At 29.1% G+C, this 72,089-nt stretch overlaps 4 protein-coding genes across 11 annotated transcripts; 2 read left to right on the plus strand and 2 right to left on the minus strand.

The window, feature by feature from the left end:
* The first annotated feature begins 2,341 nt into the window (after positions 1-2,341).
* On the plus strand, positions 2,342-6,691 carry LOC103491675 (probable envelope ADP,ATP carrier protein, chloroplastic). The gene is made up of 10 exons (XM_008451728.3): positions 2,342-2,828; positions 3,290-3,346; positions 4,028-4,090; positions 4,208-4,264; positions 4,361-4,444; positions 4,646-4,714; positions 4,787-4,899; positions 4,983-5,152; positions 5,283-5,361; positions 6,277-6,691. Exons 1-10 carry the CDS (start codon positions 2,463-2,465, stop codon positions 6,386-6,388), a joined length of 1,170 nt encoding a protein of 389 aa, XP_008449950.1. The 5' UTR covers positions 2,342-2,462; the 3' UTR covers positions 6,389-6,691.
* Positions 6,692-8,588: 1,897 nt separating this feature from the next.
* On the plus strand, positions 8,589-20,678 carry LOC103491657 (protein root UVB sensitive 5). Its single transcript, XM_051089243.1, has 17 exons — positions 8,589-8,970; positions 9,124-9,183; positions 9,549-9,703; positions 9,931-10,031; positions 10,187-10,245; positions 10,448-10,494; positions 10,570-10,648; positions 10,739-10,811; positions 11,007-11,096; positions 11,254-11,313; positions 11,414-11,527; positions 11,660-11,720; positions 13,170-13,288; positions 13,441-13,533; positions 13,615-13,803; positions 19,833-19,940; positions 20,019-20,678. The coding sequence occupies exons 1-17, from the start codon at positions 8,813-8,815 to the stop codon at positions 20,676-20,678; spliced, it is 2,226 nt and encodes a 741-aa protein (XP_050945200.1). The 5' UTR covers positions 8,589-8,812.
* On the minus strand, positions 14,854-18,368 carry LOC103491684 (high mobility group B protein 1). Of its 6 annotated transcripts, none has more exons than XM_008451735.2 (8): positions 18,046-18,368; positions 17,090-17,186; positions 16,721-16,849; positions 16,574-16,631; positions 16,433-16,477; positions 15,853-15,933; positions 15,686-15,760; positions 14,854-15,179 (listed from the first exon to the last, which is right to left on the minus strand). In XM_008451735.2, the coding sequence occupies exons 2-8, from the start codon at positions 17,155-17,157 to the stop codon at positions 15,123-15,125; spliced, it is 513 nt and encodes a 170-aa protein (XP_008449957.2). In that variant the 5' UTR covers positions 17,158-17,186; positions 18,046-18,368; the 3' UTR covers positions 14,854-15,122. The 6 variants fall into 6 exon arrangements, with proteins under 6 accessions (XP_008449957.2, XP_050944271.1, XP_050944272.1 ...); XM_051088314.1 differs by having other exon boundaries at positions 17,090-17,173; positions 18,223-18,346; XM_051088315.1 differs by having other exon boundaries at positions 14,854-15,176; positions 18,046-18,287.
* A 5,078-nt stretch (positions 20,679-25,756) lies between the features above and the next one.
* LOC103503441 (auxin transporter-like protein 4) lies at positions 25,757-32,079 on the minus strand. 3 transcript variants are annotated; one of them, XM_017048010.2, is made up of 9 exons: positions 31,724-32,079; positions 31,111-31,349; positions 30,824-31,009; positions 30,598-30,710; positions 29,105-29,288; positions 28,919-29,016; positions 26,900-27,107; positions 26,535-26,792; positions 25,757-26,308 (listed from the first exon to the last, which is right to left on the minus strand). In XM_017048010.2, the coding sequence occupies exons 2-9, from the start codon at positions 31,303-31,305 to the stop codon at positions 26,087-26,089; spliced, it is 1,464 nt and encodes a 487-aa protein (XP_016903499.1). In that variant the 5' UTR covers positions 31,306-31,349; positions 31,724-32,079; the 3' UTR covers positions 25,757-26,086. The 3 variants fall into 3 exon arrangements, with proteins under 3 accessions (XP_016903499.1, XP_050944276.1, XP_050944275.1); XM_051088319.1 differs by having other exon boundaries at positions 31,588-32,079; XM_051088318.1 differs by having other exon boundaries at positions 31,583-32,079.
* Positions 32,080-72,089: the final 40,010 nt, after the last annotated feature.

Consider the following 72,089-nt stretch of genomic DNA (forward strand, 5'->3'; position numbering starts at 1 on the left):
TTTCAAAACACATTATCTCATCAACCAATACGCATGTAGTCTTGTAATTCAAGTAACTATTTGTATCATCCCACTGTCCACTATGAAACACTACTATTGGAAGCTTAATCATAATTCCAAATTACTGTAGAATTAAAAAAAATTGTTTATTGGTGATAGAAGACAGTGTCTATCAGTGATAAACTTGTATCATAGTGTATTAGTGATAGACTTCTATCAGTGATATACTAGGATACAAGTCTATCACTATCATTAATAGACATGTAATTCTACAAAGAAGATGAAGTCATATCATCGATGTTTAAGAATAATAATAAAAGAAACATGTAATTCTTTTAACCTAAAAACATGAAATCGACAAAAAAATATTCTACAAAGATTCAAACCGGAAAATTATTAAAATTAGAGGAAACAACTAAAATCAAAGATTACAAAGATTCAAATGGAAAAACTAAAATAAGAGGAAACAATTAAAAAGAAAGATCAAATCTAAAATCTTTAAAAAATATCTGATTACATACCAGATGATTTAACGAAAGTAGGAGAAAATCATAGACAATAAGACGACGATTGGTTGGAGGCGGAAGAAGTGTCTTTGGAGGCAGAAGAAGGGTCTTTGGAGGCAGAAGAAGGGTCTTTGGAGGCAGAAGAAGGTGTTCTTAACGTGGAGAAAATTACAGAAATGGTGGTAAAGATGGAGAAGGGAGAAAATCGTGGAGAAGAGGAATGACGGTGAAAATGGAGAAGGAGAAAATTGCACCAATTTTCTTTTCAAAACAAGGGCAATATTGGAATATGTTTAAAGAAAATAAAAAATATGCTATATTTGCAAATTTTTTAATAAATTGATATATACTTAATATTTTATAACAAAATGGTTATACATTGTAAAATCTCTTTTTTAAATTACTATACTTAGTTATTATTAGCATAGGATGAGAATTGGGCTTAAAGAGAGAGGGCATGGCAAAAGTGCAGTAAAAAATGGGATGGGCTTAGCCAGCCCATGCATGCCATTGTCCTTAGGGAAATGTATCCCATGAAAGCTCCGACCTAAAGGATCACTTTAGACTCAAAATATTGGCTATGGGAATGTGCCCCAAAGCTCCTTGCAAAATACCAATAGGGACAAGTCCCTGTCAAACGCTATAACCTAGTGAGTTAAAACCACAACTTGAATGTAATCTCCAAGTCCAATTCAAATATCCTATTTTTACTTCATATATAAATATACTATCATACCTTTACAGCAAAGTTTTAACAATAAATTAAGTTTGACTTTTATGCTTCTCCTTCAATCTTAGTCAAGAGTTTTTTTTTTAAACTTTACAATTTACCGATTGCATGCTAAAAACATTCAAGTGAAGATGATCATCATATCTTATGAAATGTTTGAATCTTGAATCAATTAACTTCATTTCTATGTCATTATATTTTATAATAAGACAATTCGTATGTAACCAATATTATAGTTCTAATTCCAAATTCATAATTTTTTTAAGATGTTATTAATTATGGATAGATATTGAGAAATAATTGATCCACCTAGTTACTAGGTAGACTATAAACAAATAGAATTTTAATTAATAAAGAGATGGCATTATTCATCTTCCACATTTTCTTAGTTGAATGTACATATCATTTTCACATTCAAGTTCTATGGTTGGACAATTTATTTAGAAATTTAATTAGCCATATGCCATCACCCACAACTAGGGGATCTTCTCAATAATATTCACACACCAACTTTTGCACAAAAGGACGAATTCAAATTTGATCATAGTTTTAATGGTTAAATGTCATAAACAGATCAAAATAAACATAGATTAAATGAGATGAAAATATACACTCATCAAAAAGTTGAGAAAGTGGGTGAAATATGAAGAAATAAAAGTATATATATGAAAAATAAAATAAGGATATCTATATAAACATTAATAATTAATGACGTTTTGTTTCTATTTTTTTAAATATTTTGTTAACTCTTTACCATATATAGTTTGAGTATCAATTCACTTCTTGTGATCTTATGAATACATCAAAATAAAATAAAAAAGTTGAGATGTGGATAAAAAAATGAATACCTTACTAAATCTAAAATAAAGAGCGAAAATAGATGTTGAAATGTTGATATACCATTAAAATTGATAATATATTTATAACAGTTAATGTAGACATTAAAATTGATAATAAAAATGTTTTAATAAGTATGGTTCGAACCGGAAATTAGAGATTAGTTAAGTGATAAAAAGAAAAAGAAAAAGAAAAAGAAAAAGAAAAAGAAAAAGAAAAAGAAAAAGAAAATAAATCCCGCCCCCACCCAGATCGAGGAATTTAAAGGAAATATTTCACTTTCGATTCAGTAAGAAAACAGAAAACAAAATTCTCTTTTGTTGTCTCTCTCCCGCGGCCTTACCTTATCCTTTTCATGCTTCCTCTTTACTGAACAAATTTCCTCTCCAATGGCGAAACCTGCGAGAAACGAACACAACGCTACTTTGATATGGCGGAATATTCCAACCCTTACACCCTCTCTAAGACAATCCACTCAAGATATCTCCGAAGGTCTATGGAGTAATAACGCTCAACTTTGCCGTATTTCGGCCGCCGATTGCCGGCGCCTTCAATGCAAATTTGCCTGCATTTCGGTTGTGGAAAAGAGAGACCAACACGAATTCTCACCCTCTCCGTCTCAGCTCCTGACGCATCCACTGGCTTTACTCGCCTTGGTGCCCAAAGACGCTGCGCTTTTTGCCGCCGGCGCCGTTGCCGGTGCTGCTGCGAAGACCGTCACGGCTCCTCTCGACCGTATCAAGCTTCTTATGCAGGTACGTTGTGTTCCTCGCGTTGAAGTGCTGTTTTTATGTTTTGATTACGATTATCTTCGTCTTCTAATTGGGGCTAATGACGTCGTTGTTGTGCTCGTTCTCAAATATTTGGTAATTTTATCTAGAATTTCGGCCAATTTTATATTATCTATGCATAATATTTTAATTTCTGAGCTCGTTTTGACCTGGTTACCGAGTTTCATCTTGGACGTAGGGAACTGCTAGTTTTGTTGTCTTGCAAACTTGACCAGTTTGAAACTAGTTGCTTTTGCTAAATTCTTTCTTCTTGAACTGAAATTTATTTGAGTTGGGGTTACGTAGAGGCTAGAGGCAAATGTTTGAGGTCTTAAAATATTAATATGTGGACTATTAATTTAAAATGAGTCAGAAATAATATGAGGAGTCTGAATTTAGGATCTTAAAACTCTCGTACTTGATAGAATTTTCAATTGTATTTGCAGACTCATGGTGTAAGAGTAGCGCATGAAGGCACTAAGAAAGCAATTAGTTTCATTGAGGTATGGCCACATTTGGTTCTTGTTTATAGTTTTGGAGGCAGAGTTTCTCACATGTAACCAATCCTCTTGCGTTGCCCAAAATGCTTGTCATACTATAAAGATAATACTTGAAGGATTGCTAGAAATTATGGTTTAAAACTTTCAAACAGAAAACCCTATTGTTGACTGAGAGCATCTCGAGCTAAAATGTAGTGAGCAGAACATCGGGAATAATTTGCATTGCTACATGGTTAGTTGGAAAATGAAGATTTCTTTTTACTAATTTGCATGTTGAAACATAGGATTATTACCTCCTGATATCATTTGTCACACCCAACATTGATGAGCGATTAAAATTCATTGCCCCATACTTATCTCTTAAGGCAAGCATGAGGATTGCAACATCTTAATCAGTGGGGTTGGAAGATTTCGGTCCAAATTATGAAATTTTTTTGAGAAACTTATAAAAGTGTGGTATGGCATTCAAGGTTGAGGATAGGGAAGAGGCACACTATTCAAAATATATTCTAAATTTTGAATCATAATAACAGTAGAAATGACACAGAGAATTTAATGAGAGTGCAGACTACAACAGACGTTAATTTTTAGTTCTGTCGTTCACTAGGTTTATATGTTATCTTCTACCATTGTGACTAAATCTTCATGTTTACATGGTTTGCCCTGACTTATGTTTAACTGCAGGCTATAACAACTATTGGTCAGAATGAAGGAGTTAAAGGTTACTGGAAAGGCAACCTTCCTCAGGTATTTGTCCTAAAATTACCTGTTGGTGCTTGGTGGTGTATAGTTTGACTTTCTTCCACTGTACTAGTGAAGATTTTGAGTTATGATTTCGTTATAGTTCCTTTTTAAATATTCCAGGTCATACGGGTTATCCCTTATAGTGCTGTACAGCTTTTTGCTTATGAATTTTACAAGGTATGTCTCACTATAAGCAAGCTTTAAATGCTACATAAACACCCAACATGTTCCGTGTGATGTGACTAATACATTTTCTAATTTCTAAATATTCAGAAACTCTTTAGGGGGAAAGATGGTGAACTATCTGTGCTCGGAAGACTTGGTGCAGGTGCTTGTGCTGGCATGACATCCACTTTTGTAAGCAATGCCTCAAACTTACTATTTCTCTTCTCCTGTATTTTCTTATGGTAGTAATATCCTTAGCATTAGTTAATGTCCATGCATTTCTGTCAAATTCTATTATTTATGTTGATTTGTAAACCTTCTCCATTTTTGTGATCTCGTTCGTGTGAGATATCATTACATTTTTTCTAAATGATGCTATTTGTTTCTTTGTAGATCACATACCCACTAGATGTCCTAAGATTACGTTTGGCAGTTGAACCAGGTTACCGAACTATGTCTGAGGTATGGTTAGCTGGCCTGTTTCAATTATAAGTGTAAAATTCCGCCTGAAGATGAAAACTTTATCATTTTCAGGTTGCCTTGAATATGCTAAAAGAGGAAGGCATTGCATCCTTCTACTATGGTCTGGGACCTTCCCTTATTGGCATAGCTCCTTATATTGCTGTAAACTTCTGCATTTTTGACTTGTGAGTCCATCGGAGCCTCCATACATTTCAACATTTTCATGGAATTTAAGAATTGATATTAATAGGAAATCTTTTCCATGCAGATTGAAGAAGTCTTTGCCAGAAAAAATTCAAAAGAGAACCGAAACATCTCTACTTACAGCCTTGATATCAGCTTCCTGTGCCACCCTAACGTGTTATCCTTTGGACACCGTGAGAAGACAGATGCAGATGAGAGGCACACCTTACAAGACAGTTTTGGAAGCCATCTCAGGTACTACAATGAACATTCGTTAAAATGGCAGAATGAAACTGTATAAATGCTTTGCATAGGCAACAAGTTGTTAATTTACATGACTGAAATTTGTGGGTATAAATCATCATGGTTGACATCTCTGATGTAGGTATTGTTGCACATGATGGAGTCGTTGGCTTGTACAGGGGATTTGTTCCAAACGCTTTGAAGACCCTTCCGAATAGCAGGTTGGCTTTCAACTCCTATTTCAAAGCTTATATGCACTTTCATTGCTCCACTTACAGATGTTTATATCCAAATCCAGTTTGGTTTTTGTTGATTCCCTTGAATTTTCATGCATCATGCATCTGCAGGAAATTTTGTCAATTGATTTAGACATCTATTTTCTGCATGATTTTGCTGTTTGGAAGTCCAGAGTAATTACTTGAGATTGGTTTTGGTTTTTTAGAATGCCAAGTCGATGTTTGAGGATTTAAACTGCTGAATCACATGATTTCTTTTTAAGGGATAATTTTACCATCATGTTTAATCAACAAGTGTTTGCTTCATGCCTAAGTGAGGCATGGATCTGGGTATCTTGTTTCTAAAGCTTGGTTGTATCCATTTGAACTTGAACCAAGGTTTTGAGAGGTTGATGACCATTGGATAATCAAATACTAACATTCTGGCCTATCCTTTTCTCTTTATCTTTCTTCTGGGCGTTATGTAACTTATATTACTGGCATCACACGCAACTATGAGCTACTAAAGCTTTACCTTCGTTGATGGTTAGCAACAGTATTCAGCTGGTCATCTGAATTCTTTAATGGGCCGTTTGGCCCACTGGGTGGAGTTCATAAGTCTAGGTTAATACATTAAAAGGTTGGTGTTTAGGGTGTGGAGTAATAAGACGAATCTTCTAGATAAATGTGAAAAGTAGGGATAGAGGAGAAGATGAAGTTCGTTTATAAATGTGAAAAGTACATATAGAAGAGAAGAGGAAGTTCCTTTGTAAATGTGAAAAGTAGAAAATGATAGGAAGATAGAGTCATTGAATAAATGTGCAAACTTCATTGAAGTTGAGTATTTTACCGCAACTTAATGGCTCCTAAGCGTGAAGCTTTCTGCACTAGTAATCCTTTACCACGTTTCTTATACTGCAGCATCAGGCTTACGGTTTATGACTTTGTGAAGCGCCTCATAGCAACAAGTGAAAAGGAGTTTCAGCAACTAGTTGAAGATAATCGTGAGAAGAAAAGCCAAACAAGTAATTGAACAATCCTGAAGAAATCTCATTTTACTGTCTCTAATCATTGTTTACTGCATTCCAAATTTTGAGATAGATGCGGCTGTAGGAGAAGCAAACATTTATCGGCTTATTCAATTGCCACAGAAAATTAGCCTAGAAAATTTTGAGATGCTAAGAGGATTTGTGTTCTTGAGCTGTGTTATATACTTGGAATATTCTATACTTGTAGTTGTTTTAGGTAAAGTTAGCTTCCCAAATTTTGGCTTCCAACAGATTGGTTTAGTTTTGGATTTCTTTTATGATAGATCAGTTCATGTTCTTTTCAAACAGTCACGTCTACATCTTATTGGTTATGACAAATTGCGAAGCTAGAAACCAAAGATCTTCCCATATGCTAGATTCTATTAAGCCTAAAAGAGAGGAGGCGTGTGCTGTTTTAGGTCGGAATTGTGTTTATTTTATTTATTTTTTTCTTTTTTCATTTTTGTTTTAGGTCCACCTTCGGAAGTTATTCTAAAATATTTAAAATCTCTCTAAAATAAATAAACTTTAATGGCATGAAAATTGCATTATAGAGTATTTCAATTAAACATGTATTTCAAATTATTCTAATCGTTTAAAAATAATGTGGACTTCTATATGAAATAGCTTATTTAAGCTATAAAATCGTGTGTTGATGATTGGTAGAAAAGTTGAAATATAAGCTAAAGGTTGTATCCCTAATTTTGTAAAGATGTCATAGTTTAGTTTTATATTTTATATTGTTTAACTAAAATTTTTATATTTTAACTAGTTTTTTAAGTAAAAGTTACAAGGAAATGTCCTTTCTCATATGATCTATTTAATGAATCGAAATTGAACTGTTTGGCAAATTTTCTTACAAAGTTTTTTTAGTCCACGTTTTGATTCTCTTCTGCCTTCTCCATCTCTCCTTTCCTTTAATTTCTTCACAAAACTAACTCAGTTCAAATTCGATTCTTTGGAGTCGCCAGCCACTAAAAATATGTTGATGGAAACCTCCATGTTGATGGTATGTACTTATAGTTGGTTTGATTCCAAAACTAAACCAAACCAACCAACCGATGAACACCGTTATTGGTATGTATTTTTCTGTCTTGATCCTCCTATTTTGGTCCCTTTTCTTATTTTTATTTCAATCCTAATTTTAGTGTTGCATTTCTTTTAACTATAACCAAATATCACCCTTTTATTTATATATATTTTTTTTTATTAAAGAGTTTCCGTCGCATACAAAACTTTTCAAATACAGATAAAAAATCACTTTTTAAAATTTCAATCGCCTTTAAGTAGACATCCAAATGAAATCAAAAGTTCTAAAATTACAAGATCAAAATAAATCAAAGTACCGAATATTAGTACTTATGGATTAGGACAAGTTGCATAGATGGTTTTTAAATAAAAAATTAATAGAATATATAGCATAGTAATAACATAATTGCACATATATAGCACACAATTGGTAAAGACTAAAAAATCCACCCGACTATCATTTCAAAGGTTTGCTCTTGATTTTTGAAAATAATGAGTGATAACAACCATCACTGATAACTATCATAGAGTAGCTTTTAAATTGAGAAATGTGTCATTAGTTGCTATCTTGATAATGACTATTTGTCACGACTTACCAATGATAGACATAACTAAACATTTTTAAAAAGTTCAACAATTAGTTGATCAACATTTTCTACTTTTGCACATGTTTCATCATTCGCCTATATTTTTAAGGAAAATTGTTATGGATGGAAAAAAAAACTATCAACAAAATATAAGAAAAAAACCTTAAATGGACTAAAGAGAATCTAATGCATTCTCCTCTATTTTGTAAATAGTTTCACTAATTTACTATTTTTAAAAATACCTCACTTTTATTTACTTCCTAAATTGAGATATTTCCTATAATTTATCTATGAATTAAGATAATGATAATTGATAGTATTTTTTAAAATAACTATAAAGTACGTACCAATATTTTTAAAAAAATTACAAATATAGCAAGATCTATCCATCGATAGATTTTTATAATTTATTAGTGATAGATTTAAGGTTGATTACATGGTCTATTTCTATTATCGATAGATTCTAACAGATTTTAGTATATTTACGATTTTTTGAAAATATTGTACTTAAATCATTTGTGAATTAAAACTCATGGGTCGGGAAATAAACAAGCCCTATTTGGGCCTCCTTTGGAATGGGTTTTTAGAACCTGTAAGGCCGTCAAATTACAAACTGGGCCACATGAAAAGGCCCGGAAAATTAAGATAGAGAGTGAGTCTCGTCTTCATCGATTGCCGCGCGGCAATTGATCAACCAGACAAAGCACACGCAAATCACTCCTCAACTCTACATTCCTCCATTTGTATCTCACAGAGGTCGGAAGAAAGTTTCTCTTTCACGTCCATTAGCTTCACAAAACGCTTTCACTCCGCATGTCTGTCGCTGTGCAACTCTCATTGCCTTCTTGTGCCTTTGAATCTTCCCGTTTGATTCACAGTGGAAGGCTGCGAAATCGTCCTCAAATTTTCTGCAACCGAGCCGACCTTCCTCACGGAGAAGACGATGACAGTAACGGCCTTGATTGCAGCAGGTACGAGATTACTCCGATCTCGAGAACTGAAATGTGATAGTTTATATTTGATATATTGTTGTTTACTGATTGTTTTCCGAGTTTTTTTGAAGTGGTATTATATAATTTCAAGTCATCTGATTGTCTTATTCTTCTTTTATGTTCTTGTTGCAGAGAACAAATCCAGCGGCGAGTAATTTTGGTCGAGAAGTATGGAAATAGCGCTCTGAAGAAGTCGGTGATGTTTGCCTTAGAATTCATTTTTTATGTAACTGTTTCTCTAATTCGTATTACCAAATTCTTTTAATTGATAGAATGTATTCTGTTTTGTATTGCTACGGTTTTCGTGATATCAGTGTCTCTCTTGAAGCAATTTTACGTGTTAGATGCATTTCACGTGAATTAAAAACCTCCCCGTACGTTTTTTGAAGATAGATAGAGGTTCAAATTAATTTTAGGATGAAGTTGATGGTTGAGATAATTATAGATCCTGTAAACATATTCACCATAGTTTATGACTTTGAGATCCGGTGTACCTTTTTCTTCTACCGAGAAGTTCTATAAGAGTTTCATTTTGGGAGATTTGATTCCATGAACAGGTATTTTCTAGATGATAGCCAACGGTTGCAATCTTTCCTTGATGAACAAACATATCCGACATCCAATGGCTTCAAAGAATCTCGTTTTTCAGAAACAAAACTATCCTGGCTTCCAGGTCTCATAAAGGATTTTATTTTACCCACCGGATTTCCAGGTATCTACAATGCCCGGGCTCTTTTCATTTATCAACTTTCCTGTTAATAATTTTTTCATTGATTTTTTTTGGACGTTTTCTTTTTAGACTAGTTTTTTATGACATACATTACCCTTGTACTAATAAGGATCAAAATTTTCTCTACATTCTAAGGTTTTCTTGTTTGTTCCCTCTAGATAGAAATCATTTCATCATTCTCTCTCACATTTTTATTATTTGCATTGCAGAATCAGTTTCAGATGATTATTTGCAGTACATGATACGGCAGTTCCCCACTAATGTTACTGGATGGATCTGTCACACGTTGGTCACATCCAGTCTCCTCAAGGTAGATGATAAGAAAATAAGAAATCAAATCCTACATAATTGATAAATGTTGCTGAAAATATGTTTTCATTCTATCATAACATGGTTCCCTTAGCAAAATGAAAAAGAAAATGTCATCGACATTAATTATTCCTCTCTTACATCGATTGTTTTTAGGCAGTCGGTATAGGCTCCTTCTCAGGAAGTACTGCAGCTGCTTCTGCTGCTGCCATCAGGTTTCTAAGTTTTCTCATAACAGTTTTTCGGGCATCCTTCATGATCGGTGTATCTTTGAACTTATTTATGTAATACATTTACATGCATGCATAAAGAGGCCTAATGTGCGCCTTTATTTTATTGTTTAAAACTATTCAAACTATTGTATGTCAATGTAGTCTTGTAATGGACTTTAATGTGGAAAATTTATTGACTTAGCAGATGGGTCTCTAAGGATGGCATTGGAGCAGTTGGGCGCTTATTCATTGGTCTGGAATCATAAAGAGATCTAAAATATGGAAGATTATATTGAATATTTCAGTGAGTGTTGCCGTCCTTTCCAGGTGGACGTTTTGGTAATCTTTTTGACGATGATCCGAAACAATGGCGAATGTATGCTGACTTCATCGGCAGTGCGGGAAGGTTCCATTTTTTTAGCACTCTATTTGACAACAGAATTCTTGACTTTACTATTAAGATCGTAAAATCTTTAATAGGCAGCCTATTATGCAGCGTCTTTGATCTTGCTACTCCATTGTATCCTAGCTATTTTCTACCATTGGCTTCTCTTGGAAATCTAACCAAGGTATTTTACACTGCTAGTTGAGTATCTTTTTTCTTTATTATTAAATTATGTAGAAAAGCTTAAAGATATTCAACTGTCGTTAATAATTATGCATTCACCTTTAGTCTCTTAAACCAAAAGCAAGTTCTTGCTAATCGAAGTCTGGAACTTCTTTCAAGAGCTATCATTGTTCAACCCAATTCTCAAACTATGTAGGCTGTTGCAAGAGGACTGAAAGATCCTTCATTTCGAGTTATTCAGAACCATTTTGCGGTTTCAGGAAATTTGGGAGAGATAGCAGCAAAGGTACATGCTAATCCTTTCTATTGTCTGACTCTTTATCATGCTAAATGCTTATCTGAGTATTATGTTATGCATGAACCAAATATTTTTGGTAACAAGATGCGTAAGTTATTTTCAGATACTTTTATCATAAGTTATTCTACTCCATTCAATGTATCAGGAAGAAGTTTGGGAAGTAGTTGCGCAGCTGCTCGGTCTTGCCATAGGGATCCTAATCTTGGTACGTCTATTGAAGACCACATTGTTCAGAATGTAATCTCGTTCAGCAACCAACGACTTTACATGTGTTAAAGTAATTGGTTTTCTTGTTGTCAATGTAGGATACTCCAGGACTTGTAAATTCATATTCAGTGTTATCAACAACGTGGCTAAGTATGCGGCTTCTGCATCTTTGGTTGCGATACCAATCTCTTGCAGTCTTGCACTTTAACACTGTAAGAGCATGACAAGTATATTGTGTGCTGACAGAAGTGCTCTTGTTAGGCTTCGCTTTTGGCTTGAGGATTATGTTGGGTGCGCATTTAAGTGTTTCTCAGTACTAAGTCATTATTTTATCTTTCTAACAGATAAATCTGAAACGCGCTCGTATCCTAGCAAGGGCTCACGTTTTGCACAACAAAGTACCAGGTAATGATATTTTAATACTGTCAGTGTTGTCTATGATGCCGAAGCCGTATGCTAGCAATCGTTCCTAATCTGTGGAATAAAAGTCTAGGGAACACATGCATCCTGACAAACATAACAGGAATATGCACACGAATTGCATCAGGAGTCCTACCTCAAAGGACAAAAAATATAAAACAACAGACAGAAGTAGAGGCAGAGGCAGATGGGAGAGTTGAAAACTAAATAGATGGTAGATACAGAGTATATAGGATTGAGACGAAATGGATGAAATGAAACAAATCAAAGTTTGAAAGGCAAGTTGGTGAAGATATTTTTCGTCGCCGATTCTGAAGGAAAGAATGCCCGTTTTCTAAAACAAAAAGGAACAAGAACGTGGTAAGAAGAGGAGGGAAGGGAAAGAAAGGTAGAAAAAGGAGAGGATAGGGAAGAAGAAGAGGAAAAGAAAAAAAAAAAAAAGAAAAAAAGAAAAGGAAAATTTGAAAATATGTGTAGGCGCCAGTGGACGGCAGTGGCAACCACGGACGGAGAGGGGAGGAAGAAGAAGAGGAGGAAGACGGGGAGAAAAGAGAAAAAAAATATTTTAGATATAATTTTATTTTTAAAATATTAAGAATGCATTTTTCTTGATAAAAATACGGTACTACGTCTTGTTATTAATTAACAGAAAACTGCGCTGCCAACATGAGCAGAAATACTACTAAAGCCAAATTCAAAGTTTTAAGTAACTGTCACACTATATTCTACTAAACTCGAAAGAATCTTGAGAACTAAAAATTTAATTTTTTCTCATTTTTGTTTCATTATTCGGTGGGGACTTAATATTTTTGTCCATTTTGCTAATAATTCTGGTGGGTTTCTCTTAATTTCCTCACATTATCAGTTTTGGTGCTTTGTTTTAAACAAATTATCAGTTTTGGTGCTTTGTTTTAGACAAAACATGGTTGAAGTGTATGGTTGTGTCTCCATTCTTAACAGCCAATAGGGTGTCCTATATTTACAGATTTCAATATTTAAACTTTTTTACCCGTTGTTCTAATGAACACAATGAAAAAGGAGTAGATTTGGCCAACATAGACCTGATTTTTCTCATTATTAGGTCATTTTGTATGAGAGATGCTGCCTATTATTTTCAATGTAATTGGCGTCATTAAAAGAGTTATTGTCATTAGCATTATGCATCGTTTGAAAAAATGCATCCGCAAAAGAAAAAACATCAGCTCCGGGTGAAATTTGCAGTTTGGAAGGTTGATTCTATTCTTTTTATAGTCCATTGTCTATATTTAATTTTCAATTCCTTTCTTTCACTTCTTGTTCCGTACTCCTAGGTTCCCTTTTTTGTTTTCTCATATTTTTCGCAACATTGCTAAAACATCCCCCAAAATTTTCCTGCCTCGGGCAAGTATATTGCACGCTACAAGAAATAATCTACATTTTAGTAGCTTTCTTCAGGAACGGTTGACTGCAACAGCGAAGAAAGCATATTAGTGTGGGAAAGGTTTACAAGGCCTTCGATTATCTTTGGTGTATCATTGGAGGAGATGATGGGCAGTGAGAGATCTTCTTCCATGGTATTCCTCAACTCCCTCTCCTCTTCTCCCATATCAGTTAACTTCGCTTCGTTCCTGACTTTTCCTCTACAGAGACAGCAGAGATGCAACATGAAAATCTATTCCATAATTTGTCAAAGATAACATTGATCGTCACTGTTTTCCTTGGGTAGGTGATGAAATTTTTGAAATTATATGCAAATGAGAAATACATCCTCATGCTGGACTCACAAGATAAAGACTTAAAGGTCTTCGTCTCCTTCAAGGTATATTAATCAAATCTCATAGCAAAGTTTGATGATTCTTGCTATCCTTTTAGGTGGTTCCTCCTAAAAACTTCTTGACAGGTGGGTGCTCCTAGCATGGCAGTTTTACGTAGTATTTGGCAGACTTACTGGCTCAATAAGCACTTCAATGCCACAGAAAACGTCATCGATCAGCTTGCACGAAGCCTATTGGAGATGGAAGATAAGTTTAATGATTTTGTGCAACTGTTGGAGGGAGCTGGTTGGGATACTCATCAATTGAGCTTAAAGGTACCAAACAATATCCTAATTGATGTTTCTTAGTTCGGTACTTCTTGAAAATCTTAGTTTTCGAGGATTAATTAATTTTGGAAGCTCATGATCCTGGAAATCGAGACCACGTCTTTGCCCATAGAAACTCAAAAAGTCTGTTTAGGCCTTTGGTTTACTTTTTGTTTGGAGGAACTAAGTTGGACTCTTAGCCGAACTTGGTAGAATCTGATTTGACAAACTTTCTCCATTGTTTTGGTTAAATTAAAAGTTAAGCATAGTGTCTATAATAAATCTTGACATATAAAACGAATATCTAATTAATATTAAGTAGGTCTTTAAAGTTTAAAGTTTAAAGAACATACTCTTATCTAATTATGTGTCTCTATGAACTATGAAAAAATCTTTTAAAATTCAGATTGTAGTCTTGTGTTCAATACATTTGTTAGCAAATTCTGACGTTCGTTTGCTCGTAATTTCAACAAATGAAATGAATTACGATAATTGGTTGATACCAATTAAACATCTTAAAGTTCTGAAACAGTTCAGGTCCGTAAGACTTAAAAGAGAGCCATTTCATTTATCCCATGAAGAAAAAATAATTATTTAATATGTTTAGAAATTGCAATTTTCTTCTTTGCCACATTGACATTTTTAATTAGACGACTTGCATTACAATCTGTATTCAAAAAATTACTAACAATTATAATTACCTTTTTTTTTTAATAAATTACTGACTTTTAGATAATCCAGATTATAGGGGCCCTTGACCTCCTAGAAATTTTATTGTATAATTTGTACATTCCATTTTGTGTCTAGCAAATGCAAAAAAACTATATATATTAATTACAATTGTCACCCTTCAAAGATTGGAATATTAGAGAAAACTACAGTCGAAGGTAATTATGGAAACATTAAAAATTTGCTAATAAAACGATCCATGAAGTTCTGGAAATTCCTCTAAAATTTGTACAGTTAAAAGATCGATAATAATTATCGGTTAGACTACAATGTTGGCAAAGATGATTTTAAACTGCGAAGAGCGCTAGAAGAGTAAAAGGTGGCAAAAGGTTGAAGTACAGCTTCCAAAAGATGTATTTGATAATTTCATATTGGTTATCAAAAGAAAGGCCAAAATACCCCCAAGATTTTAACAATGTAATATGACAAAGGGGATGTAAAGTGAAGGAGACCATTAAAACAAGTAAAGATATTCTGACACGTTATCATGTTGCACACAAATACAAAATGAACAGAAAGCATGCAAAGATATATGAACATACGTCACCTTCCTCCCTCTACCAGCTGGGTTGGCCGATACAAACAAGTTGGCTTTCAATTTAGTCATCATCTTCATCATCTTCCTCCTCCTCCTCATCATCCTCTTCTTGATGCTCCTGCAAGTGGTTTAATAGTCAAATTTTATGAAACCCTAATTCTACTTTTACCAAATCCATGCCCTTTCTATTGCATTCTTGTCATTGGCGTTGGCTGCGAGGGAGTTACAATACTAATTGTCCTTGAACCTTAATAAGAACCAATTTACTCTCTAGAGTTTAGAATGACATGATTTAATGAAATTTTATTGATATACCGTTGAAGATTAGATGCTTTCACGATAGGAAATAGACTCTTACAAATTATAAAGCAAGGAGATCAGATTTGTTACTTATTAAAGACCATAAACCAAATGGTTACAAATTTAAAGGTGCGAAAATGAAATTATTACCAACTAATCCAAAAGTGTTCTCTGATCTATAAATTTTTGTTACTTTCAACTTCAAAAAAAAAAAAAAAATAACAGCAGAGAGGGATCTTAATTGGCTTACTATGAACTGAAATGCATAGACACGCTCTAAAAACAAGCATTGTAGCATTTACTTCTTATGTATTAAAAAAATACCTCCTCACTGGCCTCATCCTCGTCATTCACTTCAGATTTTGACCTCTCTGATTCTTCGTCATCTGCTGCGCTGGCCTATATTCCCGAAAAAAGGTGTATGAGCACTTTAAGTTTGGAGTCATGTCTTATAAATTTAATTAATACACAAAAAAACAGAGCACAACTACCTTCTTGCTGTCATATGCCCTCATAAGCTTTTCATATTCAGCCTTCCTCTTAGCTGCCTTGGCTTCATATGGTGCTTTTTCCTTTTAAACCATTAAGAAGTTATTATATAAAGAAACGCAAAATGTAAAATACTGTTGAGAGAATAAAAGTGTAAATGCCCAAATGTAAGAAAATATCAATACAGAGGCAGAAAAACTATTAAGTTGTGATTCTTTCATTGCCTTCAGATGGTCTCCCTTCCTTCAGTTGAGTTGTTTTTTGTGGATTGGTTTTTTTGTATGCTCTTATATTATTTCATTTTCTTCTCAATGAAAGTTATGATTTCTCATAAAAAAATTATTAAAACACAACAAAATGAAAAAGGCAAAGAAAAAAAAGCATGCACACACGTATCAACTTGATATTCAATACAAGATTGCTGAAAGTGACGCTGGTTTCAAGATTTGGCAGCAACACGAATACCACAGCTCTATAAACAGTGTTTCATTCATCATCATACATAAATGCATGCAGTAAAAAGGGAAAAGACTCAAGGATTAAGCATGCTTTCATTTTTATGTAATGCACAATAATACTTACAGCGTGACTTAAGGATTTCCACTTCTCTCCTCCAGCTTTTCCGACCTGCAGGAGTGGAGAAAATGTTAGTAAGTTACTCTATATTTGCATCACCAATTGGGAATTATGTGAATCATTAGATCAGTTTCACAGATCACATACTGCAGATACTGCCTTCACATTAGGATTTTCCCTTTTGTACTCCTTTCTGAACTCCTCACTGTTATATAAATATAACCAAATAAGAGAATTTTTCTTCTTAAGGAAATCAAACAAATGAAGACAAAACGGCAGAGAACAAATACGAACAGGAAAACAAAGAAAGCACTCGGAGGCCTCTTTGGTTTGTTGGGATCTTTCTTGGCTTTCAAATCTTTCTTTGTTGGTCGTTTGGTACCCTTGTCAGCTTTAACAACAGCCTTTCGCTTCCCAACCTTTCTGAAAAGAAATGAGATATTTATGATCCGTCACTACAAAATTCCTGTAAACACTGTATACACATAACCAAGTATGTGAATATTAGACATCAATGGAAGTCAAAAACTTGCTGGAAATTCGATACTAAAAAAAAAAGATGCCAACAATGGATCACAGACAGGCATAACTGAACAATTTACGGAACTTTCATCAGACCAATAACATAAGAGACATGTAGTGGAACAATAGGCAAAAAACTACCTATCATCGACTGGCTTCAAAGCTTCTTTGGAGACCCTTGATGTTCCCTTACCCTTGGACCCCTTCATTATGAAAGGCAAAGACCTGTACAAAATAACTACTCGTTGAGCAGCAGTATAACAATACAGCAAGTTAGTACAACTCCTATAGTTTAAGAAACAACAACCTACATGCACGAAAATCAGGACAAGAACAATTTGAGCCAAACTAAGGAGCAGTACCTCAAACAGTACAGGAAACAACAAAGACAAAATTTCTAACATAAAAGTACATGCCAACGTGCACAAATGCAGTGAAAGCAACCTCTAGAAACTGTTTTCACAAAAGTCAAAGGAACACGAAGTCTATATGATACGTAATGACTGCCGAACATGAACATCCAGACATCCAGAAGCAAACAAAAGTAAATAGTAATACTATACATGTTCTTGAACATATTTGACCTTAATGAGACCAGAATCCCTAAATTTCAATTTTAAAAGCTATCTGTAGAATCGACAAACTAACAATCAGCCAGCTACAGATAATTCACAGTAGAAAACTACATACAATAAAGCAAAACTAGATTCTGTCGACTCTAAGTCGATCGCATAAGAAAAATCACCTGTGTTAAATCGCTAACAGAGCATTAAACTGAAAAATAAACCTAAAATGTAATTAATTACCACAACTTCAACTCTTGAACTCGTACTGCTACTTGTTTCTTCACTTCACTCAAAACAACTCCAGCATAAATTATTAAGATAATAAATAAATAAATAAATAAATAAAACGGCACAAATAGCTCAAAAAACGATCATTCTCCACAGAATTAGAAGGAAAAACGCAACAAGTCCTTAAAAACGCAAGAAATTAGGTAGAACAGACGATAATTATACAGGAAAAACAAACAGAATCAGATTAAAATTAGAACGAACAAAGACGAGAAGAGATCTGGAAAGGAGAGAATCGATTACCTTAGATGAAGCAAGCCGTCCGATCCAAAAGGAATCGGAAAGGAAAGAAGAGAATCAATACCAGAGATTTTTCAAAGACTGAGAGAGAGAGAGAGAGAGAGAATAGAAGAAGAGAAAAGAATTCAAAAGAAACAACCCAGGGTGAGAAGGGAATTGATTTAGAGTAACCGGAACGACCTGTAACACATGCAACTGTTACCGCCACACGAGAGCCCCGGAAGAGCGACCTCTTACTGGCAATAGCCAGTGACCGGTATTTTAATAAATAAACAAATTAAAGAGGAAGAATATATGATGAATACGATCGGAAAGGAATTATCTTTTGGGTTTTGTGGAAATGATTATTGCCGCCAAAGCGATCCCATACAGATAGTGACAAACACAGATATTATTTACATTAAATCTCCGGCACGTACGTTCCCAACTCCTCACACGTGTGTCATTTGGGCCCATCGGTCCACTGCCCTTCCCTCTTTTCACACGTGTATCATTTTGGACCCACGGCCCATCTGACGTCGTCATCCTTTCCGGTCTTTAGGGCCATCATACCCAATAGCCCATCGCACATTATCGTTTTTTTCTTTATTAAAAATCAACTTGGGCCAACCAGAAAAATAGCAAATACATACGTTTACTTTGAATAAATAACAAAAATGGTCGAGTGGGTATATAGCATTTGACCCAAAATATATTAAGGATATAGCAAAAATTATAAAAAATTGCAAATATGGCAATTTTTAATAAAAAAGACGAAATTACCCCTACATATATTTTCTTCCACTTTCTTCGCGTTTCAAGCAGATTCTTCGCGAGTGGGAAAGTGCAAACGATTTCAAGCACATTGTGGAGTCCGTTTCATCCTCTTCCTATTTTCTTCCACTTTCTTCCTACTCCCATTTGGTTTTTCGGTGCCGGTACTTTCCTCCTCTTTCTATTTTCTTCCACTTTCTTCCTACTCCCATTTGGTTTTCCGGTGCCGGTGCCGTTCTGCCCTACTACTTTCTTCTATTTTATTTTCCTTCCGCCACGCTGCAGGTACTATTTTCTTCTATTTTGTTTTCATTCCACCGCACTACATTCTACGCTATGTTTTTCAGTTTGTGTCTATCAATGATGTGTTTTTATCACTGATTTAGAGTTTAACTTATTTATGTTGAAATGTTTAACATGCAGATCTGTTTTAGGTTTGTGTGTTAGTGTATAGGGTTAGGGTCTATCGGTGATATATTTGTATCACTGATAGTCTTGAGGGATATTTAGTTTGTTTGCATTGGGATGTTAGTAGATAACCATTTAACGGGCATTGTTGTTGCCTAGGGTCTATCGTTGATATGTTTCAATCCCTGATAGTCTTCGAAGATGTTTAGCCTGTTTGACTTGGGAAATTAGTAAAAGCTCTAGTCTAATTTAGATTTTGTGTGTTATGTTGCTTAGGGTCTGTCAGTGATAAGTTTCTATCACTGATTAATGAATTTGGAGGATGTTTAACTGGTTTATGATGGAATGTATAACATGCTGATCTGTTTTAGGTTTGTGTGTTAGTGTATAGGGTTAGGGTCTATCAGTGATAATTTAGTTTAATGTATATTTTTAGTTTAGTGTATAGGTTTGGGTGTTAGTGTATATTTTTATGTGATGTTGTTTATGTTCTATCGGTGATATGTTTCTATCAGCTTGAAGGATGTTTTACTTTGTTTATGTTGGATTGTTATTATATGTTTGTATCACTGATATGTTTGGGGGATGTTTAGTTCATTGGGTTGATGTGTTTGTTGTAATTTTAATAGATGGATAAGAAAAAAGATATTATGGAAAGCGAACCAAATGAAAAATGTGCAAAAAGAGTCTCAACACATGAAGCTTCATCAAGCAAAAAGAAGATAAAAAAAGAGAAGGTATTCCATTATATATATATTGTTTTGTTTCTAAGTTAGTATGTTGCATATTTGTAACAATTATTTTGCTCTAAACAGGGAAAACAATTAATTATTCCCAAAGAAATGTGGAAGTCAACCTTAAGAATCACTGTGTACTGTAATCTACAAACTTCTGACCATATTATCGAAAGTTTATCACCTAGTTGTCTAGACTTGTTTAAAGAAGGACCATTTGGGCACTTGTTAAATTTAAAAATGACAAAAATACCTTTACAACTATTAGCACACTTGATTAGAAGACAATGTGTCTCAACGGACAACAATGTTCTTCTTTTCAACATCGAAGGTAACATTGTGGAGTTTGGACTGCGAGATTTTTGTTTGATTACAGGAATAAATTGTGGTGAATATCCTATAGAAGATGTTTTAGATGCAACGGAAGAAAATGAGTCTATGGTTAAACAATTGATTTTTAGAAATAACACTTCCATTAGTAGACAAGAATTGAAGACTGCTTTTAACTATCACTGTAAATCCTGCACCGATGAAGAAGAGCTAGTAAAATTAGCCAACCTTTACTTCTTGTACAATGTTTTAATTCCTAAACAAAATCACAATATGTTGGATTTAAAACATGTAAAGATGTTGGATGATAAAGAGAAGTTTAGGAATTATCCTTGGGGAAGGTTGTGCTTCAGTCTTACAAAGCAATTCATTCAAAATGCGGTGAAATCCAAAAGAAAGTTTAAGAACTGAGAAACAGAATCTAAAGCGTGTGCCTTTCTACAAGGCTTCCCTATGGTTCTAGCTTACTGGGCATACGAAATACTTCCTCAACTTGCTAGTGGGTATGTGACAAGAATAGGGAAAGGGTGTCCAAGAATATTAAATTGGGAATCCAGTGAACAACTCGATTGGCAAGATCTTGAAGATAACATATTTCTGGAAAAAAATGTAAGTTTCATTTGTTTTCGTTTCTAGTATTTTCTAAATTTGTTGTTACTAAATGATAGATCCATATCAGTGATAGATCCTTATCAGTGATAGATCCTTATCAGTGATAGATCCTTATCAGTGATAGATCCTTATCAGTGATAGATCCTTATCAGTGATAGATCCTTATCAGTGATAGATCCTTATCAGTTATAGATCCTTATCAGTTATAGATCCATATCAGTTATAGATCCATATCAGTTATAGATCCATATCAGTTATAGATCCATATCAGTTATAGATCCATATCAGTTATAGATCCATATCAGTGATAGTTTCTTTTTTGTTTAACACTGATTATATATTTTGTTTTTTAGCTATCTGTGGTCCCCATTGTTGCATCGTCTATCACGAACAAACCCCAGGCGTCAAGGGATCAGTAGGGCGTCATGATAGAGTTGCATCGTCTATCACGAACAAACCCCAGGCGTCGAGGAATCAGTAGGGCGTCATGATAGAGTTGCATCGTCTATCACGAACAAACCCCAGGTGTCGAGGAAGCAGCAGGGCGTCATAATAAAGTTGCATCGTCTATCATGAACAAACCCCAAAAGTTGACAGTCATAGAAGCAGGGCATCCAGGAGATCTAACTTCATATATACTCGCATGGGATCTTCATTTTTTTTCTTTCTTTAAAAAAAAAGAGAGAAGAAGAAAAAAAAATAAACAAAAAAATGGAACCAACCTTTGATAGAGCTTCTGGTTGGTGCGAACCTTAAAAAAAAATTAGGTAAGCTAGGGATAAAAAAAAGAAGGAAAGAAAAAGAAGGGATTAACAAATAAATAAATAAATAAATAAGTCTTTCTTTTAGAAAAGGGTAAATATATATACATATATATATAGAAAACAAAGAAAAATTAAAGAAAAAAAAAAGAAAAGAAAAAGAATTATAAATAAATAAATAATAGACTAAAAAAATGGCGAACAAAGTGGAAAGTTAACAAAAAGGGAAGAAACTAATTTTAAAACAGTAATGATAATAATAGCAATAAACATTTATGAAAAAAAATAAAAAGTAAAAAAAATTTATAGAGATCATATATAAATAAAAAAAAAAGAGATTAAAAAAAGTTGGAAAAAAAAGAGAGAAAAATCTTTCTTTTAGAAATTATAAAAAAAAAAAGGAAAAAAATAATTATAAATAAATTAAAAAAAAAAAAAAAAAAAAAAAAAAAAAAAAAAAGACAAAAATCCTAGAGTCAGCCGCCGCCCCCGTTTCCCTCTCTTCTCTCTCTTTCTTTTCTCTCTTTCTGTTTTCTCTTCACCTCTCTTCTTCTTCCTTTTTCTTTTTTTTTTTCTTTCTTTCTCCTTTCCCCTTTTCTTTTTTTTTCTTCCTTCTCCTCTACATCTCTCTACACCTCTTCTTCTTCTTCGTTTTTCTCTCTTTTTTTTTTCTTCTTTCTTTCGTCGCGTACTAACAGAGGCGTGCGCCCAGCGGAATGAAAAAAAATCAGCAATAAAAAAAAAAAAAAAAACTTTTTTCTTCATCATCCCTCTTTGACAATAAATAATGTGAATGTTGTGCCTCTTTGCATATAGCCTCAAGTATTTATAGGGACTAAAAATAAATCATATCTAGGATTGTTGAGATTTAACATTTAAATCGTTGAGATTTAACATTTAAATCGTTAAGATATTCATCTAAAACATTTAAATTGTTGAGATCTTCATCTAAATCTTGAATAAGTTTTTCTTTAAATCTCGGAGAAGTTTGAGATTTTATTTATTTATTTATCTTTTTTCTTTTTTTTTTTTCTTCCGTTTTTTAAATATGTATCTATATATTATATATAAATAATAATAATTCAAAAGAGGAAGATATATATATATATATATTTAAAAAAAAAAACTTAAAAACGAATGATTGTCATTCATATACACATTTTTATCTTTCTTATTTTACCTTAAATGTTAAATTATGGCAGAATTCAATAAATAAGTACTAATTTTACCTTCTCCCATCTCTCTTTTACACTAGAAAAAAAAATAAAAAAATTAACATATAGAGTCAATAATAATAATAATAAACAACGGCTTACAATCATGAATTGGCAATATTCCAATTTCATTACTTTTAAGCTTCAATCTTCCAATAACTATTTAATAATAATAATAATAATAATGATAATAATGATAATAATAATAATAATAATAAATTAATTAATTAAATTTCACATAGTGTTTTAATCACTCATATCCAAATGCATAGTGATTAATTTGACATTTTTTATGGGAGCCAAAATCAAGAACAAATCGCTTGTATTTTTTATCTCAGATTATTGTTTTCGAAATTCATCCACTCATGCAGGTGTACGAATCTCGAAAAGGGGCATTTGTTGAGCAATAAATTTTGGCCAATTAAATTCCGCCACGTCATCACAATAAATATTGTGATAATCATAATTTGATTGGGTTTGGATAATTAAGTTTTCTTGTACCTGATCTAATTAAGCCCTAAATATAAATTAAGGCAAGAAATAATAGACCAAGCCCGTCAAACAATTGGGCCCGGACACGAACCCAACAAGAAAATGGGCTCAAGCCCAGAGTATCAGGTGGGCTCAAGCCCAAGCCCAATAAGCAAATGGGTCAAGCCTAAGTCCAATAGACAGATAGGCCCAAGCCCACTTAAAGCCCATAAAATCTCTCTATGAATAGAGACATCTATCATTCATTTGAGGGACCTTTGATTGATGAGAAGAATCGAAGCTCTGAAGAATTGAAGACAAAAACTTCTGAATACTCTCAAGACGTGCAAGTTATCATCAACCTCGAAATCATCATTCTGAAAGATCGAAGATTTGGAAGATCAAACTTTCCTTGAATTCCAGAAGATTGAAGCTCGAATTGACTTGTAGTTACAACTTCTTGAAGATCGAATACCACGAAGTTCTAAATTTTACTTTTTGTATCCGAGAGAAAGAATCAAAGGAGTAAATATTAGAGATTGTATCCACAATACATAAATCAATACAAAGTTGATTCCGCGAATTAAATTTCTCCCGAAATCTCGTGTGAACAGGATGTTAGTTTTTTTTTTTTTTTTTTTTTTTTTTTTTTTTTTTTTTGAGATTGAAGACATTTTTACAGCAGTATTTATTTTTATTACTTTTACTTTTTACGATTTAGCTGTTTTATCAAATAAATTAAATTTTATCATTATCCAAAGTAAAGTTCGATTTTGCTATTCTTCTGGGCCAATATTTGTTTAAATTTCAAGGCTTATGACCCACTAGGGGCCCATTGGACTTGTCGGTTTGAGTTTGAAAGCCCATAATTGGGGATTTTTTTTTCAAAGGTAAAAAATTCAATAGCATTAGATCAACTTAAAGTTCCTTCCTTGTCAAACCTCACAATTTGGGAGAGCCACTTGATTACAAGAACCAATAGAGATAACGTACTAGCCCAAATTACAAGTCACACTATTATACTTTCTAGAAACTTCTTAACAATTCCTAATTTAAAAAGGGTATCAAACCAACAGAGAAAAGCAAGTTCATTAGATGTGTCTTCTTACCAACTACCTCACCCTTGATTCATTCTACACAAAGATTTTCACTATTGTCAATACCGACTATGATCTAAAGATTGCAGCTAAAATAGGTTGAAAACAATAATAATGAAAAAGAAGAAGGGAGAGAATAGATCAAAAAGATTTTGCATGGAATACCCTTAAACAAGTTAGGGTAAAAACCATGGACAATAATAGAAAAATTCACTATTTAAAATAGAAGTTGCTCTCTTATAAGAAGAAACTATCTATTTTATACCTCACTCAACTTGTTGGAGAATTTGCGATGGTTTGGCAATCATGGGTCTTTACCAATTTATAGTTAAAAGAAACTTGGCCATCAAGCAAATTCAATGGCTCTAATTTGTCCTTGAGAGATGTGTATGATCCAATGACTCCAAATGTTCTAGAGAGATGTAAAAGATCCAATGATCATAAATTAATTTACGACAAAGTGTGAGATCTAATGGTCATATATTGATATTCAAAAAGCTTCTTGATAATTATTCAACGTTCACAACTTCTCTCGATGCCCAAAAACCACGACCATAAAATCACTGACATCCGTACTCAAATAGCTTGGAAGGAAAATAGTGTGTTGCCATAACCTCCCTACCATCGTTGGGAATAACAACACCCAAACCATAATTGAGGATTGTCGTTCTTTCTTTATTCAATTCTTTCAGACTTTGTGATGGTTTTATTTACTAAGATGGATAATGCAGAGTTATAAGAAAATCTTTTAGCGTTACCTAAAGTTTGACCCATAGGACATGTCCATCAATGTTTTATATAACCTTTGCACTTCTATGAACTATCTATTGGTACCCCATAAAGAAACTAATTTTCAACATCATGGCTTGAAGAAATCATACCATTTAAATCAAATATGGTTAAGAGACATACCCTTCCAAAATACTTTTTCTTTTTCTTTTCAAGTTCGAGACGAGAGAATATAAATATCTTTTCTTTAAACCAATTAAGAGTATACATTTTAACAAGTTGCCTATATTCGAGAAGAGTTCAAATGTTGTTTTGTTGAGTCTAAGGCAATATAATTCTCATATTTTTAAATTCCTTTAATATAATAGGTAATGAAAATTATAGCTTCTAATGAATCACTATGCTTTTCATTCATGTTAACCATGCTATTTACCATTTGAGCAATACTCAACATGTTATCTAAACGTTAGGTTTGATTAAAATGATCAATGTATCTATATAGATGATAAGTTAAAACACATCCATATTCAACCTTGAAATTAAATTACAAATTCTCCACCTCTCATAACCTCATTTTTTTTTATTCAAAAAATCACTTATATTCATGGAGAGAAGAAGGAAAATATTCATATATTAATGAGAGTCAAACATAGACATAACACATTAACCTAATTTCTAACTGCACCTCAAAAGAAAAAAAAACAACACAACTTAGGAAATTAGAGATTAAAATGGACTACACTAAGAACTAATAGATAAAATTAAATGAAATAAACAAAAACCCAAAGACACACACATAAGAAAATTAAACCTTTTTTTTTCTTTCAAAAAACAAAAAAGAAAAAGAGGAAAATATTACTATTTCTCCTCCAACCAAACCATATTGACGTTTATGTTACAAAGTAGAAAGTGAGTGAGTTGGAAAGCGAGTGGACTCAGTGACGATGTGTCGGCGGAGGGGCAGGAGAGTGAGAAGGCTTGCATTGATAGCACTTGGCAAAAAGGCCGAAAGAGTCGATTTGTCGGACGAAATTGGTGATGCTAGCCCACCCCCCGAACCCGAACCCGACTACCAAGATCCACACCACTATAAAGCTGTTTAATACGTACATCCCCGTCCAGCTTGGAAGAAAGAATGGTGGCTTCTCCGCCGCATTCTGCCGGAGTTTAATCATTCCAAGTCAATTAATAATTCAACAAAGAAAAGAAAATGAACTGATGGGTTATTTCAAAATTTTAATGTTGATATAATCTCAACCTAGGTTAATTAATATTTTTACAATATTGTAAAAGAAAGTTTATGAAACGAGAGAATGAGCGACAAACTAAAAAGTTAGATTTAATTAGAAACAAAGAGAGAGAAAAGGGGTGATGAGTGGGGACCTGTCTAGCAGAAGCTTTTCTATAGGTAAGCATATGAGCGGCGGCGGGGATGATATAGACAGTAAAGCTAACCAAGAGAGCACCGACGGCGGAGTTGATTGGACCAAAGAAAGGGAAAATAATAGCCAAAAACCATATTGGTACAACCACTGGCAGTCTCACCAACGCCCTTAAACATAGGCTCTTTGTGTCGTGCATTCCTATTACTTTCTCCCACACGAAGTATAGCGGCGTACATGCAAACCCAAATGTTATGAACTGCAGACACCATTTTCAATATCACACCGATTTAACATTCCATTCTCAACACACCTTGCTATATATAATACATAAAAAAGAATTACAAGAGCAGAAAGAAAACAGACCTGGTGAATGAGCATTAAGATAACAGCGGCATCACGGAAGCGGTTCTTGGGAAGGAGCGAGAAGGCGTTGGAATGGTTGAGAAGCTCATCACCAAAGGCCCAATAAACGGCCGAAGCTGATGGCAGCGTTAAAGTGAAAACGTAGAGCGTAGCCATCAAATAAATATACTTAAATTTCTGGGGTTTCCACATCGCGTGCATTATTTCCCTGTCAATAATAATTTTTTAACATCATCCACCTTTCATATCTTTCCTTTTTCTTTTCTTAATTATTTCATAATAATGATTATACTAATTAATTCCCAATCATATAGCATCTTAAATAAAACTGCAAAAGTTGGCCAGTTTAGATTAATTAATTAATCAAAACATTTTAAATTTTTTTGTAAAATCTATGTTAGTAATTAGAGTAGAAAAGTCTACTGATGTGAACTTTAATTTATTTCTAGCAGTAGTGGGACTCATGCACTATACCAATTTTAAAATTGAATTATTAATTATTTTTTTTTTTTAAAAAAAAAGAAATTATTATTGAAATAATTTGGACCTCCTGAACATGTTTCATGTGAACACCCTTTTTGCCTTTTCTTCCCTAGAAAATCTCTTTCTTTATTTTATATGTATAAAAGTTTAAAATAAAAAAACATAGAAAAAAACACTTATAACACTCCTTTCATATTATTGACTCTACAATCAATAATTTGGTGCTTATCATTCCAATTTTGTAATACTTGATTTTAGGATGAGTTTTAAAATAGCCTAAATTATAATATACTTTTTACCTACCTCATTTGTTTCAAAAATTTGATGAATGTTATAATATTACTACTTTATACGTTTCGTAAATATTTTAAAACTATAATTGAAATATAAATGTAGAGCGATGATTTAAAAGGATTGATTTAATTTTTATCTAATTTTCTAACGAATGTATATTTTGATGTTTAGTAATATTACAAACTTTATAATGAATTATAGATATTTCTTAGACGGAAGAGAAAGGAAGTTTTTCTAATTTAGAAGCTAATTATAGTATATGATTGATGAAAAGCATTTAAAGAAAATATTTAAGCTAATTGCAGTGTTAGAGATTAAATAAAAGTAACATAAACCCACTAATTTACTATTTTACAAAAGTGAGTCATTTATGACACTACTCTCAAATTTGGTTCTTAAATAGATTACCTAAGATTGTACTACCTCTATACCTTGGTATCAACTCTAGGGCCTCACAATAAATAAATAAGCCTTTTTCTTTTTAATTATTAAATCATAGCTACCTACCTATTTAATATTGAAAATACTACTAGTTTAAGTTTCTTTTTCCTAAATAATAACGTGTGACCAATAAAATTCTATACACATTTTTTTTATTATTATTATTAGTGTTCCAACATGGACGTATCACGGGAGAAAACGACAGACAGTTTTATGGTAAAAGAAAAATAATTCAATTGACGCCATGTTTATATTATCAATCTCAAGGTTGAAGATTCAATTTACTTACCTCATGGTAAAAAGAAATTGACATTTATATTATACCGTAAAAAGCTAGATAAGCCAATAAAGAAAGGAAAGGGTACAAATATCAAAATTACGAGCAAGTCTATAACCCGACATGGAAACAAAACTAAGGCTAACAATTATAAGCCGAGTCATCAAATATATCAATAACCCTCTGTACAAATTGTAATGTTTATAAGGAAAAAAAATGTAAAAATTGATCTAAATATATATTTTTATTTTTTATAATTACTTTTGAAATATCTATCACTTTCATTAACATTTTCCCGGACATCTAATATTTTAAACCTTTTTCTAAGTTTTATAGTTGGAGAAGAAGAAGAATAAAAAAATAAATTCCAACCTTGAAAAATCATAAACAAAGACAAAATGTAAGCAAAGTCGTAACTCCTAAGATCTAAACAATTTAAAAAAAAAAAAAAAAAAAAAAAAAAAAGCAAAGAATATATAAATTTGAAAATTAAAATAAATATATAAGAAAGAGGGGGGACTTACACAGTGACAGCGTGGCCGCCGAAGGTGTAAAGAATATTGGTGGCGCCAGTGAAGTAGAGCACCAGTTTTGTCGGCCCCGAATGGGTAACGCCTTCGGTCTAAATTATGCACACACACACATATATATTAAAAAGAAAAAGAAGTTTAGAGAGGGAGAGAGGGCGGCGGAGAGAGAGAGAGAGAAACCTGGCCGTGAATAAGAGCGGCGGCAGCCAAGTACCAGGCGGTGTAAGTGGTCATACCAAGGCCGAGAAAGGACCAAATCCGGTAATTGTGAAAAGAAGGGATGAAGACAGTGGTGGCGCAACATGCTCCGAAAATGTATGTCCATGTTCTTTTGTCCAAGTGGTCATTAATGTAATAGATATTACTGTCCACATAATATCACAATTTTTAATATTTCTCATTTCATCACCACTATTTTTTTTCTTTTTTCTTTTTAATTATTGTTCAACTATTATTTTAATAATCTATCTATCTACTTCTAACAAATTCTAAATTTAATTACAACCTTATTTTATTATGCTGACATTTTCTCAATAATTTACTAGGTCACATTTCATATTCATCTACTTTTTCTTTTTTTGCAATTTATATTTTCTTTTGAAAATAAAAGTTTTAAAATCTACTTAATTCTGGTTTAATTTTTACAAACATAGATAAAAAGTAGATATCAAATCTAAAAATTTATAAATAGAATGAGTGTTCGTAAGGTTAATTTTTTTTTTTAAAAAAGAGAAAATAGCTAATAAATGGGGTCTTAGTTATCAAAATGTAACATAACAATATATTTAATAATGAAATAGGTATTTATAGGTTAATATTTCAAAAATAAAATTATTATCGTAAAGGATGTCTTAATCTGTAAGAACATCCCCTTTTTATAAATTCTGAAAATTTTATTTGCACAGTGTAATTTGATTTAACGAGACATTGTTGCTTTCTAATCAATTCTTAATTTTAAATAAAAATTAAATTTGAAAGAGAAAATTAGGGTTTATTTAATGTATAAAAAACAAAGGGAACCAAAAGGGGTATTTTAAGCAAAATATATAAAATAGATAAATAAATATCCACCTGATTTTGTCCTCAAATATCTTTACACTATTTAAGACTGTGTGTGCGTGACGGAAAAAGAAAAGCATCAAAAAGAGTGAGAAAAACACTTTTAAGTGATTCTTTTTTTTTTAGTTCTCTAATTTTGCCATTTAAAAAAAAAAAGAAAGAAAATTGAGTTACTTACTTGACTTATTATATATTGTACTTTATTTCCTATTAATGTAAAAGGGATTTTTTTAAAACAAAAATAATTAAAATAAAGCAACATAAAATTATAATTAAAAGTTTAAGGTTTTAAAAGAATGAAAACATAACAATAAAAGTGGAATACAACTTAGTATTATCTTTTCAAAATTTCAAAATTACTTTTTTTTTTTTTTTTTTTTTATGGACATGACTTAGAAGAATCTAAGATATACTTTAAAATAATGAAGGAAAAAAGAAAAGCAGTATAAATACACAGGATTATATCTTTTGAAAAATAAAAATAAAAAAGTACTTTTTCTTGGACTAAAAAGAGTGAAGTGGCATTTCTTGATTAAGAATAAAAATAAAGATTATAATAGGGGTTTATTAATTAATTTAATTAATATAATAGTGATTAGTTTTGATATGGTTACCTTGCGCATCCAATAAGCTGGATGACAGATCCGAAGAGAAGGAAAGTACAGTTGAAAGCGAGCCCCAAAGCCTTCCAGTGAGGTCCCAATAGTCCATCAAGTACTTCGAACCACTGCATACCAATAACCCTCTCTTTTATTATGTCTTATCAAATCTATATTCATTCTCTTTCACATTTATATTATTGAATAATTTGTTCTTTTGGAAGGATTTGGAGGGTGGAACCTGAATGACATGGTTTTTGAAGTTAACATTCTCCTTCTCCTTCCTGCTTCTGTATTCAATATACAGAACACTGATCAAATACGCCGTCCAACTTCCGATCAGCCCATAGAAAATCTGAAAGATAATTCCGGAGAGCATTCCGAGTTGTGAAAATGAGTAAGGCAGAGTCAAAAGCACCTGAGCCACCTGTAGAAATTTAGCATAAACGACACAGATATAAAGAGATTTCAGTGGGTTTCCGGGCGAAACACGGAGCAGTTTTCCAATGACTTTAATGAGAATTTTACTTGGTTTGAAGCACAACTAAACCAAGCATCCCAAGCAGAGCCGCCGTGCCAGAGGAGGTTTTTCATTTGAAAAACAGAGTTCTGCGGCTGTTCTCCGCCGTCAGCTTCTTCCCCTTCCTCCTTTCCGCCGCCGTGCTCCACCTCGTTCGCGGTGGTCGGCACAATCGCTTCCTCTGCTTGCTTCTGTCCCAACATTTTCCTTTTCCTCTTGAAATCAAAACGTCTAAATCTTCACAGATCTGTTTGAATCGAACACAAACAAGACAATAATATAAGACAAAACCCATCTCAAAAAATTAATTTATTTCAACAACAAGAATAATAATAACTGTTACACTAAACTCACACACAAAACCCCAAGAAAACGAAAGTTCCCAGATCCAAAACTCAAATTAATCAAAATCAAATCCCCAAAATTTAAAAAAGCAAAAAAAAAAAAAAAAAAACCAAATTGATCTTCAAACAAACAAACCTTACTCGAAACGTCACTTTCTTCAAGAACCCAAAAGAGGAAAAGAAAAAAACAGATCACCCCAGAAACAAAAAACAAATTGAAAAAAACGGAGCAATAAATCTCGAAACAGAGGAAAAGGTTGAGGGAATTTGATTTAACTTTTGTAGGGGTTCGAAACGCTTTAAATGAGCTGAAATCGAAAAGGGCTAGGCTCAGAAATTAATGCAAGGCCACCACTAGAGTGGTGCTCAACTCGAAGACGGCGGCCGACGACGGCGACGGCGAGTGGCAGAGAATCTAGAAAAAAAAAAAGAAAAAGAAAAGGCTGCAGAACAGAGTATAGAAGAGGCTTTTTCAGCACAGTATGTGGAAGGATGAGAATTATTTATACAAAAAACAAAAGTAAGAGAAGGTGTTTTGAGTTCTTGAATTTTTGGGGTTGTGGGATTCGATTCTTGTTAAGGCGTTTTTTGGAAACGAAATAGAACAAATTTTGTGATATTCTTTCGAATCAACCATTACCCATTGCCTCTATTTATAGCCACCTCATAAACTGTAAATTAATAGTAACTCCCTATGTTTGTTTTTCTTGCTTCAAAAATATTCGCAAAATTGCATTTTTGGACTCACTTTTCCATCTACTTTTCATTTTATGATACAATTTTTTTTTAAAAAAAACTTTATATTTTAATTTAATTTAATTTATTGATTTCAAGATGCTATAACTCTCTTCCTAACGTTTAAATTTTATTTATACGTTTGAATATTTATAGGGGAAGTTAATTGATCAATTTTTTTGGTTAGGAGGATCGCAATGAATAATAAAAGAAATGAAATTAATTATAAAATAAAATAAAATTTAAATTTTCAAATGAGCTATCAAGAGTTCATGAATTGTATCATATTTTTTAAATAGTTTTAATAGTTTGCTATTTTGAAAATGTCCTCTATTTTAATTTTTAAAAATTAGTAAAGAGATATTAATATTAAAGCATTCTTTCATGAAAATCTTAAAATTTAAAATTTAGATATCAAGTTAAAATAAAATTTGTAATTAACGAGGAAAATTGTAACATTTTAAAACTTAAGAACTTAGTTGAAATCAAACTCAAAAAATTAAGGATTAAAGATGGCAACAAAATAAAAACTAAATCCAAAACTTAGAGATTCAATTGATTATTTTAATGTATACGATTTGAACTTTAATATTGATAGAACAAGTTCATATCAGCTTAGTAGTACTCATATTGAGAGTTAAAATAAAATTTTGATCCCTGTATTTTAAATTCGATTCTATTATAATTTATGTTTTATCAATTATTTAATTTTCGTTTATATACTTTTAGTAAATCTTAAAATTGAATAAGTTCCAAAGTATAAGGTTCAAAATGTTAAATATTTAGATTATATACCTTCAATTTTGGAATGTATATGAATTTTTTTAACAATTAAGTGAATGTTTTGATTAACTTAGGAATAATTTGTGTTTTTTTTAAAAAATAAAAAACTTACTCTTTATTTAAAGTATTTTGAAAAAAAAAAAGGTTTAAAATACATTTCAAAAATTATTGTAGGTAGTTGTCAAACATTTTAATTTCTTAGATAAATATTCATTCTTTTAAATTAATCATTTAAAAATGTGTTCTAAACACACATATATAAAAAAAATAAATATGAAGGATGATTAAATTATTACAAATATTAAAATATAAAACTTAGGCACATTAAAATTTATGGACCAAATACATACTAAGTCAATTATACTTATATACTATATATTATATATAAAAGCTCATTTCTTTCTATTTTACCCTTCTCTGTAACTATTTATTATTAATTTGAAGGGTAATTTTGTCATTTTAAATCAAATAAATTTTTTAGCTTTTCTTTCTTTTACCATTAACTTTTTAATTGAATTCTATTAATGAAAATATAATTAAAATTTTAAGAAGGTAGAATTTGAAATGTCTTTTATATATTTATTTTTAAAAAGAAAACCACTCTAAAATTTATTACTTTAATTTATAATTACATTGGTTTTAAAATTTTTAAAATTTTAGTAGTTTTACAATGTCATTCTTGTTACTATAAAAAGAGTATTCTCTTGGTTTTTTTTTGCACACAACTCAATCTCTCTCAAAATTCATTTTTTAATTTAAAGAAGGATTGGTAGGGACATTTTTTTTGTTTCTTCATCTACACTTTTTTCTCTAGAAGATTTTTTTTTTTTTTTTTATGACTGACAGACGAGAACAAAAAATTATTAAGGATTTTCGTTGAACTTCAAGAGTTTTTAATAACTATGTATCTCTTCCATTCATGCTAGTGGAATGAATTTGCATGTTAGAAGATTATTCTTGTGTCTTTGTCAACCATCAATATGAATGTTTTATCTGTTATGATATTTTCATTATTGACTTGGTTCTTCCCTATTTTGAAGTTTATGCTTAATTTGTTTTCCTCTTTGTATTTTTTCTTCGATATTCAATGATATTAGAAAGAAATCCTTAATAATTAATCTATCATTCTTATATCTTTCTATTATTTTAGCAATTATTTTTGCATAAATTTTCAAAAAGAATCTAAAAGAAAAAAAAAACATAATTCAAAGATGATATGACAAATCATGTTATTAAAAAATATTTGAAGTATCACAAACATCGTACGTGTTAAGTACTAATTACATACTAAAATGCTTCCACTGAATTTTCATGAAAGTCCTGAGATAGATAAATAAATATTTGTTTTTAACCTTTCCTATTTCATAACCTTTGAGGAAAACTTTGTAAATTTATACTAAAATATATTAGAATTTTCATTGAAGTCTTGGCTATAACATAAAAGCATAAAAGTACCACTTTTTGCAAGTGCTTTTAAGGCCGATTGTTGTATTTTTAAATTTCAGAATTTAGCACTCATAATTTCTATAAAACATGAAATTAGTCCACGTGGTTTTTATATTTTCAATATTTCCAAAATTCTTTTGTTCATATTACGGGCCAAATTTAGAAATATGTTCATACTATCTCTTCATTATAAAATTTAAAGATTGAAAGTACAAATTAGATTAAATTAAAACGAGATCCAAAATAGATTGACCAAAATAATATTTCACTATAATTAAATTGTTAACTTCAATGAGGTGTAGATGAATGACATTAGATGCATGAAATTAAATAATTTACTGATAATTTATATTTTCTCTTATTATTATTATTATTATTATTATTATTATTATTATTATTATAACAACAACAACAATAATAATTTATAGTGGCATGTCTCTAATTATATTTATTATGGAATATTTTATTGGATAATTTTGAATTCATTAAAGATAAAACTTACGATTATAAAAGGGAAATGACTCAATTGAGAATAACCAAAAGATGAGAGATTATTTTATTTTCATTTAGCCTTTTCTTTTAGGCTTTTTTAACCTCCTAAGCCTACCCTAAAGAAACAGAAGTCAGCTTTTTTAGTTTTTAATTTCTTTTGTCCTTCTTTTTCCTTTTTTCTAACTAAATTAAAATGAGTTTTGGATTCAAATCCCTAACATATTTGACTCTCTTGAGTTTTTCAAATAATGGATACTGTCTCTTAATTATTCTCGTTTTCATGTTTCATATGATCTAATTTTTGTTATTTTTTAAATTTTTAATAATTATGATTACATTTCAACTCTCTGAATGATCTATTGTTATTCTAGTTGTTTTAGGCCTATGATGAGCCCGAGAAAATAACTTTAAACATTTTATTTGTGTGTAGTGTTTGTTTCTTTTAAGTATGATCGTTGGTAGTTGAAAATGATTCAAATAATTGGATAAATTATTTTGAAAAACCTTAAATACAAAAAGAAACAATGTCACAGTTAGGTTATAAAAAAGATGAAGGGAAAGAAGACAGCGATGAAGACTTTATATGATAAAAATATATGACCGTATTAATCATTTATGCAATATGAATTAAGATCATAGAGTTAAACGATGACAAAAAATTTATGTTGGATTCCAATATACATGTCAAATTAGACTAATTACATCTCGAATCTTTTATTTTCTTGCTCCTCTCTCTAGACAGTTACTAATTTGATCGAGAAAAAGTTGGTAGCTAAGCACCACACCAACAAAATTCTATATTGTACAACGTAATTGTTAAACTCTTTTTGAACTATTTATATAGTTTGTTGAAATAATGTAAATTTGACTAATAAACAATTTGACAATTAAATACATTTGTTAAAATTTATTAATTATGACAATTTTTTTTTCAAGGTTGTTTTCCTAAAAAGTGTTAACAATTTCATATCATCCATATGTTTTTATCATTACACATATAGGAAAAGGTTCTTTTCTAAACTTTATTTGGAAAGAAAACTTATTAGATGTTTATATTTGCAATAACTTATAAAGTTTAAGGTTAAGATTATAATGCTTACATTTAAATTTAAGCTGTAACCTTAATGGAAATTTAAAGTTTCATGTCAAAGTCAACAACTACTCAACCAATTTTTAGCCAAGTTTATTCATTTTTTTTAAAATATATTCAACACAAGACTATAACAAATAAGACTGTTTCTTATTGGCCTGCTACAGCTACTCCTATCCCCTATCTTCACAACTTCTCCCCCTTTGAATAGAAAAGAAATACTACTCCTGATTTGGAGTACCAGTACTGGAGGAGGGAATAAGTGTCTTCAGGTGATGAACTAGCGAACAACCTTCAATCTTCTATCAGACATCAGATTTATAGATGTAGTAAGAGTTCAATACTCAGCTGTAAGCGAATTAATTATTCTGAAGTCTAAGTCACGATGAACAAAGAGCCCTTTAGCATTCTCATCTACATCATCAGTGTCAAACATACGGGATTCCTAGAAGGTCTCATATCATGTTCTATATCAAGAACATAACTTCCTTGAAAAAAAAATCTATAACTTAAGGATAATGTCTTTGGGTCAGGACCAGGAGCATCAACTAGCGACAAAATCTCACCATTCAAATTTATCAACAGGCTTGAGAAAAAACGGGGCAAAGGAATAGGAATTTTAACACCAAAAGTTCCCACATGTCTCAAAAGCTGATTGTATATAAACAGAATGACATCCATAATTTCATCATTGCAAATCTGATAGAGAAATGTCCCTAAAGCTACAGACACACTGGAGGCATGTGAAGAAGGAAACCAGTTAGCAATGCCAATCTCATGAAAAATGGCATATGTTACACTAAGAGATATAGTTGGAATTCCATTCACAGGCCAAGAAGATACAGTTCCTCCAGATAAAACAGAAGCTAAAACTTCATTAGATGGTTGTGATGGCAAAGAGGTAGATTCTACATTGTTTCCTAAGAACCCATTAATTACTGTTGAAGAAATTTTTAATTTTAAGCCACAAATGTGCACTGTCTGGTTGACACTAATGCTCCAGATAATCCAGACTACTTGCATTGTTAAAGTTAGAAGGCAAGTTTACAATAAACTCTTTGATCAACTAAGGATAAAATGGCCCGACATTCGATATCGTCTTGGACAGTCATGACTTTCACAATAAGATCCATAACACTTAAGCAAGAATGATGTTTATCAGAGACATTTACCTCATCTGCAATTTGCCGCTGTACAACGTATTTTCATCTTTGGACACTCTCTTTAAGATGAAACAAAATTCCATCAATGGGAAAAGAAGGGATATTTGGAGGTATCTTCCTTCTACCAGCCTTTATAGAGATGTTCTGCTGGTTTTGCTGAAACTTCTTCCCCTTTGGCCTAGATTCACTAGGAGATTGTTGAGTCTCTGATTGTGGTTCAACATTTACATCTGATTTAACATTGTCGGATGCACATGTATCGGTAGGTTCAACATGTGCATCAACATCAGCAGGATTCTGATTTGCAGGATTATCAAAATTTCCACCCAGATTCTCAGTAGATTCACCAACAGGATCAGGGTCAGGAACTGAATGCTGATCATCAACTGAAGGATCGACCCGAAACGAAGACCTAACTGGTAGAAAGCACCCAAATTGACCAACTTCTACATTTTTTGCAAGAGAATGACTAGGCGTTGGAATAAAAATTTCATCAGAGGATGAGCTTTCGTGAGAATGAACTGAAGTGACAGGAGCAGCAGTTCCAGAAGGTTCAACACTAGAGAGTAACCCCTTCCTCAACAATTTGGCTAGGGGAACATCATCACGCTCGTTCAAATCCATTTAAAAAATATGAGTCTCAGAAACATTTAGTGCAGTTTCAACACCCTCAGCAGCACTATCAGCAATATTCTCATCATGCACAGATAAAGGAGAACTTTTAGAAATATTCACCCGAGGTTTTTCAAACGGTAGGCTACGGTCTTCATGTGGGAGTGCTTTTGAAACGACAATCTCTCATCCGCACACCATACATATTAGTTTGAGAAGTAGGAGCCTCATCAACAGCTTTGGACAAACGAGCTTGATAATTACCTTTTCGGGTATTCACCATTTTTGACTTCGAAGGAATAGCAATAGTCAAGTTTTCAAGAAAATGTGTGCTCTGAGTTTATCACCAGAAACATCATCACTAGAAGCATCAAAACATAGGGCACATCACGGAGACAAAAATATAATGCTCTTTTGTCCCAAAATAGAATAAGCACATCTACCACAAACTCCTTAATCCATCAAAACCAAAATCTACATAAAACTCTTCAATTAACATTAATAATAATCAGATAAGCTCCATAAAGAAAAAACAAAAACAACAGTTTTGTTGAAATAGCATAAATCTGACTAATGCACAATTTGACAATTAAATACATTTGTTAAAATTTATAAAGTATAACAATTTTTTCTCAAGGCTGTTTTCTCGAAAAATGTTATCAATTTCATATCCTACATATGTTTTTATCATTACACATATACACATGATAGGAAAGGTTTTTTTCTATAAACTTTATTTGGAACCAAAACTTATTAGATGTTTATTTTGCAACAATTTATAAAGTTTAAGGTTAAGATTATAATGCTTATATCTAAATTTGGGCCGTAACTTTAACGAAAATTTAAAGTTTCATGTCAAAGTCAATAACTACTCAACCAATTTTTGGCCAAGTTTATTATTTTTTTGTTTCAAAATATATTCAACACATGACTATAACAAATAAGATTGTCTCTTAATAACAATCAAACTCGGATTAAAAAACCAATACATCCTTAATAATTAATTACTAGATACAAATTTGAAGTATAATTTGCAGTTTCTCACTCTTACATCTAAAAGTGTCAACTACATTGTGTTGATATCACCGAATATCTTTTCTCGCCAATGTGATCTTGTCGAGATCACTTGAACAATATTTCACTCAAATTACATAAGCATATGATGTTATATATAATTTTCTACAATATATTTGCCATAATTGTGACTGCCCATACCAAGAAAGCAAAATGATAGAAGATATGAAATAAACTATTTTTCAATTTGGATTCAGCTTTTAAAAGACTTTTGTTAATTAAACTTGGAGATTTTGTATTCTTATCCTTTGTTTTCTTCTTCTTCTTCTTTTTTTTTTTTTTCGGGTACAAATTAATATTTAATTTAGTTGGATCATCCCATCATGGGTTCTCAAAATTATATATTATTAATTTCTTATTGGTACCTACAAAATTTAGTTTTATGTTTGTTGAATTAAAAATAACGAGAATGACAAAAAGTGATAGGGAGGAACTAATTTTTCTAATTGAATTTTTAACCTTAATAGTCATCGTACAAATTCAGTGTATACTTATTTCGACCCTTCTATATTATTGTTTGTGCTTCATTCTTATTTTTGTTGAATGAGATTTCAGTTTTCTCATAGATACGTGAACATGGCATGCTCACAAAACCTTTTTTTATTTCGTTTGCTATTATTTTATTATTTTATCTTTTTAAATTAAGTTTATACCACATTTTACCGACAAAACAAGCTTTTAAATTCTTACGTGTTTTTCAAAACCAAGATAATTTTTCTAAAACGAAAAGACTAATTTTTAAAAAGTATTTTTATATTTTAAAATTTGACTAAAATATCAAGTTTTTTGCACTTGATAAAGGCGGAAAATATCTTAAAAATAAGAGAAAGTAAACTTAATTTCTTTATAAAAATAAATAATTACCAAAAAAAAGAAAGGCCCCGATAAGCTACCAACTACCAAGCCAATTTAAATGAATAACGTAAATGACATCATTAATTTTCTATTTGTTATTAACATCAAATGTCATATTAGGAGATTTAATTAAGTGGAAATTTTTTAAAAATATGAAAAACTATTTTATTAAATATTTGATAATAAGATTTAATATGATAGGACAACAAATAAAAGGACTGGTTTGAATTGTGAGAAACAATTTCCTTTAAACCCAAACATTTTAATTTTTGATTTATTTTAAAAATAAAAAACCAAACACATATAAAATCGTTTAGGAATTTTATATTTACAAAATGAAAGATTACATATTAAATGGTTATAATAATAAATTGCTATAAATTTGAGAAGGAAGAAATTAAATAAAGTTAATAATTTTATTGACTCGGTCAAAGTACGACGTGGACCGAAAAAAGAATATACTTTTAACAATACATTAATTTTTCTGCTTCTTTTGTTAAATAATTAAATGGTTGAATTGCATCACGCTCCTCTCCTCACACACACACAAAGAGTTAGCCGTAGATCAAGCCGGTAATGACGGCTCCTCAACCCAATAATCTCCACGACCCGGCTGAAGCCAGGCCGCTTTTGAAACCCCACTCTCCGCCGTCCAATGAGTGCTCATAATTAAACTCCCGGTTCCCTTTTTCACTTCGGCGGCGGCGGGGGCAAGGCCCATCGCCGGCCGCCGGCTCCACCATGGATCCAACGGCTGAGAGACACTTATTTATTATTATTGTTTGTTATTTTATGAATAATAAACCTTAAAAAGAAATTTCCCGGTGGGATCAACAGCTCAGATGCAATAAGGCAATTATTATAGAGTGGTAGACAGAATAATCACACGTGACATAGAGCATAAAGTACTTCAGTTTCTAATAAAAAGTTTACTTTATTTATTAAAGTCAATTTTGTGGGTTCTCTCTTCAAACCCTAAATATAACCTACTACTACATTGTTGATATTTACAACTCTAGATTACGAAACACTTTTTTGTTAAAGTAAATGTACTTAGATCCATGCCAATTGAATAATGATTGTATACTCTCTTAAAGTCGAAGAGTTAGATTATCCATTTTTGTAATTATTCTCCTTAAAAATACGGCTAATATTTTACTCTTAAATTAATTTATATATGAAAAATAGTAAAACTTGAGTCAAATATAGATCCCAATTTTAAAATCTATTTAATTTTGAATTTTTTGGATTAGTTGGAAGACGTTCTTGTACTTTGTTTGGATTTTTGAAAATACACACACAAAATTCAATTAATATAAATGCACTAATTAAAAAAATATCAAATTACTTTTAATATAGTTCAATCAAAAGAATTTTTTTAGCTTTTATGGTAATATTAAGTTTCGGGTTTCTTAGGCTTAGTTTAGTTTAGTAGCCTCAAATTGTATATTAACATGATCCATTCATAATTAATTTATTAAATGTAGTTTTAAATATGGTCCAATAATTAAAAAAAAAAAGTAGGAGCTTTTTCTTTTTCCTTTTACGTAGTAATTAAGTAGTCAAAGCAACATATATATAACTCTAATAATACCTACTTCTATTTTTTTCTAATTTGTAAGATCTCTTCATAATTTACATTAAACACCTCCTCAATTGGTACATTTTTTTAATTGCATTGATCTCATATGACATATGATTGACAGTAAATAATGAGAGTAGTACTACAAAACTTTTTACGACCTCGTAAATAATTATTTTTTATTTAAATGTTTTAAATAGTTTAAAAATATTTTATAATTATAAAGAAACGTAAAATTTTTCAAAAAGATAAATATTGAAGTATGTAAATAATGAAATTTAAAAGAGGTATGATAAAATGATAACATGTAGAAATATTTTTGAACAAGGTAACAGTGATAGTGTGTGAGATTCTAGCACATGAATTAAAAAACCGATCCGGAGATGACGGCCGGTGGTGGTGATGGTGGTTATAGTGGTGGTGATGGAGCCACAAGTCCACGATGAATGGGGAAGGAAAGAAAAGAAATGAAAATGTCAGTAAAATGCCATGCAAAGGGTGACACGTGGCACCCTGTTTAGGGGGAATTTGTCGGGAAGGTGAGGCCCGCGACCCGGCCCAGCACAACCCGCACTTAAAATTACCGGTCCGGCCACTAACTAAAGACTTTGAAGTCAAATGGCTTCGTTACAAAAATAAAATAAATGTTTATTTTCTTTTATTAATATCATATAATGAATAATATCGTTTTTCGGGGGGCGACCAAAAACGTTTGTCATTTGACTGCTGCTGAAGTGAACTAGGTGAGGTGGAGCCAACCAATAAAAAATGGCTATTAAGAAGATTTCGTCAACACATTTAAACAACAAATATATATAGAGAGAGAGATTTATTGATATTAATATTAATTTGGTTTAATTAAATGTTGGGTTCAGTGGAAGAAGTAATGATTAGCGAATGGATTTAGACGCCACTAATCTTTACCCTTAAAGCCACAAAGGATCAAAATTCGGAGCATGTTCCATCGTTGAGATGCACATGGGACCCTTGATTTTCCCCCTCCATTTCCACTCAACCTTTTTTCTTTTTAATTTTTAATTTTATAATTATATGTTTTCTTTCTTAGTTTTAAACTTTAATCTCATGAAAAATAGTAAAAATTATTTAACAATAATTATACTTATTTTCTCAAAATTTTCATTTGATGATACAGATTGAAACTTCAGAGTATTTGAACTAATAATAGATTTTGATAATTTGAACTAATACTCTAACAGGAAAAGATAGAACTTATTTTGTTGTATCCCCTTATATGAGTGAAAAATCTAAGAATACTAAAGGGTGTTTGTTTTATTTAGAGCGATAGTGAGCAAATATATGAAGAATCTTGAAATAGAAATATTAATTTATTTTTCAAGAATTATATATTTAAAGTTTGATAAAATTTAAATAAGTAGAGATTTGTATGGTTGTATGGGTGGGGCCTTTGTTGATATATATACACACACACACCCCAAAAATCCACAGATTGGAAGTGGGTTCTAAAAGGGATTAGTCATTAGAGTAAGGGCACTAAAGAGAGTACCCAATACCTCCACTTAGAGTGATGGGGGACGCCCTTTTTACATTTAGAGATAGAGAGAGAGAGAGAGAGAGAGAGAGAGAGAGAGAGAGAGAGAGAGAGAGAGAGAGAGAGAGAGAGAGAGAGAGCATTTTATGTATATTGGTTTTGTAAGTTAAAATTTATAATTTTTCTATGATTCTAAAATTTAAAACTTATATACCTTTTACCTAATAATAATAAAAAAATTCAACCCTTTAATACGTATCTTTGAGTAATTGAACTATATATATAAGATTAATATTAAAAAAAAAAAGAAGGTTGATAATGACTAGTTAATTTATAGTTCTTTCTTATTGTTTCAAAATATGTTCTTCTAATAAATCTATATTTGATATTTAAAGGTGTATCATATCAAACAATTGATATATTCGGTCTTTAAAATAAATATTTGTTATTATATTAAAATATTCATATTTAAAGTAGGTAGAGAGACATTTCTAGGTATAAACATTTATTGATTGATAGGACTATAAACACTTTATTCTAAGATAAGATCAAAATTTTTAATGAAGCATTACATCATCTCAATTCAATAATTAAGCATGCCTGAGTAGCTACAATGTTTCTTTAAAAACAAATCAGAAGAATATGGATTCATTTTAGTGGAAAAGTGTACTTGTTTTTTCAATCTAAAGGCGATCTATTTTATTATGAATGTGGCATATATGATTTTATATTGTTTTAGATTCAATGTTACTATTTATTTACACTTTCAATTATAGTTATAAAATATGCTTTTTTTTAAAAAAAAATGAAAAAATAAATAGAGCTTTCCTCTAGCTGAGAGGAACATCCTATGATTTCAATTTTGATGCTATAATTAGATAATTATTCATAATATTAATAAACTCTAGGCAATTGTGTAATTGTGAGATATAATATTAGGTATGTTGGGAATAGTTTATAAATATCAATTATTCATATGTTGGGTGATAACATTTGATAATGATTGATTTGGGTATTGATTAACTTAATTAAATGTTGTTAATTTTTTTTGGAGAGGGATGTTTAAGTATATGAGAATAATTAACTTTTTTTTTTCTTTACTATTTTTGTTTTTCTTTAATGTTGTAGGATTCCAAAATATTATACAAAGTGTTTTCAAATCGAATCTTAGAGCTATTTTGAATTGATTTGGATAAAGTAAAGAAAATAAGATTTATTTTGTTATTTTACTTCTATATTTAAATACTCTCTCTTAACTTAACTCTTTTAAAGGTTAATTTTCTCCAAATTGTTGGATCTAATCAATAAAAACGTATTTATCGTTTATTTAAAATTTTTAATATATATATGTTCGACAAATTATGTTTCATATATGAGAAAATAGAAAACGTAAAAATACGTAAGATGATTGTTGAATTTATATCTTCTTCTTGTCTGATCTTTAATTTTTTGGATTCGAAACTCTATGTCGAAAGAATTTGAAATTGTTGTTACAAATATTTCAATTTCATTTACTGGTATGATCTGTCTTCTAGTTTCAAGTTAGATTTAGAATTAGTTTTGAAGAGATATAAAAGAGAAACAATTTAGTAATGTTCATAAATATCACTTTCAAAAATAAATATTAGAAATATAATAAGTATGAAACAAAAATCCAAATATATAATTAATTAAGAGAGGGAACATTATATTGATTAAAAACAACAAAAGAGAAAATTCCTAATAAATACTCTCTCTTTTTTTTTGTCTTTGGTCCCCCTCATACGTCGTACTTAGGAATTAATACATACTTTCAAGCTATTAAATTGATTGTCCTCTAACTTTGGTGACTTTATTAATACAATTAATTATCAATAAATACATATAGAAGTAGAGGTATGAAATTTAAACCTTATAACATAAAATTATAGATACAAATTTATGAAAGTAAAACTCTTCAGGTATGGTATGTAATTTTGTTTAAAATGATTTAACTTAATATTTATTTTAATCAAAAGAAAATAATATTTAATAGTAAAATAAATGTGAAAGCAATGATGGTTGGAGTATCTTAATCATTAGGCCTTCTATCAAAGCTTCAAATGGTCCAACATGTCGAGTTGAGAAAGCCACATGGCTAGCTTGGATTTGGATAATATTAGACCTTAGTGTTTGTGATGTGAATGTGTGTGTATGCGTATATGTATTCCAACGTTAACTACATTATCATTTTGAGTTATATTTGTTCAATTTAGTATTTTGTAATTGTATTCTAAATAAATTTTAAATTTACTCCCTACCAAACTTATTTGATATCGATTGTTTTTAAACTTTTAAAACCAAAATTGCACCAAAAAAACACAATTTAGAAAATAAATAAAATCTATAACACAAGCAAAAAAAATTTATTGTAAACAACATCCCTGATAGAAGATAGTAATAATATGAATTGATGATTTATAGCATATTTATCAAATTGAAAGTCAGTCAGCTCTTTACTGACTATCATTGATAACCACTATAAGTTATATCAATTGATAACACATTTCTAAAATAAAAAGATATCAGTGACACTATCTATTAGTGATAACAAGTTATAACAATTATCAATTGCTATAAATTGATATAGCAACTATTAATGATAGCTTTCAATATGAAAAATCTTGAAAGAAGCATTTATAATGACGACAAATAGAATGTTGTCATTGTTAGTAGCTATCAGTGATAACAACTATAATTGATGTTCACTAATTGTAACTACACCAATAACTTTCAAAGTAAGAAAATAAAAATAAAAGTGTGCATGCAAAACAATCATTTCTCAATTTGAAAGTTATTGATCATAGCATCTATAATATAGCTACCAGAGTAACAACTACCATTGATATTATCTATCATTGATAGTTGCTATATTAATGATGTTTTTAATTTGAGAAATTTAAGAAACACCCAAAATGGATGCAACTCATAGATATTTTAATCTTTTACTAATTTTTTGTGATATATATATATATAATTTTTATCGCTGTGCTATATATTTCATTATTTTAGTTTTTTTTTCATTTTATGCAATTAACTTTTTTTAAAATGTTTTACTATTTATTAACATTTTCACTCTATAGCCTAATAACATGTATATTTGTTACATGCTATACTTGCTTACATAAAAATTTCACACAAGAACTAAATTTAAGACGTATTAAAAGTAAATAGATTAAAAGTTTTAAAATAAAAAAAAACAGTTAATTAAAATTGAATAAATTTTAATTTAGAAGAACAGAAAATAGTATTTTAACATATATATACGTATGTTAAAAGTTCATTTTTTTAAGCTTTGTGAATCAGTTTTGGTGTCAAATAGTATATCCATCTATTAACTTTAAAAAGTTTTTAAAACCGAAACAATTAACTTTATTTCCAATATAGGTTTTTAAATGTTCATTTTAGGATCTAATAAATCATTATTTATGTTTTATTTTTTTAAATTAAATTTGATCTATTCGATATAAATTTAAAAACATCAAGTCAGCCATTAAAAAGTTGAGAAATTCATTAAATATAATATTTTCAAATCTTGAAAACCTATTAGGCACAATCTTTTTTTTTTTTTTTTTTTTTTTTTTTTTAAAAAAAAAGTCCAATTTGACACTATAAATATTCACTTTCATGTATAAACATTCTTATCCAAAGAAAATATAAGAAGGCAGCTAGATAGAGAAACATCACATTATTATTTAAATTTCATATGTCATAATGCAATTCATAACCATGAAGATGAAGGGTTGATTTACTATATACTTTATAGCATATGAAGTCGATGGTTTCCTACCTTATTGTTGACAATATTAATTCCCACACCACATGTTGGCCTCTTAAGTTACAGAGTTTAACTAATTACCCGAAGGATGAACCACAAACCTTCTTACCATTTCTTAATAAATATAGTGGGTTAGAATATGTTTTTAGTCCTCGTCTTTGACATCTGGTTTCACTGTTTTAAATTATTCAACTTTAGTTCATCTATTTTTAATAAATATTAAATTTAATTTTTAAATTTTTTTCCAACAAAATCGAAAAAAATTAACTACCAATAGTTAAATTTTTAGGTTTTAAAATGTTTTGGAAGTATAAATATTTCAATTATTGGATGATTGAATAAATTTAGTATAATCCAAAATACATAAACTCACATATTTTAGTTTAAATAATAATATACTTCTTTTCTTAATAAATGCAAGAACTCTAGAAAACGGTTGATTTTCTTTTTCGTTTTTAATAAAATCAAGCAAGAGTAGGAGGATTGAATTATATCACTGTAGCACACTCACATGACAATTGAATTATACGTTGATTTTTGACTTGTGGCAGTTACCTTTCCAATGAATAAAATAAATACATTTTTCTTTTTTGGTTTGATTTTATTGATGAAACATATCATTATTATTTGTCAAATCCATATATATCTCATAATAAATTATAAAATAAGTCCTTAAAACTTTTGAAATTTGTGTTTATTTGAATCCAAAATTTTAGAAGTGTATTGAACATTTAATTTTGTATTTAATAATTTTCTGACAAGTTCAATTGATCGTAATTATTGAAACTCTAAACATTTAATTTTATGTCTAATATATAATTTAAAGATAGAATTTGTATTTTAAAAGTTAAAAGAGAATTGACGTACACTTTAAATTTTTAGGACAAAATTTATAATTTAACTTCTAATTGGGTAAAAATATTTAAATTCTCGAAAGAAAAATTATCATCGAGATAATTGTTTGAAGAAAAAGAATCTCCAGTTATTATCTTTTACAAATAATATACAATTAATACTTAAAAAGATACAACTTAGATTTGAGATTTTTTTTTTTTTATAATCTTTTGAGAAAAGTTTAGGGTCAAATTACTTCAATTTAAGCAAACCATCTCAAATTATAGAAACCTAATAACATATCATATACTAAAATTAAAAGATCAAAATCTAAGTAATAAGATTTGGTACATCAAAACTGATTTGCAACTGTCCCATCATAATCTAACACAATAATAATAATAATAATAATAATAATAATAATAATAATAATAATAATAATAATAATAAATAACAAAAGAAAAAATCTTCCATAATATTAATTTTAGAATGAGAAAGGGTTGCCTCACCATAAAATGAAAAGCCAACCATAAACATTATCAATATTCCAATTTTCTTAATTTTTGATCCTCGTAAGCTTACGTAAGCATGACGAAATATAAAGCAAATGGAAAGAAAATGGAAATGTTAAATTAAAAAAAATATAAACTTAGCCGAACATATTGGTAGTGGAGAGGGAAAAGGAAAGAGGAAACTTGTAGGGTTTTTTTTCTTCTAATTTGTCCAAAACCCATTTTTAGGTTTTTATTTATATACCAATATTTTTTTTTATTATAAATAATAAAGTGAATTAAAAGCGTGCCGTTTTTCAGGCAATTTCTTCTATTTTCAGAGTATTTAATCACACACATACTCTCTCGTATTTGAGAATATTTATCATTATTGATTGCTAAAAGGGAATCTTTATCATTATTGTAGGGACAAAGAAAAATGAGAGACAAAAAATTTACTTTTTTTTTCTTTAGAAAAAATTGAATTAATTTAATTACAAACTCATTTTTATAATTAAATTAATGAAATTCAAAGCTCCGATTCTAATAAGTTGTTCACATTGTCGAACCATGTAAAGAAGTAAGTTAAAGGTAAAATATACAATTTTCTTTTTACATATTTCCTCTTATTTTTATCTAATTGACTATTTATCTTATGAGGAATTGTTGAATTTTATCCACGTGTTCATGTCGATATAACTATATTAATAGCAAAGACTTGAAGGTTTAGGGTTTAGGATTTGAGAGGCGAGACTGAATAACTTGAACCTTAATGTGGTAGAGAATTAAAAAATTTGTACATCAAAACCGTATAAATAATTCTATAACACGTGTAGGGTTTTTCTTTTTTCATCAATTCAATTATTAAACTTTGTGATTTGTTTTAAAACAGAAACTCATATCTTTTAAAAGTTATAATATTGAGGTTGAGCATATTTTTCTAAGTATTTTTGATCCCAATAGTACTCCTAATCATTATGTGGATGGCCTCTTTCTCTTCACAATATCTTACTTCTCTTTCCTCCATGTAGATCTTATACATACTTAAATGTTTAGTATAATCTAATTACATATTAAATTCTAGAGATTTGAATCCGACAGAGGGATTATAGTAATTAAAGATTTTGTTTTAAGTGTAAAACATTGAATAGATACTTAGTTGTGTTTCCCGATTGATTCTTTTCTTTTGTGGAATTACTCTTTTACCCTTCCTATTCCCACTGTCACTGCCTATTCCATTGTGTAGATTGATCCAACCATTTGTTTGACTCTCCCACATTTTTTTAGGTACGTAGTTATCATAAATTAAATTTATTTAATTATCTTGAATTTCTTATTAGGACTCAATAACCTTTATTTGAAATAAAAATCATATCAAACTAAGTATACGTTTGAGAGTAGTTCTAGATCAAATGTTTTGAATCATTTTTTCATATTCTCTTTAAAATATATTTTAAATTATTTAAATCTATTTTTATAATCTTTCAAAATTTCGACCTAAATAAGAGATTAGAATATAAAAAATTATCTTTTTATCTTTATAATTTAATTTTCAATATTTATAAATATATACTAATAACAAGAATTCAAAAGATTATGTAACTCTTATTTTTTATGACTATATAAATAACTCTCTTCGATCTTTATTATAAATATTTGAATTTTTTCTTCTACTTAAGTTTGTTTTCTTGGTCTTCTTATTTATTCTGTTTTGTTTTATCTATTATTTCGTTTATACTGATATATACTTTTGTGTTGTTATTACAATAGGTTATTACAATATTATACTTTTTAAAAAGGGTATACTTTTAAATTTTAATAAAACATTACATTTAACTTGTTGTTATTAGTTTATATTATATATAAAAGCTCCTATGTGGAGAAACGTTTTTATCTCCATTATATCTATTTTTTTAATACATTATTTAGGTTACTATTTGGGTTTTATAGTAATTCTCTTTTTAAAACTTTGTATTTTGTTTTTATAATAAAATAATAGGTTTTTAATTAATAATGGGTATTAAATATAAAATAATAGGCTTTTAATGAATAATGGGTATTAAATATCAATTATGGCTTTCGGTTGAAATTTTCTTTTATGTTGAAAACAATAATATTTTTATTTTTTTATTTTTTTTATTTTTAAATTTTAAATTTGAGAAGTTTACGTTGAGAATTATTGAATGAATTAAAACAGGACTCTTCCTCTTCCAAGTTGGTTTCAACTTCCTTTCTCTTTACCTATATACAATTATCTCTATGTACGTAAAAGAATGGAAGGCAGGGCATAAAATCTAAAGATTAATCCATCAATAATGGTAAAGTTTTTTAGTTTGTATTTTATTTTATCATTTATTTTGATAAATTTAAATAAACAGTCTATTATTTGAGAAATTTATTAGATTTTTCTTTCATACCTAAGTTGCTTTATTGCTTTCTTCATACTGGTGTTTTTAATGTTAAATTTACTTGGCTACAACTTTGGTTTTGTTATAACTGTCATTTTCATTTCATTTTATTATATTTATGATTAATTATTGTTTTTAACATAAGAATCAAATATTAAATATTACCTCCACATTTACTTTATCAATAAGCAACAAATAATTAATAGTTAATTGATTTGATCTTTTTTTTTCAAATATTTATTTTAAATAATTAATAGTCAATTGTTTTTTCATAAACTAAGTGCAATTTCTCTCCGATTATTTAAAACTACTAACTACTAATTATTTACAATTTTTTTACTATTCCTATGAAAACAACAATGAAAATAACCGCAACCTAATGACATTCTAAGTTGTTATTGGTTATTTATTTTGAATTTATATAAATTGATTCTTAAAAATAAAAAAATGTGGAAATGTATGCTTTCAAATTTTTATTTTAAGAAAATGATAATATTTACTTGTTTAATAAGTAAATTATATGTAATTAAATTTTCAAATAATACAACATTTCCAGGAATGATTGATATCTAAATTAATAAAAAGAATATTTAAAACAAGTGGTATAAGGTTAATAAAAAAAGATAGAAAAAAGTAGAAAGGTTAGAAGATAAAATACTATAATTCAAAAAGTTTCGTTGGTTTGAATTTCCAAATATTAATTATATAACTAATGATTTTACATTTAATTATATTTAATAACTGAATTTTAAGAGTTATGCAATCCCTCTCGTAGCTATATAAAGAGTTGTCCTCAACTATTTTTTTACGAAATCTTAATTCATTTTTCTTAATTTGTTCGTTGTGTATTTTTTTCTATGTTCATTCTCTCAAAATTTTTAAAGAATGCATAGCAATATTTTTGCATTAATAAGAAATGTATATATGCTTTGACAAATGTTATCAAACTAAGGTTTCAATCCTTTCGACTTCCATAGATATTTTCAAGTTATTATATATAATGGTCTTACACCAATAATAAAAGGTTATGTAATCTTTTAACTCTCTCGCTATAAAATTTTTCTATACAACTTCTGACTATAACTATGCAAAGTTGACATTTCTTTTTAAGTTTTCTCATAGTTCACCTAGCAGTAATTTTGTCATTCAATGATAAGTATTTGAAAAGTTTTCTTCCATTATTTTATTTCGAATTATTTTATTTTGAAGCAATTAATAAAATAATTTCATGTAGTTTTCTGGATTATTAAAGTAGTTGGAATGACTCTTAAATTTAATTAATATAACCATTCATTATTGCATTTAAGTAAAACAAATTAATGATTAAATTAAGTTACTCAAGAATGAAGTTACAAAATCATTTATTCTTATTACAAATAAAACAATAACCTAACCAAATTCCAACCTCGATCAAATCACATCTATAAATAGATCATTGGATTCATAAATCAAATAACATAGAACAATATTGAACAAGTAAGTATACACATGCATGGAATTATGGAAGAATTCACACTAGAGCATTCTTTTTAAGATTTATTCTTTTTTAGCGTCTTATTAGCTTGCCACCTTCAAATTGGTAGAAAACTACAAAGAAAAATTAAATACAAGCATGGAAGTGATGAAAAAGGGAAGTTTATCAAGTATACTCTCTTATTTTCTAATTTTTCTCTCTTTCATCACGAGGAAGGTAAACATTAAAATGATATTTTGTTAATTTATGCTTTTCAATTCCCGCTAGAGCAAAGTGGAGAAGGGTTTAAGATCAAGAAGTGGCCGATTATAACAAATTATGAATAGTTCAATGGTGCCAAATTTGAAAAAAGATGTCTTATGAGATTGTCAAAAATAGTGAGCCTGGAACAATTATTAAGAAATAAAAAAAGGAAATTCTAATGTTAATTAAGTTTTGAAATGAACGAATCAAATCAAAATTTCAATTTGGTTGTTGCTGAAAGTTTGTTACGGTAAAATTATTCATCTTTGAGATATGAAATATAGTGCAAGATTTTAATTTACACATTTCCAAATTAACTACATTAGATTAGTTTGGTTGTTATATATGTTTTTTTTTTAATTATTAATTTAAACAATAAAGTCATCTAATAATTAGAAGGTATATGGGAAAAAATTTGGTAGTTAATATTATCTTGTGTGTGTTTATATTCATTTTCATAAAAATTATATATGTTTTAATAATATGAAATTACACAATATGAGATTCTATTATATTTGATATACAAATTCATACTATGTTATTTATATAAATTTAACTTTTTTATATACTAAAATAAATTTTACGTGCAATATACGTGTTACTAACTAGTATTAAGAAAAGGTTAGAATTAAGAGATATGATATGTAGTTGGTTAAAATTTTAATCTCTAACTTTATTATTTTTAAAGAAGGTATAGTTTCAATTTAATAAAATTCAAAACTTAAATGTGAAGTTAACTCATTGAGTTAATATGGAAATCTTGTAATGACTTTATAAATTGAAAATTTTAAAGTGAAATAGTTGCCAAGACAATCAAGCACTAATTATATATGAATTCTTTATGTTTTAAAATATTTTTAGATGTCTTTAAACAACATTATCAAATATAACTAACAAAATATATTTATAAAATATAACTCAATTTTCATCCATTTCTACAACTTTTATTAGTGTCCATAGTATAATATTTAATAGATATTGACAAGCTTCTATTAATGTTTACCGTCGATAGAATAGGCTATTTTGTAAATATTTTTAATAATTTTCTCATTTTCAATAATTTCTCCTATTTAAATATTAATGAACAAAATACCATATTTTTTTTCAAACCTTTTGTGATTGGCTTAAAAATATATATTTTTTCTTTACCATTTTAAAATTATATTAAATCTAAACTTTGAAATGCCAAGGTTTTTAGGTTCGGTTTGACATTTTTAATTTTTTAATTTTGATTTTTAAAGCAAAGTATGTAGACTTCCTTCCATCTCTAAATTTAATGTTTCGTACTTTTTTTTGTCAATGCTTTGAAAAACTAAGTCAAATTTTAGAAACAGAGAATAGTAGTTAAATTATTATTATTTTTTCATTTTAGAGTTTTGTTAAAAGTTCAATATGTATATTCAATTAAGATGCAAATCATTATCAGAGAACGATAAGAAATAAACATAATTTTTAAAAATAAATTAAAAACGAAATAAGTATGTTAGATATTATTGGTTTAAATATATGACTATATTGTTAAAGTAATCTTCAAAATTATGCGTAAGTTCATTATAATAAAATGTAAGAGTAAAAATATCCAAATGACTAACCTCTCAATATATATATGAATTTTGTTTACTATAAAATTTGAGAATATTAGTGTCGTGCAATTGACGTTGCTATGAGCTGACTAAATGTTTAGAAATCATATGAGAAGTTATACACAAAAGTCTTAGAGGAGATGATTATAATTCATTTATTTGTGAACATTTATGCTAATTTCAAGAAGGATATGCCAAAATCTCTGAAGGATCTCAAGATATATATTTATTGTTTATTATTTATTATTATTAGTTTTTTTTTATAATTTAAAAATGTGAAATATGTCACATATTTATTAAAGACATAACTAAAATTTTATAAACCTTATATTTATTAAGTTTCGAGACTTATTACAAACTTTTTCATAGTAAATGCCAAATAAAAATAATAAAATTAGAAAGATTTAGAAAGAAGATCTAATTTGACCATAAAGTTTCACGAATATCTTGAAACAATATTTTCTTTACTTAATTAAGAATTCACATATTTGTAAGACAATTTTAACTTTATGATTAACATTAATTATATAGATAATTCGAAATTAAGAAATATATTTTACCTTATTTACATTATATTTATCATTATTGTCTAAATTATATCTTTCTTAATTATGATCTTAATTAATGTAAAATCATAATTATTAATGAAAAAACGTTATCTTATATAATTTATTTTAAATTATCATCAAATAATTTATCTTTGATTATGAAAATAATTTTCAAAATTCTCTTTCTTAATTATTCACCAGCCACATAATTCTTACATCTTCATCTCCGTTGTCAACAATCATTCATCTCCTTTACATCCACCGCCTGCAATTTATCCAATTTCTCCACCAATTTCGATACATCCTCCACCGAAAAGTTACCGAATTTCTTCACCAATTCCATCAAGTTTCGTTCTTCATCTCCTTATATTTCGTCTATCACTGATTCTGATTCCGTTATTCACATAATCTCAATTTATTTCTTCCTTTCATTCTCTCCATGCATCTATTTAGTTGTCTTCTTCAATTCGTTATATTTTTATATACTCCACTAAATCGTAGTATTCATAGAACGTTTAACGTTATATTCTGGAATATTTGTTTTAGATATATACCATTTCGTATATATAAGTACAATGCATATATTTTTACATATGATCTCCAAGGAATTTCAATTGTCTGTTATGTGAATTAGTTTATATATACCCCTTCATATATGCAAGAATGCATAAAAATTGAGATACAATAACCGATTAATATGATATGTGTGTTATGTTATTTTTTAAACATATACCTCTTCATATATACAATAATATACATAAATTGACATACAGTAATTAACGAATATGATTTGTGTGTTATGTTTTTCTTTTAGATATATACCCCTTCTAATTTACCATAATACATGTATATGGACATCCAGTAACCGTAGAATATCATATGTTTTCTTCAAGTAAAGCCTGGCTCCGTCATCGAAAAATCGCAACATTCTTTCAATCTCAGTGCATCCAGTTTCCTTATTCACGTAATCCCTATTTTCTCCATCACCGATTTTGATTTCATTCTTCAGCGATTCTCAGTTTATTTCGTTTTTTTCGTTATTCTCATACTTCCGATTAGTTGTCTTCCTCAATTCCTCATATTTTTCCTTACTCCATTACATCGTAGATTTCCTATAACATTGTAAACTTCGATTCCGTAATATTGCATTTAGATATATACCACTTGATATATACAATTTATAAATATATGTTGACATACAGTTTCCAAAAAAATATGATATATCAGTTATGTTATAATTTAGAGTATATATACCCCTTCATATATACAATAATACATATAAATTGACATACATTTACCGAAAAATAGGATATGTTAAATTGATTTATGAATAGTATATATGAAATAATACATTATATATTTTATGAATGAAAGGTTGTGTTTATAGTTTGTTAAATTGGTTTATGTATTTTATTTCAAATATTCATATTATGCGTAAAAAATAATAAATTATGTTTGAAACAATAGTGATTATGTATGAAGGGTAGTATGTTAAATATAATAAATTGATAAACTTTGATTAGTATGTTGGAAATTTATGGAAATAAAATAATTGAACTAAAAACTGGAATATGAATATTTCAAATAAAATTCTGAAACAACATACTAAAAGTCTAATAATAAGAAAGAAAAACTAATTCAATAAGGAAAACTTGCATCTCTTTTTGTTATGGCCAGCACGTCCACAACGACCACATTTAACGCGTCTCTTGAACTCCATTTTAGAAGGAATTCTAATCTTCTTTGGTCGACCAGAACGTTTTACATTCGATAGGAAGATGACAACTTCAATTTTTGTATTATTGAATATATGCAGTAGTATATTTGTAACAAATCACAAAACATAAACATATTATGTAGTAGTATATATGTAAGAAATCAAAGAAAATACTAATCAAATCGGGAAAAAAATAAAAAAAAAATGATACGAAACATGAAAAAAAAAGAACTATATGTGTCACTAAATACTTGTTATTGTATATAGTGATAACAGCGTCTGTGTATCCAGTGATATATAATGAAATTCAACTATAATTTATATATTATTGAATATTTGCAGTAGTATATATGTAACAAATCACATAACATAAATATGAATATAATGTATATATCTGATAAATCATATAATAGAACTAGATTAAACAGTGATATATAAATTTATATATTGTTCACGAAAACTTTACTAAACAAAAATATGAATAAGATGATCGGAATATGTCGTAATTATTGAATATATGCAGTAGTATATAAATTGAGTAAGAAAGAATTACAGAACATGAGAAAAAAATTGTATATATATTATTGAATATATGCAGTAGTATATATATAACAAATCACAGAACATAAATGTATTATTGAGTAGCATATAAATGAAAAATTAAAATATGAGGAACATTACTAGAATATATGCTACGAAACGGAAAAATAAATAATATAAAAAAAATATTAAAGAGGAATGAACAAATTTTTTTTTGTAATAGAAATCAAAGAAGAATGCCGACGCCAGAATTGATGATTGTGATAAAATAACTTTTGGTTGGGTATGAAATCGAAAATATTTATTTTGTAGAATAATTATACATATTATTACCATATAAGATTATAATTTATACCTATTTAAATCATTCTAAAGGTAACAAATATTAGGTTAATAAATACAAATATATATGTATTAATAATTAAGGAAGTTACAATTGATATAATAAATATGGTTGTCGATAATTATTGAAAATATTGTTTAAAATTAATAAAATTTGGATAATAAGGTAAATTAGCTTATTCTTTTATGAAAAATGTTAACCTATTTAGGACTTTTATGAAATATATTCGAAAGAAAGATCCATGGTGTAATATCGTATAGTAATTTAGGCTATTTTAATTGAAACCCTCGTCAATGCGCAATTGAAGAAGAAACTCTTAATTAAGATTTATATACATTTACGTTAGAGAGCAAAAACACAAGCAAATTAAAGAATTGCATAATAAGGAAAATAAATATGAGTAAAGAGAGGAAGTAGAGAAGAAGAAGCTTAGCTAGCTTGCTCTTCCATTATTAATGCCTTACTTGCAAGATAATGTCTAGAAGATCTCAACGCAAACACATTACCTTTTCAACGAAGAACAGAGACCTAAAAAAAGTCTCGAGACTCACCATTCAAAAGGAGAATAACCTCCTAAAAGTCAAATTCAATCATGATAACTCAAAAACCTCCCTATAATCATTCAAATTCAAATTTTAATTTAATTTAACCTTACATTTTCCATACAATTTGTTTAGCTTTAAATAATGCAAATCATGACTAATAATTATTTTAAAAACAACAAAATTAATTTTAGGTATTTCAAAACTGCTTCTCAAACAAACTCTAAATCTAAATTGATTGATTGTGTAATTATGTTTGTTGAATAAAGAATTTTGGAACCAATCACAAATTGTCACATAATTTACCATAATAATTACATTTGTGATTAATGACATGTGTCCCAAATTAAAATTAAAAACATCAATTGGCTAACTTTAATGATACATGTGTATTTATACAATTGAATCAAATTAATTATTTTGGTTCAATTAAATATTATTTATTGGACTAAAATTCAAATGATCAAGAAAATAAGCTTAATTTATCATTAAATATGATCCAAACCCATATGGTTGAGTCCATGGGTCTGGTTGATGGATCAACTAGGCCCAAGTCCATAAAGGCTCACTCGAGAACTCTATAAATAGAGGAGTTCTCTTCATTTGTAAGGGTGGAGATTTTTGAGTCCAGACTAGAAAATTCTCCCAAGAGCTAGAAGACTACCTAATTATTCAAGTTAACCACTCTCGAAGATTGAAATTCTTTTGAAGATACAAGTTTTCTTCCAAAACTCCAACTTCAAGAACATTCGCTTCCTCAAATCAAGCTTAAACATCCAATCGAAAGAGAATCATATGATCAAATTTTAGAGATCGAACCATATCGCATCAAATCAACATAAATACAACATCAACACAAATTCAACTTCACGAACCAAATTTCTCCGAAAATCTCGTATGAACAAAATTTATTAGAAATTAAGTAGTTGGAAAGATAGAATTGAGAAGATGAGGTGTGAGAATTATGTAATAATGATAATGATATAATAAAGTTTTCGTGGTGTATGAGGGAAAAAATAAAAGCATTTGTAAACATAATAATGGTGGGATTATTTATAAGTAACCCCACAAAGGGAACATTGGGGCCATTGGTGCGTGCAATGCAAATGGCTACCCACGCACGCCCATCGCCCTCGCCCTCGCCCTCACCCTCACCCTCTCCAATCCTATGCTTTTAATTTCCACAATTATACTCCCTTTTAGTGTTTTAGATTTTCAATCCAATTTTCTTTTTGAATTTTGTTTTTTCAATTTTGTCCTTATAACTATACTAGTATGACTTGAATCTAGGTTTTGAGAAGATCCAAAGATAATATTATTACTAGACTAACTTCTAAATTTAGTATTATTTTAATTTTTATATATATGTAATATAAAGAGTATAAAGTTGAGGGGCATAAACCCCTTTTAAGTCTACGCTAAATCCGTCGGTGCTTGTGCTTGAACATTCACCTTTAATTTTTCAATTAACATTTTGTTTTATTTGTTATAGATGATATATAATTAAACTTGTATTTATTCATCAATTTAAGTTTTTGGGTCAACTAGTAATTTGAGATGGTATCAGAGAAGGTGGTCTAAATAGATCATGTATTAAAATTTTGAATGTGATTAAGACCAAAAGATATTTTGTAAGCGTTTAGAAAGAGAGGGCATTTTTATGATGATTAATTTTAATTTCTTCCAATTTTAATCATGGGTTGGCTTTTGTTAGTTGCATGCAACATATATATGGGCCCACCTCTTGTGATTTTCTCAAACTTTATATTTTTCTTTTTGTAAATTTGGGAACATGGAAGTTCATCTCAACCACCAAAGAAGATTGTACTTTGTGGGAATTGATTTTTGTTTTAATATTGTTATTTCTATTTCTTATCCCTAATTAATTATTTTCTTAATCATCTATTTTTGGTTACAACTCCTATTTTATCTACCTTTTCAAAATCTCTCTTACTTTGAAGTTTCAAGAATTTTCTATAAAATTGGATTAAAAAGGAAAAATAAAAAAGTATAGACAAGAATGAGTAATAATTATCCGTAAAATCATTTGAAGAAACTTTTAAAAACATTAAAATAAACAAAATTGGTATAAAATATAGTAAAATATCATATTTTATCAATGATATTCATAGAATATGAAGTTTTGTCATATTTTGTAAATATTTTCGACATCTTAAATATATTTAAGAATATATATAATCATAGTCTATTAGTGTCTATCAACAATATTTATAAATGATATTTTGTTAATTTGTAAATAACATGCCTTCTTAATTATTTATCAATTTTTAATTATAAAATAGGAGAAATAGATTATATGATTGCTCAGATTAAAAAGAACAAAATCTATGGCAACAGGAACTGAGGTCAAAATCAAATTTTAGATATAAATTTGAAATTTTATTAAATACGGTGTCAAATTATTTGTTATATATATTTGTGTGTTTTCAAATATATCCTTTTATCACTAAAGAGATAGATATTTATTTAAATATATTGAAATATGATAGAGAAACAAAATTTGACTATGTTAAACCATTTTGTTATTTAAAATAAAAAATTTTAATTATATAAAAGGGAAATTGCACCCTGTGGTAAACAAATTTAGACAAATAAAATTTGATGTCACCACTTTTTGTTAATATTGCAAATATGATAATAATAATTAAAAATTATTCAACAACTAAGTTAAAGGTAAAATAGCGTTAATGATTTTTCTTTAATTCCAAAGTTACCCTCCAAAGAAAACCCAAATTATACGTGTGTGTTTACCCTTTTCTTCTTCCTTCGTTTATGCAATAAAATCCTAAAATCAAAAGGAGTTAGCTTTGTGTTTGATTAGATTTTTTTTCTTAAAGATAAACAACAAAACCAGAAGACTTATGTGTTAAACATAGTTTTCTGAATTCTATTATAAAGACTTTTTTTCTTTTATTAGCAAACACTGTTGTATAATAGGTATTATATTAAAAAGCAAACATAATTTTCTTTTTTTATTTTTCTATAAAAGACAGTATTGCAGATATGTTATAACTAATAGGTGTAAATGTAAATGATTAATAATAAAAAACAGAATCGGAGGTAAAGTTTCGAAATCCAAAGTCAAAATTTTAAAAATATAAAGCACCAAAATTGTTAAGATGAACTATATATTTAAATACGTTCAACTTTTGTATTAAAACAGTAATATGAGTAATAATAACATTGAATCGTTGAAGATCGATTCAAATGGAGAAAGAAAAAGTACAAATATTTCACACAAATCGTAAAAATCTCGAGCATGAAAATTTGAATTTTGTATTTGTTCCTTTCAGACATTAAGATGCATTGATGAATTATAAAAAACTTATATTAAGCCTTTTTTTTTTTATTATTATTATAACAACAACATTTATTATTAGAAACATTTTTAAATATAGATAAATAGAATATTTAAAAACTATAATACAATTTTGTATCCTATCAATGATGGAAACCGATAAATTTCTATCATTGTCTACCAATGTCATTGATAAAAACATATCAGTATCTATTAACATCTATTATTAATAAAATCTAAAAATGTATGATATTTTGTAAATATTTTATCAAATTTGTCGGTTTTAGACAATTTCCTCGATTATATATATAAATTTTGGTTCATCAACTTTTAAAACTTTGTTTTCGTCCTAAATTTTTATAAAAACTTTACTTCTGTCCATGTCAATAAAATACTACTAATTTTTTTTTTATGTGTGACTTGTATATTTGAATTACTTAAATTGATAAAATAATCGAGAAATCTGATTAATTTTTTATATAAATTTTTTTATTCCAACCCAGAATCATAATCGACACGTTTACCAAATAAGTCAAAAAACTAAATTTATTCTTCTTTTAAACTCAAATCTATCGTATGCCCTCCGATCCTCTCCTTTTTGCTTTTATGGGAGATAGTGATTTTTTTGTTTTTCTTACAAAACATCGTAACCTCTAATTAAAAATTAAAATAGAAAAGAATAATTGTCTTATTTTACAGTTTAATAATCCAAATATAGAAGTCGTCTATTATTTTATTAAAAGATCAACAAAATTTTAAAGATAAAGATCAAATTGTGTTTTTTATAAAAATTCAGAAACTAAAATAAACGTTTTTAAAATTTAAGAAAAACCAAAATAAAACAGGTACAAATTTTAGATACTAAGACAAGATTTAAACTTCTCACCCATATCGTTAAACACTAAGCTTACAATAGAAGTTGACTTTCTGTTACATTCAAATTGCTCGAGTTGCAAGAATTTGACTAAGAGAAGATAACCTATTTAATTTTTTTTTTTTTAAAAAAAAAGTAACATTCAACAGAGTTTAATTAGTCTCTTGGGTTTACAAAGATCCCAAGCATTATTTTATTAAACCATGAAGACCAATTTATGATATTTTATCAAAGGGGAAGGACTAAATTTTTATTTTTAAAATCATATAGATTAGTTTTTATTTTTCTTTTTTACTTCAAGAGATTGATATTATAATTTAACCTCAGAAATATCATCTAACTTTGTTATTTATTAAAAGAAATTTACTTTTCAAAAAGTTGCATTGAAAATCGAAACATGAAATCGCGTAGAATCATGTAAAATATTGTAGGTGATATCTAAATTTTCCTTCTGCATCACTGCCACATACAATAAATTAAATTTTAAAATGGTTTGACCTCTTTATTTAGTATTGATATTTCCATTTGTTTGAGTATTTTTTTTTTAATTTATCTCCACCTATCACACGTAAGTTTTTGGGTTGAATATTTAAGATTTTATTTTCCAGAAAATATTTTGAAAAATAGTATAGTAAAATGGTATTTCTTTTCATGCTATCATATATATATATATATATATATATATATATATATATATATATGATGAAGTTATCATATTTGAAAAAAAAAAAAAAAAAAACTGCATTCGCAATAAATTAGCTATGAAAATATAATAAAATCTTACAAACCCTAATTTAATAACTCATTGTTCCTTGGTTTGTAGTCATGTGGGGTCATAGCCATTTTTTTTTATATGTTATTAACTGAGAAAATTGAATAAAATATTTATTATTATTATTATTATTATTTGGATTCTAAATTATATAAAAAAAAAATGGTGGAGAGACTTTTTTTTAATATTACCAATTGTGCAAGTGTAATGTTATTCAGTAAGCAATTCAACTGATTGCTGGTTGCTTGTCAACAATGAAGGCCTTTCTCTGTGTTGAGTTAACTTAAATGTTTTCTTGTATTCATTAAAGACAAAAAAAATAAAAAATAAAAAATAAAACAAAGTAACAAATAATTTAGATGTAAGTTATAAAATTAGGGATATATAAATGTAAAGTAACTAGAGACACACACTATACCTAGCTAGGTGGGGGCTATAATTATATTATTATGTGGATCAACATTTATCTAATAATATGTGTTAACAGAAAACTGTCTTCATTTTATTAATTTGTTCTTTTTTTTTAGAAGAATCAATTTGATTAAAAAAAATTATGTGAATTAAAATAAAAAAGAATTGGTCCTTAGGGTGCTTGAGTTGTTTAATCATGATCATTATTTATATTTTGAATGTTATGGTTCAATGAAAATCACACTATATCAAATCATTTTATCTCGTTGATGAATACAAATCATTGGGAATTGATTTAAAAAAAAAAAAAAGGGTTTATTTGATTAATTAAAGTGATCATATATACTGTATAAGGAAAACAAATAGTTATAGTTAGACTTTATGTTATTTTCAAAATATATCAATTATATAATTTCAACACATTTCTCCAATTCCAAATGATTAATTTGGCAAGTAAACATTGTAGGGTAAATGTGTGCTAAAAAACGTTGGTCTAGAGAGCTCCTTGTATATATCTAGAGAATTTCAATCTTAGGCAATTGAATTTAGTCATATTATTGAACCGATTGATATAATAATGCAAATATATATACACACAGACATATTAAAAATTATACTGTTTTCCATGTGACTATGTTCCTCTATGTGACATGAAAATTTAGGGTTTTGGACCCCAAGTTGGTGTTACTGCCCACACCCCTTTGAATATACCCCTCTTAGGCCTCAAAATTTATTGGATGACAGTTATAAACTCTCAAATATAAATATATATCAACTTGATCTATACATTTATATATTTATATTTAATTTTTGTTAGTGAGTTTAATTTAGAGATCACGGGGATGCTAATGATATGTTATTTCATTCTCATATTTTTCTTCGTTGTTGTTTTAAATCTTATACTTGTTATTTTATTTGTTAATTAAGTTAAATTTAATGGCTACCAAATTGTATAACTCAATTGACTCATGTTGACTCATTAATTCAATTGACTCATGTTGACACATTAACGACTAAAAAAGTTGTGATTTTTGTTTTTTATTCTATTATATATATAGGTCATACATTCTCAAAAAAAAAAATTGTCGTATTAAATATCATTCCAATATAGATAGAACCACGATAACGTAGGAAAACAATTCTCATATACAGAGCACTAATCACAATCAGCCCAACATCAATCCTTCTTCTTATTAAATTCTCTCCTATTTATGCCAATAAATTGATACATTATTATATTTTGGCACAAAAGAATACAATTATTATTGAGGAAAGAAAAAGGAAATGTCCAAGAAGAGCAATTTAGAAAATATTTTGCCATTATTTTCACACAAATATAATAAAACCCTAGAAACACAGAAAGACCCTACACAAAGAAGCATTAATGCATTAATATTTAAGCCAATTTCTTTGTAAAAGTGTGGAGCTCTTCCCATTTCATGAATACCACTTTTTTCCTTTCTTTGCCAAATTGCAAACTCCAATGTGATCTGTCTCTCACTTGTCTCCTAAGAGGAGAATATGGGTGTAAAATCCTTGTCCACCACCACAACCAAACATAACCCAAACCAATGAAAAATTAAGAGAGAAAAAAAACTAAAAATTAATTCTCTATGATTTGCTTTCATTTTGATGGGAAAATACCCATGGATTTATCAATCTTTTCACATCAAATTGGTAATATATGGATAGTTAGGAAATTAAAATATAAAATAAAATTTTGTAGATGGGTTTCTAATATGTGTGGCTATGAGTTCTTTACAAAGGGTTTTGGAATCTTTTTGGCTAGTTTCCCATTTGTATAACTCTCTTCCCCTACTTGGTTCCCCCTAGCTTCATTCCTTCTCTAAGTAGGGAATAATGTTTACTCAAATTATTTTTTCTTTCTCAAATTTCCACTTTCAAATAATAAATTGCTAGGACAAAAGCTATCATATAAAATTAGAAAATACAATATCTTGCCATTCGAGCTCATGTTGTCTCTTTAAAAAAATTTACATTTACTCTGGTATCTAAAACTTAGAGTAGTGTTGAATAGAATAAATTACATTTCTTATAAAAGTAGCATATTATTCACAAAATCCATCAAATTCTATTAACGAGTGAAATAAATAGAACTTTAAACAATTTTAATGGACATAAAATTTTGTTAAGAATTGACAAACAAATAAGAACAAAAAGAAAAAAAAAACGTAAAACAAAAGATAATCGATATACAGACTTATGTCGTTTAATTTATTAACAGTGTGCTAGGTACGTTTACCGGTGAAAGAAGAACAAATTATTATTAGAGAGAATAATAATTCAAATAATTACATAATATGGAGATCTCTACAATCAAAGAGTTTATGTATCCCCAACATTTCTAATTCCTAGAGTTAAAATTGTAAATAACATAAGTATGATAAATACAAATTCAAAAATATTGCAATTGATGAGAGAAAAATGTTTATTGAAAAAAAGTCAAATTTGGAGAAGACATATATGAATTAGTTCTAATTCTCGGTCATTCAAATAGTCAGATCGTCTTTTTTCCAAATTGGTTAATAATAGAAAAGATAGATTCAATATTGATGAAAGAATGCAACTTTCACATAATATAATGGAAATTATACAAAGAGTCACATTCATGTCAAAATAACAAAAATTAAACACAAAAAAATCATAATTTTTGAAAACTTTACATTACTCTTTACGTGATGAAAACACATATAACATAAATTAAAAATTCTAATTAATTTAAGAATATATTCATTTGTTTGGAGAAAGTGAGAGAATGGGGAGGAGGCTAGAAGCTATAACCCCATTTGTTGGCTTGTGGAATATGAACCCTGTATAGCCCCATTTAGAAAGGTTGTAGTCAAATGAAATTGAGACCATTTACAAAGAATAGTCAATTGTTGATGTAAAATAAGTGGAGATTGGGAGGACCCCAATTCCATAACTAGGCTGAAATTTCAATGGGTTCCACATTGATTTGGAAGCCAATGACACTATTTTGGAGCTAAATGCTAATATCATTATTGCAAAATTACCTCAAATATATAAGAAGGCCAAATAATTTATATAGAGCCTAGATTTTTGTTGTATAATTTCATTTAATTATTTTATTTGTGTGACAACTTTATGAAGTCATATCAAAAGAGAAAATAGTTGATTTACCGTTGTTGATGATACTAAGCTAATTATGTTTAATTATAGTTTAATTCATGAATTTTCAAGTTTATCCATCTATTTTAGTTATTAAAAATATCCATTTTCAGTTCCTCAGTTTTCAAAAATTAACTATATATTTTTATTTTAACAAATTAATAGCATAGCTTCCAAGTATGTGTGCTAGTATGTTTATATGAGCATGCTTTCGAACTAAAATACAACTGTGCTAAAAGGGAAGACAATGCAGATGTAAGGTAGAAAAGTAATATAATGAGGATATAGATGTTTTTTATTAGTTTTATAACTAAATAGACCTTTAAAGTTTTTTTATTGATCGAGAAAGATCAAATGCGAATATTTATTTAGGGATCAAAATATATATTTTGAAAATTGTACAAAAATAGAACGAATATAAAAGTGGATAGATTAAATGAGATTTAACCCTTTCGCTATTAAGTTAGTATTCCCCATAGTTGAAATATATTGAAGTTGTTTCAAGCAAGGTCCAAAATCCATAGACGAGCTTAAATCCAAAGGAAGTCGGGAGACAACATAGAAAACCACACATACCAAAAGAAAAAAAAGTCAAAACCTCAAGTTTCAAAGTCGATCATATGAGCTGATCAAGAAATTTACTCATAAGAAAATAACTAAATTGAGTCTGATTCTAGCACTATACAAACTCTAGAGTTGTACCTACTCTAACATCTCTTAGTAACCACAAGTTAGTGTCGGAGAAAAGACATTATAGATAGTCTAATTCAACAAATTTTAAGAAAAAGAAGTAAATGATCTTCTAAAAAGATCTCTTACCTTACTCTTTATGTTTAGCTAAACTATCCACTCTATAATAAATAGACGTCAATGTCTGGTCAATATTGTACCACACTAGTGCAAGTAACATTAACAAACGTGCATGAGTTTTTCTAGGCAACAATATGTTAGATCTATTCTTAAATATAATATTATCTTTAATGTGGCTCAATTGCATTATATATTATTTATTTTTTTTTGGCTTATTATTTTATTAGGCCCATTAAGTTAAAATATAATGTCATAACTCAACATCATGGGTGGTGTATATAAATAGAACCTTAGGGATTAGTCCTCTCATGTCTCTCATTAAGTAGTTTATTCTTCCTATCAAGAAATCAAAATTAAGTCAGAAAACAAGGCAAGTGAGAGAAACACAAGAGTTTTATTGTATAATCATGAAACTAAAGTTTACATTGGTATCAAATCCTTGATTGAGAATTTGTAATTTTACCTAGATGATTAAAGATTTGTTTTTAAGTTTTTGCTATATATTTTTTTAATTTTAAATCAAGATTTTTTAATTATCAATTATCATGAATTAAAGATTTTTTATTATTGATTGTGATTTTGATTTTATCAAGTCGGATGAAAGAAATTTAAATATAGCTAAAGTATTTCGATTCTTTAATAATCAAATATCATCGTCGGCCACCGTTTCTTTTCTTTAAGGGTTAATTCACCCACCGTCAGCCACCCTTCTTTTCTTTTGATAAAATTCATTGAGGCATTACAATAATGATTAAAGTTTTCTTGAATAATGATTAAAGATTTTCAACGAAGAATTAATAATTTTAAAGAATTAAGGTATTTTATTTGATATAAATTTTAATTATCTATTTAAAAGGCCATGAATTAAATTAATATTTTAATTCATAATTAAAAAATTTAAAATCTAATGAAGGTTAATTAGGATATTGTCGAAAATCTAATTCATTCTATATCTAATTAAATTTTAGATTTTGATGATTTTTGAAATATTGCATATATTTAGTTTATGTTGAAATTGAAGATCATGTGTTAATTATATTTTATGTGTTATGCTTAAAATACCCACTTATATCTAAAATTTAAATTATACAATCAAATTTTTTGGAGGATAATGTATGAAGTTTTGATGAAATTCTTGTATCTAACTGTAAATTATGAGGTAAATCACTTGGAATTATGTTATTCGATATCTATATTTTATGAATAATTTGTTAGTCACCAAAGTGACCAAATTAGTAAGTTTTATAGATATTTTATTGATAGTGTTTTGCAAATTAAGGAAATAATTATTTGTGATTATTTTAATATGATATCTATATTATGAATAATTTGTTAGTCACCAAAGTGACAAAATTAGTAAATTCAATAGATATCAAATTAAGTTTAAACTCAATTCCTCATATTTATATGATAATGATGAATTATATTATATTATGAAACATAAAGAAGTTATTACGAGTATATTGATTTTTATTATTATAAAACATTTAAATTGTCCAAAGGTACGTAATTAGTAGTTTTATAATTTTGAAACTTATTGTGGTTAATTGGAATTGTTTTATCATGATGCCTATGTTATGAACAATTTGTTAGTCACCAAAGTGGCCAAATTGGTAAATCTTTAGATATCAAATTAAGATTGATTCAATTACTCATGTCCATTTGATGCTAATGAATGAGATAATATTATGAAACACTAATGATTTGTCACGAGTATATTGATCTTCATTATTATAGAACATTTAATTTGCCCAAAGGTAATTAACAGTTTTATAATTTTGAATCTTATCGTGGTTAATTGAGGTGTTTGGTTAGATATTATTAATATATCCAAAGATAACTAATGTATCTAATTTGAGCATTTAAATTACCAATTATATGAAACTAAATCTAGCATCAGTTAAGTGTAAATGTTATACATTTTTGTGCCTTCCAAAGAACTTTAATGTATAAATTAATGGTTATATGTCAGTATCTTTAAGTTTATTTCTCAAAGCAATGATATATAAGCATATTTATTTTGTAATTACAGCATCTGTTCCTGTTTCTCTTTATTCGCATGCTACATCTATAATAAAGTTTAATGGACTCAATTTCTCTGATTGGTGCGAACAAATCCGATTCCATCTTGGAGTTTTGGATCTTGATTTAGCATTTTTAAGTGAGAAACCTACTGCAATTACTTCTGCTAGCAGTGGTGAGGATAGATCTTTCTATAAAGCTTGGGAAAGATCAAATAGATTGAGCTTAATGTTTATGCGAATGACTATAGCAAACAATATTAAGTCCACAATTAATAAAACTGAAGATGCTAAGAAATTTATGAAATCTAGTGAAAAATGTTCTTAATCAGAGTTGGTTGATAAATCACTTGTTGGAACACTTATGAGTACTTTAACCAACATCAAGTTTGATGGTTCTCGTACTCTACATGAGCATATCCTTGAAATGACGAACTTGACAGCAAGATTAAAGACCATGAGAATGAAAGTTAATGAGAATTTTTTGGTAACATTTATCCTTAATTCCTTACCTTCAGAGTATGGTCAATTTCATATGAACTATAACACTCTGAAAGATAAATGGAATGTGCATGAATTACAAAGTATGCTCATTCAAGAGGAAGCTGCTTAAGAAACCAATAATTCACTCTGCCAATCTCATGGGTCACAAAGGAGCTGGAAAGAAACCTGGAAAAAAAAATGGAAAGGACAATCATGGACAATTAAAGGTGAAACGGTCATCTACCTCAATCCACAAAAAGGGACAAATTAAGGATAAGTGTCATCTTTGCAACAAACCTGGACACTATCAGAAAGATTGTCTAAAACGTAAGGCATGGTTTGAGAATAAAGGTAAGCATAATGCTTTAGTATGTTTCGAATCAAACTTAACTGAAGTTCCTTATAATACATGGTAGATTGATCCTGGTTGTACCATTCATGTTTCCAATACTATGCAGGGATTCCTTACGACCCGAACTACAAACTCAAATGAGAGATTCATTTTTATGGGAAACAGAGTCAAAGTTCCAGTTGAAGCTTTGGGAACCCCTATCGTTTAACTTTAGACACTGGACATCATTTAGACCTTTTTTATACCTTTTATGTCCTTTCTATTTCTCGTAACTTGATTTCCTTGTCAAAACTTGATACTTCAGGTTATTACTTTAAATTTGGGAATGAGTGTTTTAGTTTATTCAAACCGAACACTTTTATTGGTTTTGGTATTCTTTGTGATGACTTATATAAATTAAAACTTGATAATGTTTTTGCTGAGAGTTTGTTAACCCTATATCATAATGTTGGTACTAAACGTGGTTAAACTAATGAATCATCATCTTACTTGTGGCATAAACGTTTAGGTCATATATCCAAAGAAAGAATTAAATGATTGATAAAGAATGAAATTCTTCTAGATTTGGATTTTACTGACATTGGAATTTGTGTGGATTGTATTAAAAGAAAACAAACAAAACACACAGTTAATAAAGAAGCCACAAGAAGCTCACAACTTCTTGAAATTGTACATACTGATATTTGTGAGCCTTTTGATGTTCCATCTTTTGGTGTAGAAAAGTATTTTATCACCTTTATTGATGGTTTCTCACGTTATGATTATATCTATTTATTGCATGAAAAATCTCAAACAATAGATACCTTAAAGGTATTTATAAATGAAGTTGAAAGACAATTAGATAGAAAGGTGAAAACCTTAAGATCTGATAGAGGTGGTGAGTATTATGGAAAATATGATAAGAATTGACAATGCTCCAGTCCATTTGCTAAATTCCTAGAAAGCCATGACATATGTGCTCAATACATAATGTCAGGAACACCACAACAAAATGGTGTTGTAGAAAGGCAAAATCGTACATTAATGAATATGGTTAGAAGCGTGTTAATTAATTCATCTTTACCTGTGTCCTTGTGGATGTATGCATTAAGAACCGCTTAATATTTATTAAACAGAGTTCTTAGTAAGTCAGTTCCAAAGACACCTTTTGAATTGTGGATAGGAAGGAAACCTAGTTTAAGACACCTACATGTTTGGGGTTGTCAAGCGGAAGTAAGAATTTACAATCCACATGAAAAGAAACTGGATTCAAGAACTAGTGGTTTCTTCATTGGTTATCCAGAAAAATTAAAAGGGTATGGATTTTATTGTCCTAACCACAATACGAAAATAGTTGAAATTGGAAATGTACGGTTCATTGAGAATGAAATAATTAGTGGGAGTTTGGAATCACGTAAAGTGGAAATTCAAGAAGTTAGGGTGAAAATTTCTTCATCTATAACTTCTTCTCAAGTTGTTGTTCCTGTAGTTGTTGACTCTGTTAACAATCTACAAGAACAACAAATTAATGGTCAAACACCACATAATGATGTTGTAACAAATGAACCTGTAACTGATGGACCACAAGAAATAGAGTTAAGAAGATCTGTAAGATCAAGAAGATCAACTATTTCTGATGACTATTTGGTTTATTTGCATGAGTCAGAATTTGACTTAAGCATTGATAATGATCCGGTTTCGTTTTCACAGGCCATTAAAAGAGATAATTCTACCAAATGGTTAGATGCCATGAAAGAAGAGTTAAAATCTATGAATGATAATGAAGTCCGAGATCTTGTAAAATTTCCTAAAGAAAGTAAAAGAGTTGGGTGTAAATGGATCTTTAAGTCCAAACGTGACTTAAATGACAATATTGAACGATACAAGGCTAGACTTGTTGCCAAAGGTTATACTCAGAAAGATGACATTGACTACAAAGAGACCTTTTCTCTTGTCTCGAAAAAGGACTCGTTAAGAATTATTATGGCTTTGGTAGCTCATTATGATTTAGAGTTTCATCAAATGGATGTGAAAACTGCCTTTCTAAATGAAAATTTAGATGAATAAGTGTTCATGGATCAACCAAAAGGTTTTATGGTTGAAGGAAAGGAACATATGGTGTGTAAATTAAATAGGTCAATATATGGATTTAAACAAGCTTCCAGACAGTGATATCTCAAGTTTAATGATACCATCACATCTTTTGGTTTTAAAGAAAACATCGTTGATCGATGTATATACCTAAAGATCAGTGGGAGTAAGTTTATAATTCTTGTTCTATATGTTGATGACATCTTGCTTGCTGTAAATGACTTTGGTTTGTTATGTCAAATCAAAGAATTTCTTTTTAAAAACTTTGAAATGAAAGATATGAGTGAGGCATCCTATGTGATTGGCATTGAAATATTCCGTGACCGAACACATGGATTTTTAGGATTGTCTCAAGAGGCCTATATTAATAAAGTTTTAGAGAAATTTAAGATGGATAAATACTCTTCAAGTGTAATTCCAATTCAGAAGGGAGATAAGTTCAGTCTCATGTAATGTTCAAAAAATGAATTGGAACGAAATCAAATGGAAACTATTCCTTATGCATCTATTGATGGAAGCT

Source organism: Cucumis melo, chromosome 8, assembly GCF_025177605.1.
Source record: "Cucumis melo cultivar AY chromosome 8, USDA_Cmelo_AY_1.0, whole genome shotgun sequence".
Taxonomy (NCBI): domain Eukaryota; kingdom Viridiplantae; phylum Streptophyta; class Magnoliopsida; order Cucurbitales; family Cucurbitaceae; genus Cucumis; species Cucumis melo.

What these genes read in the sequence shown, in the direction of transcription:
- LOC103491657 (XM_051089243.1), top strand. Translation starts at nt 8,813, where the DNA reads ATGTCTGTCGCTGTGCAACTCTCATTGCCTTCTTGTGCCTTTGAATCT. An exon ending in AGTTGGGCGCTTATTCATTG is followed by an intron (nt 10,495 to 10,569) that starts GTCTGGAATCAT and finishes CGTCCTTTCCAG; the next exon opens with GTGGACGTTTTGGTAATCTT. An exon ending in TTCATCGGCAGTGCGGGAAG is followed by an intron (nt 10,649 to 10,738) that starts GTTCCATTTTTT and finishes CCTATTATGCAG; the next exon opens with CGTCTTTGATCTTGCTACTC.
- LOC103491675 (XM_008451728.3), top strand. Translation starts at nt 2,463, where the DNA reads ATGGCGAAACCTGCGAGAAACGAACACAACGCTACTTTGATATGGCGG. An exon ending in GGAAAGGCAACCTTCCTCAG is followed by an intron (nt 4,091 to 4,207) that starts GTATTTGTCCTA and finishes TAAATATTCCAG; the next exon opens with GTCATACGGGTTATCCCTTA. An exon ending in GTTACCGAACTATGTCTGAG is followed by an intron (nt 4,715 to 4,786) that starts GTATGGTTAGCT and finishes TATCATTTTCAG; the next exon opens with GTTGCCTTGAATATGCTAAA.
- LOC103503441 (XM_017048010.2), bottom strand. Translation starts at nt 31,305, where the DNA reads ATGTTGGGACAGAAGCAAGCAGAGGAAGCGATTGTGCCGACCACCGCG. An exon ending in TTAGTTGTGCTTCAAACCAA is followed by an intron (nt 31,010 to 31,110) that starts GTAAAATTCTCA and finishes AAATTTCTACAG; the next exon opens with GTGGCTCAGGTGCTTTTGAC. An exon ending in TCTTAATGCTCATTCACCAG is followed by an intron (nt 26,793 to 26,899) that starts GTCTGTTTTCTT and finishes TGGTGTCTGCAG; the next exon opens with TTCATAACATTTGGGTTTGC.
- LOC103491684 (XM_051088314.1), bottom strand. An exon ending in ATGTGAAGGCAGTATCTGCA is followed by an intron (nt 16,478 to 16,573) that starts GTATGTGATCTG and finishes CCACTCCTGCAG; the next exon opens with GTCGGAAAAGCTGGAGGAGA. An exon ending in GGGCATATGACAGCAAGAAG is followed by an intron (nt 15,761 to 15,852) that starts GTAGTTGTGCTC and finishes TCGGGAATATAG; the next exon opens with GCCAGCGCAGCAGATGACGA.